Raw genomic sequence first — 60,948 nt, forward strand, 5'->3', positions numbered from 1 at the left:
AATAGCTTTGCAAACATTTTATTGTCATGTGGTTTACTTGCAATGTCTCCTACATACATATAATGAAGGGGGAGATGTATCTACAGTAAAGCCAGTGCTGCAGTCACTTTGGCTCACTGTAACCTCAGACTTTCACATCATTCATCAGGTAGATTAACATTATTCATATTTAGAAATAATTGTACATGCCACCATCTGTTTACATAATGCACAAGGGCAAATAATTAGTGAAATCGTTCTATATGATGCAGACATGTACTCCAACACTATCTTTGATCTTCATTTTTTTTTCAAGCCTCACTAACATATTTATAATTATATTTTAAAGAAATTCTAGTTTCTACATTATTTTTATATCCTTTGAATCACTGGGTGCTCTAACCTGAGATATGCTCTTTAAGGTGAATAAAACATCCCGCAGTTCATCAATCACACCTCATGAGGGCACTGATTTCCCATTTTCAATACATACATAGATGCTAGCATGTCTCTAATAAGATCCGTCACAAACATGATTACTGCACAATCTAATGTGTTGTGTCTTATTAACTCACTGTCTTGCATTGTGTGCAACTTTTGTCTCCCTCTTCGCATTTTGTTCACTTTTCCTGCTGCTAAAGAAACTCTCAAGCCTCTTAAGGTCCAAAATTGTTTGCAGTTGCAAAAGGACTTTTAAGACCTTTTTTAAGGGTTAAGATGCTTTCTGCATTCATTTTTTCTTTAATTTTAAGGGTAAACGCCATTAGGAATTTCCTAAGAATGTTGTCACTAGGACAGTTGTAACTCTTTGCACTAAAATGTTTTATGAACACGGGCCCTGAACTCTTTGGGCCCTATTTTAACGATCTAAGCACATTGTCTAAAGCGCACAGCGCAACGTCTAAATGGGCGTGTCCGAATCCACTTTTGCCAATTTAACGATGGGAAAAATGGTTTGTGCGCTGAGCGTATGGTCGAAAAGGGTTGGTCCAATTTTTTAAATGATTAATGGGAGTATTTTGGGCGTAACATGCAATAAACCAATGAGAGTCTCAGCTCTCATCCCCTTTAAAAGCCAGTTGCGCTGGCGCTATGTCTAATCCCTATTTAGATGACGGACATTGTAAACTGAAAAACTAAGCGGAGGAAGAAGATCCCCAGTTTAAGGTTAATGTTAAATAATTGTGTTGTTTTTCACTTTTTGTTTCACAAATTGTTATTTTTTCATTAAAACCTTTAAAGCCCGTTTTATTTTAGTCATGGAAGTAAAAAAGCAGGCTTTTAATTGCTTTAAATGTATGGCTATCCAATATCATTAAAAAATAATTTACAAGTATGTAAGAAAAGGTTTGTACTGTAAAAATACTTTATTTGTAACAAACAGGAGATAAAGAATTTACAAACGGCTCTCCGCAAGGTTCAGCACTTGGACAGCGTCATTTTTTTAAGCATTACTTAAAAATGTTTCTCATCTCACCATATCCACAGGTACAGAGTCATCATATACAATAAATCCGTGAGGTAGCATTTAAAAAAAAACATTTAAAAACAGATGCATTTGTTTAAAGCAAAGCATTTATTTACTTACCAGGCTGCAGGTGACGCAGCTCTTTGTGCCTTCTAATGTCTCATAATCGGTCCTCATTTATGTCCAAGAGACTCAATAATAATATTTTACATTCAATCCTTTAATCTTTCATATTTAAAAGCGTTTTTGTGCTGCTGTGCATTCATGTATGTGTTAAGCAAACTTGCATTGTCGTTCCGTTTAGGCGCATATTACTAATGCGCTCCTTAAATAACAAAAAAACATATTGCGCCATTGACTTTGGTTTTTGTTGGTCACTGGCGTAGTCTATTTTAGTTGCCTCAAAATAGCAACGCGCCAACAATGCGCCTGAACACACCTCGTTTTCAGACCAGAACGCCCATGGGCGCAAAAGGGGGAGCAAATGCATTTGCTATTTAAACAACGCGGCACTAAACGTAAAAATTATAATTGCGCAGGGTGGAAACTAGCAAAAGACATTTGGGTTGCGCATTGCACTGCATTGCGCCGGGTGTAAGATAGAGCCCTTTATGTTTAAACTCTAGATGAGTTGCGCAATTGTGTCTCATAAAATACATTTGGCGAAAGGAGCAATGAAAACCAACATCATTTTCTCTTTATCTGGAGCAATTGTTTATTCGACATTCCCTTCCCAAAGTGCCCTTTAGGGTCGCAATTACATCATTTGCAACATTTGCAAGCTATCAACTTTTTTCAACGCCCTGTGAGAGTAGAGACTGATTGTTACGGTTCAATGGAAACAAATGTTTCTCCTCTGTGATATTTAGCTACTGTATTGACTCAGTTGTTTGTGATGGTAAGCAAACGAGCAACTTGAAAAGCACAGTCGCCTTTAGATACCATTAAAAATAGGCGTTTTTCCAAAGTCTGTTCCCTCTATGTTACCATTTATTTTATGTTGTGTTTCTCATAGCATTTCATTCAACCACACTTAATCCTGCAATGTTAGAGAACTACAGACCCGTATCTCTCCTTACCTTCATTGCAAGACTCTTCAAGATTCTGGTTTTTGACCAGCTCTCCTCCTTCTTTACATAAAATAACCTCCTGGACAGCAACCAGTCTGGTTTCAAGAGCGGTCACTCCACCGAAACTGCACTGCTCTCAGTCACTGAAGCCTTAAGGCAGGCAAGGGCAGCCTCCAAATCATTTGTACTGATCCTACTGGATCTATCTGCCACTTTTGGTTCTGTCACTCGAAAACATGGCTTTACCTACTACTGATATGCGGATGACACTTAACCCCACTTGACGTTCCAGCTTGATGATCCCACAGTTTCTGCCCGCATCTGTCATGATTTCTGAGGAACGGGACCCTAGTACGAGGTAAAGGTGAACTCAACAGGGTTTATTCACAACAAAAACCCACAAGGGGGCAAAATAAATACATAAACGGGTTAAAATAACAAGACGTTTAACTATGAGGTGGTGATGGCACAGTGGATAAGACACACGCCTTTGGTGTGAGAGACCCGGGTTCGAATGCACTGAGCAAGACACTTAAGCCCTAGATGCTCCAGAGGCGTGCGACCTCTGACATATAGCAAGTCACTTTGGATAAAATGAATAAGTAAGTAAGTAACTAGACAATACACCATGACAAGTAGGGATGAGAATCGAGAACCGGTGCCAAGTGAATTGATTCCTTTGAACTGTTAGCATGCCTGCTTAACGATTCCTCTTATCTGTTCCGCTCATTGCAAATGTGTCATGACGTCACACACACGCTGTGTTGTTTCGGTTTGTAATGCAGCAAACATTGCATCGAGGCAGAACAATTCAAAGTTTGGTTATATTTAGTGGTGGGCAGAGCAAGGCTTCGTGAAACACTGAAACAGTTGAATCAATAACTTATATTTCACGCGAAAATACGACAATACGGTCACATTGCAGGAGGTTGCAGGACTGTCGCGTGTTTGATACACTATTACACAACAACACCAGCGAGTCAAGCACCAGCAGAGCTAACGGGACGCCATCTGTTATTAAGGCCGAAGGTAATGTGTTAATGTTAATGTGAGCGCCATTTCATTATGTAAACTTTTACTATACGGATAATCTCCGTTGTCATTGTCCATCAAATTGATGACGGCCAGTTTGGCTGGCTCTTACACTGGATCATAGGCTGCAGAAAGTATCTCTCGTGCACCTCTAGCTACTCCGTTTACAGAGGCAGGGAGGAATAAAATGACCGAGGCGAGGATAAACAAATTTCACCGAGCAGCAGAGGCGGATACTACTTAAGTATTTCTACTTAAAAGTACATTATCAAGTATTTGTATTTGATCAGTATTTTTTTTAAACATAAATTTCAAAGCATATTATCATAATTTTAACTCCACTACTTCATAATTTCAAGTTTTTGGTTTATATTTAATATTTAAGTACATTCAAAATCTGGTAATGTTTTTTACTTTTACTTAAGTAAAAAGTACTTTTGTACTTTTACTCAAGAAAAGTAAAAGTACACAATTTTATGTAATTAGGTATTAAATCAATTTTAATATGCAATATAAAAGGAATACACAGTATGATTCTATGCTTTAGGATGTAGTGAACATTTTTTAGTAAAGTAAAGTAAATTTTTCCCAAGACAACACTCTGATAAAGCACAGATGCTTGGAAAATGAAACTAAAATACTCAAGTAGTGTCCACCTCTGATGAGCAGTGACTAAGTTTGTGGTAAAGGGTTTGCATCCGTTTGCCACAGTTAATGCCTCTGCATTTCGGTAGGTTAATTTGCTGTATTTTGTCCAGCATCATGTCTTTTTAAAAGAAAATAACAAATGCAAACCAAAAGTTGCATGTTTTATGTCAGTCTAGTTCAGTTTAATTAATTCCTAGTCTGATCACATATTTACTAGTTGAGAAACACAGCCCTTGGCTATAGGTCCCTGGACTTTACTTTAAGAAGTAGCTCACCTACTTTTAAGTTTGTTCTAAGATTGCTACACATAATCTGTGTATACTCTGTTCTGTGTCTTCTGAACAGATATTAAAGCGAATTAATAAAAACATACAAATTTGTGCTTATTCCCTCACCCATTGAGAATCGATAAGGAATCGGATCGATAAGCAACATCGATAATGGAATCGGAATCGTTAAATTCTTATCAATTTCCATCCCTAAACAAGACTACAAGACTAACTATTTCTTTGACACAAGAAGCACCAACAACGGTTGAGGACATACAAAATGATTTAGCACAGGACCAAATACACTGGGGCCTTAAAGGGAAAACTAAACAAGATAATAAGGGAAGGTCAGGTGAGGGGAACCAATAATGAATAATTAACGATGAGAAAAGGGGGTGGGAACATAAACGAGATACAGCAGCACACAGCCCAAACAAAGGCCATGTGTTACCACACAAAACATGGGTATCACCACAGTCCTGCCACATGACCATGAACAACTATGAATAACTATGACAGACTGGCAGGATCATGACAGCATCTCAGCATGCCTGAGCGAAATCTCACTTTGGATGAAGGATCATCATCATCACCAGCTAAACATGGCAGTGTTTCCCATACATTGGGTCTACTTGGGCGGTGCGCCCAGGTAAATTGCGACCCGCCCAGGTTAAAAAAAATCACTTTACGAATTTCCGTATTTTCTGAACTCGACTGGATGACCGGTGTTTTGGAGAGAGCGAGAGAGAGAGAGAGAGAGAGAGAGAGAGAGAGAGAGCGCGAGAGATAGAAAGGTGGGGGCCGGGTGACCGTGAAGATGATGCACGCGACATAAACTCATCATCCAGCGCGGCAAACTGGATCAACTGCAGCACTTACTGAGATAACTAAGCAGCCAGGGAACTACACTGCGACCAAAAGGGTCGCATATGCTTATGTGCATATGTGTTTATAGCATCCAAGTTGGCTTCATTTTGCGTGCAAGCACGTTGTGTCTCTCCCGTTGAGTGTCCGTTCACGTGCTCTCTGTTTCTCAATGAATTGGGTGCGACGCGAAGCAACCTCAGTGTCACATTGTATCCTTTTATGTTTCTGAACTTGAGCAGAGTTTTACCATTAGAGGTCTTTCTTCACTGAGGACGCGGGACCCGTACGGTTCCGGGTTTATATTTTAAATGGTCAGTCGGGTCCGGGTCGGTCCTAGTTCATTACTTCGGGTCCCAAGTCTGATTAATATTGTGTGTAAAACCCGAGTCGATCGGAGAACGGCCGCTAGAGCAAAGCTCGAGTGCTGTTTCAGCGTGCTTCCGGTTTCTTTGGCGATAACAGCTGGCTCTTGTCACGACCACGCGCCGCTTCATTTTTTCTTTATCCCATTTTTTATAATCTTACAGTTAATAGACCATATCTTTACTAAAATCTAAACAATTTGCACAGAGATCGTAGCAAAAAGCAGTGCTAATACTGAATGAGCAAAGCTCTAGCTGACTCAGGATATAAAAAACACAAAGCTGTAATGTAAAGTCTGTCATCGGGACAGCAAGTAGACTTTTAAATCTGAAATAATGAGTGGATTAAGCTTTTTTAAGGCAAAAGAGAAATAGAAAGCAGAAACAGTAAAAGTGCCTAACTAATAGAAATTATTAACATTATAACATCAGTCACATTTATAATATATAGACCTGCACTGTCTATTAATATACTGTACATAGTATTGTATATAATTGAGTTTGATAAAAGGGGTCATCAAATTGCTTCATATATCAGTGCAAAAACATAAAGTGTTTTCGTGGTGCTTTAACAAACAGTGTCAGCTTTGTTTATGGCAAAGAAAGTTTGGGGTGGTTAGATTACTGAACTATAATGTGAAATTAATATTAATGTTTAATAAATCAAAGTATTGTGTTGTGTCACACATTATTAGTTCTTTGTCACATGCATAGTAGACCATTTTTTGTCGGTGGATATAATGATTGCCCTTTTCACGAGCTACCACCACAAGTAAATTTCAGATCTGTGGGAAACACTGCATGGCAAAGACAGAACTGCTTGTCATACCTTCTGACCCTAAAGGGGGTCGCACACCGGACGAAAAGCGCAGCACCATGTCGCATTGGGCCATGTTGCATCGCACCATGAATCTAAAAACAGAACACATTATTTTCTATGAATATACGCACACACGTCTGTCCACGTGACAGAGCGCCACTCACATAGTTTAACATTAAATAAAATCATATTTGTCCCAAATCGTTAGCGATTAACATTGGCTGCTAACATATATTTTCCATTTTGAAGTAGACGCTATCTGACTAAGCTTGCGCTATTTAATATGCATGTCTGGTGTACAAAACCTCCAAGGTTTGTCGCAGCACTGCACTTCTCGTCCGGTGTGTGACCCCTTTAAGATTCATTGCAGTCTTTCCGTTCAACTATGTTTCTTTGACCATTACGCCTTCCAGGACTGCCAGAAACCTGGGAGTGGTCATTGATGATCAGCTTAGATTAATGAGCATGTTGTCAGCACCACCCGCTCTTGCAGATTCATCTTCTACAACGTTAGGAAAACCTTTCCTATCTGAGCATGCTAAACCAGTGGTTCTCAAACTTTTTCAGCGTGCGGCCCCCCTTGTATATGGTGCATTACTTCGCGGCCCCACAAATTTTTTAATAAGACAAAACATATTAAAGTATACAAAGTAGTGCTGTTGGTTAGTAGCCTTATTTTTTTTAGGTTTAATTACACAGAATTCATGATAAATTAATGTGTTTTATGAAATGTCATAAAACTGGGGGCCCCCTGGCACCATCAAGCTGATAGAAGACCAACTTTGACTGAAATAACCACTCTTTACAACCGAGGTTTGCAGCAAAGCATTTGTGAAGCCACAACACGCACAACCTTGAGGCGGATGGGCTACAACAGCAAAAGACCCTAGTGGGTACCACTCATCTCCACTACAAATAGGAAAAAGAGGCTACAATTTGCACAAGCTCACCAAAATTGGACCGTTGAAGCCTAGAAAAATGATGCCTGGTCTGATGAGTCTCGATTTCTGTTGAGACATTCAGATGGTACAGAATTTGGTGTAAACACAATGAGAACATGGATCCATCATGCCTTGTTACCACTGTGCAAGCTGCTGGTGGTGGTGTAATGGTGTGGGGGATGTTTTCCTGGCACACTTTAGGCCCCTTAGTGGCAATTGGACATCGTTTAAATGCCACAGCCTACCTGAGCATTTTTTTCTGACCATGTCCATCCCTTTATGACTACTATGTACCTATCCTCTAATGGCTACTTCCAGCACGATAATGCACCATGTCACAAAGCTCGAATCATTTCAAACTGGTTTCTTGAACATGACAATGAGTTCACTGTACTAAAATGGCCCCCACAGGAACGGGAGCTTTGTGCCCTGAATGTACATCCAACAAATCTCCATCAACTGCAAGATACTATTCTATCAATATCGACCAACATTTCTAAAGAATGCTTTCAGCACCTTGTTGAATCAATGCTATGTAGAATTAAGGCAATTCTCAAGGCGAAAGGGGGGTCAAAAACAGTATTAGTATGGTGTTGCCAATAATCCTTTAGGTGAGTGTAAATCATAACATGTCATGATTTTATTGAAGACAATACACCGTGGTAATGAGTACATACATTTCTTTAAACACATTAATCTAAGCACAATTAGTACAAGTGTTGTTTAATGCTTGTGTAACACTTTACAACAAGGTTATTAACATTAGTGGGTGCACATAAGCGAACATGAACTATCAATGTGCGATATCATTTTTCAACATTAATTAATCTTTGTTAAAGTTTGTGTACAGTCATTTCAGAGAATTGTTTCTAAACACATTATAAATTATAGAAATGTATTTCTGAAACACATTACAAAGACTATGTAATGTGAACTATGTAATACTGAATTGTGTTTTTATACATTTCTGTGTTTATTCAGGCTAAAACGGTGGCTCAATGACGCACTTGAGCCATGCCACGCCCCTGATAAAGTTTTTTAAATCTTTCAAATATGGCTAGATGGTTAATAACACATTTTTCTGTGGTGTGATAAACTGAAAACATTTAATATCGGATTTTACACAGACTTTAAATGCCAGTAGTTGTTCATATTTTAGATTTTAACAATTTATTAAATGCTGATATTAACATGAACTAAGATAAATGTAGAAGTATTGATCATTGTTAGTTCATGTTAGATAATGCATTACCTAACAAATACAATCTTAGCGTAAGTGTTACCAATGTTTGATCTTTATTTGCTTGAAATAAGTTATCCGCTTATCTTCACATATCACATATTTTAAGTTTAGCCTTTTAAAAATGTAACAATTGCTCACAAGAGCAGTTTATCTTAATTTAAGGTCTCTGTGTGTAGCGTACAGCAGTACCCTCATGAAAAAGGTGAATACCATTATATATTTACACACACACACACACACTCACACACAGTAACAACTCATGATTTTAGACTAAATTTCAGTTCATTACACTATATGAACGAAATTTTCCATAGATTATATGTCTATATTATATTTAGTTTATAGGTTAACAGTAAGCGTAGTATACTTTTTGTTATGTATGTTTATATATTGGCTCATATAAAAAATAGAAACTTGGTCTAGGATGTACAAAGTCACAGATGCAGTATATGCTTGGCTATGCCACATTGGTTTTACAGGATTTATATAACCGGCATCCAGTGAAGATGCTTAAAATCCTCGTTGTACAATGCAACTCTAATCCACTCTATCAACCGACATCCTTTTATAAGTGACAATAGGAAATACTTTTCCTGGGCAGCGTCTTTATGATGTCATATTTGTTGAATTGTAAAGTCTTCTATCCAGGTGTGATGGAGCTGCAGCGGGCGTTTTTTCTTATGACTAATTCAAATGACTTGTGATCAGACACTGTGACTTTTCAAACATATAATGTACATACTGTACAGGTTCCTGGAGTTCAGTTGGTGGAGTATGTATACATACAGTACTAAGTATTTACAGCCAGAAAAGACAGAATAGTTACTTCTGTATTTGAACATAGCTCATCTATGTCCGTCAGAGACTGTGATACAAATATGATTTGGCCTTTCTTCCAAGTTCTTCTCTGTTTTGTGTTTATCAATCTGACTGTGGAGTCCCTATCAGGGTCTGGTGTGATACCATCAGCTGTCATCAAATTAATGGACCCCGGTGGCTCTCATGCTCCTATACAGTTTGAAGGCTGACAAGTCACAGAGTTCAGGTCAAGTCTAGAAAAATTAAGTTTTTAAACCTACGTCATTTTATGCATTACAAACTAGACAAGCACTCTGCCCAACTTTTGGGCTTTATCCATAAGTTTATCATTTTTGTAAATGACTCGGTAGTAAAACTCTTTGCTTTCGATATTATAATATAAATGTGAACAAATCATTACCTATGGTAACCAGATTTGTTTTCAAGATGCTAAACCCCACCCCTATTATATGACGCCTTGCTGGCTATTTTTAGCATTTTTATGTATTGAAAATGGCCTCCTATTGTATGAATGGCCAAGTCTGGTCGTCAGTGTCTTTCTTGAGGGCGTGAATGTTTAGCTTGACCCCATTGATCAATTATTTGGCAATTATGTAATTAAGTATGGTTCTATGGTTTAGTTAAACTCTCTGGCTTATTAAACTAAAGCCTGTGACATTCTAAACTTTATCTTTCAATCTGCCAATATACTTAACCAAAGGTTAAAGAATAATGTATTGTATTCATAATCTGACATTACTAAACCCCATAGATTAAGTGTTTTTATTTGCATATTGGTGTCAACAGTGATAATTGGATAAATACAGTGGTGTAAACTCTTCTCTTCTCTGCATCAGTGAGAAAACAAGTTAGCACGTAAATCCTTCTTGGCTGTTTTAGGCCTCCTAAAGACGTTTCTACCCAAATTTAGTCATTTTCCAACATTATTTAAACTTTTCCCTTATACGCTGTATTTACTGTACAACACGCAGAATTACAGTAGCCATGTTTCCATCCAGCTTTGTTTGCCATTTTGGATATGCCAAGATGCACATTCAAAAAATGCACAAAAATATATTTATATTTGCTTTCTTCAACTACTGAATGGAAAAAATTGCATTATTCACAAATGTTTAATGTGATATTTATCAAATAAGTAAAATGTGCAACTTTGGATGAAAACATAGCTTATGACTGTACAAAGCTTGTGATAGGTACGCACTGTTCAATTTCTGACTGAGTGTCTGTTTTTAAGCATTAACATTAAAAATAACAGTAACATTCTTAGGGCCAGATTTACTAAACGGGGTAAATTAGCTTGAGAGCACAATTACAAAAAGATGGGAGTGGTAATATCTGCGGGTTATCTACTTAAAAAGCGCAAATTAAATAACACAAGTGGGAACAGCTAATTTCCATAATGACCAACAATCTACTAAGAGCAGCGCAACTTATTTTTAGGGTTGCATATAAGCAAAGCTGATAAAGTGCGCTTGAATTCAGCACCACGGACATCACAGCAAAAAATTTGGGGGGGTGTAATCCCAGCAAACGAAGCCATAGTACACCAACTGGAGGTCAAAAAAGGAAGGTTTACAAGTAGTTTTGAAATGTTTGGTATTGTGTGACTTCTCCTAGTGAGTCATCTTTTATTTACTTCAGCAAATAAAAAATAACATGGCTTGGCAAACATATTTTTGAATATGTTCATCTGGCATGCCAAATAAACTGTTACATGTTAAAACGATCCTCTGCATTGTATCACGCATCCTGTGATCTCTGTGATGGCTCTTTTTTTAGCAATAATTGCAGCCATTTCAAGCGCAAACTAATTTAAGACAAGCTTTTTTGTTGTTAAATAATGGCGCAAATACCAGTCATAACACATGCGCAAACATTAGTAAATCCCGTTGCGTGAATCATTTAAATAATCTCCTCCCAAAAATTTTGCACCGGAAAGGGAAACTTCTAGAAATGCATTTGCAATAAGGTCAGTCCTTTTCAGGGATAATTATAATTAAGCCTAAAGGCTTTAAAACTGTTGAAAACTGTTTTGCCAGATTTGAAATCAAAGTCTTCCTATGAAATCTCTGTCTTTCCTTGTAAACAGCCTTGGTAAGGTAAGTCAACCTTCCCACTTACAGCACATGTAATGCGTCACTCATGATGGCAGTTTCTGCTCAATGACAGAGAAGCAAGCAATGAATGGAGGTGGCACATCATTGTTTGCGTCCAGACAAGTTGTAACAGAAAAGAACATTCTTTACCTGGGCAGTGTCATTGTGATTATATATTTTTTCTAATATCATCTTATGAAGGTGTGGTTTGGCACAATAGGACGTTTTCTCGTGACTTGTGATAAGACACCACAGTGAATTTTTACATATTTACATTTAATAATTTTACCTTAGATAACAAAACACCTCAGTGCTAAATTAGTTGAAACCGCTGTATCTGACATAGGGGCTGTCAGTTGGTGCCTGCAAAATCTACAGCAGGTGGCTCATAACTTGGAAATCTGATAAATAGGAGACTGTAGACCGAATTAACATGTATTAACAGATATTTTGAAAAATGTTTGTAACTAAACGGTTCGTGGACCACACTTCCAAAGTAGGAAAAAAGAATACTATGGAAGTGAATGGGGTCCACGAACGGTTTAGTTACAAACATTTCGCAAAATATCTTCCTTTGTGTTCATCAGAAAGAAAAAAATGTATACAGGTTCAACAAAGAAAATTCTACAGGTGTGTAACAACATGAGGGTGAGTAAATGATGACAGAATTTTCAATGACAGGAGGTGATTTATTCGGGTGGGACCAGCCACTGCTAAAGATTGATTTCCTCTCATCTTTAATCGAGTTTGGGAAACCTGAAGAAGGAATTTATCCTTAGAACGAAGGTTCCTAATAGGAATATAAAGATGAAATTGGTTTGACAAGTACGAGGGAGCAACATTTTTAAGGATTTATATACAAGTAGAAGGATTTTAAACTCAATACGAAACTCCACAGGCAGCCAATGCAATGATCTTAGGGGTGTACATTTTTTATAGCACTTTATGAATTTCGCAGCAGCATTTTGGACTACTTAAAGGCGAGAAATAAGATTTTGAGATTCCGTAATAGAGGGAGTTGCAGTAACCCAGCCCCGATGTAAAAAAGGCTTGAATAACAGTCTCTAAGGAGCACTCTGTGAATTTTTTTATTTCATTTAGATATGTATGCAGGGTGTTTAATGCCAATGGGTTTTTCTTAGTCACAGGCATGTAAATCATCTGCATAACAATAAAGAGGATGGTCACATTTCCTAAAAATAGAATCCAAAGGAAGTAATAGAAAGAAAAGCATTGGAGATAAAATCGAGCCCTGCGATACTCTAGAGCAGTGGTTCTCCTGGAGGGCCACTGCTCTGCACATTTTGTATGTCTCTCTTATCTGACGGACAATGAGATCTCTGCTAATGAGCTGATGTTTTGAATCAGCTGTGTTAAACAAGGGAAACATACAAAATGTGCAGAGTAGTGCCGAATTGCCCAAGTCCTTCGCACACCCTCTGTAAAGCCTATGTATAAACATTAATGCTGTTCCGTTTGAAGTCATCTAATGCGATGTTCGGATATGAGCAACTGCGCAACTGTCAGCGTTTGCCACAGAAGTGAAAACAACATTATATGGACAGTGGATATAAAGTCATTACCCGTCATTGTTTACAAATATGACACCGAGCTTGCCAGGCAGCAGTTTAGAACACATTTTTGTAGTTACTGGTAAAGTCTTTCTGGTAAATTTATGGTATTTTACTGAAATTACTGTGTGAAAGATGCTAGTGATGCCACAGAAGAATAATTTTTGGTTACCCAAAGAACCTTTAGGCAAAGGTTTTTAAAATAACCATTTCCTTAACTATTAATAGTCTGTACAACCTTTCTTATACTACAATTTTTTTAAGAAACAGAAAGTTTTCTTTATAAAACCACACAGCCAAAAAATGGTTCTTTTATAGCATCGTGTAGCACCTTTATTGTTAAGGTTGTAGAATATTAATAAAGCCAGAGAGCAAAAATATGTAAACCAATGTATCATTTAAAATGCAAAACAAATATACATAAGTAACTAGAAATGTAGAATGTATGAAATTCTTTCCTTTATTTAAAAACTTTGACTGTCACAAAAGAAAATTTGTGGTTCTCAACCTTTTGAAACTAACCTCCAAACATCCTATTATGAATCCCCTAATCTAATTTCTTCAGGATACTTATCTCCTCAAAAGAGTTCAAAATGTGCTAGTGCCAAGGGAAATCACACTAAACACTCACTTTTGCCAGAGCAAAACATTTTGTTTTAAAACTGCTTTTTTAAAACTATTTTCTGTTTGAACTGTACCTTAATAAAGAAAATGGAAACTATGGAAATATATGTATTATGGAAAATGCAAGCCTGATGTAATCCTTCACCTGGAGCCAAATTCCACACTATTTACTAGCCAAAAAGCATTAGGCATCATGGGTAGCACCTTGGATAGTATGGATAAACAGTATGTAAGAAACAAACACCTGCGTGGTTTACTTTACTGCCTCGGCCAAGACTTCTAAGAATGCATTAGTTGGACAGTTTTCTATCCCATGAGGTCATGGGAGCTGATGAGCTACCAAATTAAAAAAAGTTAATGAATAAAAATAGCAGAAACTATGAGCAAGATAGTTTCTTTCAAGTGATATGGGTATCAATAAATGTATTCCCTGTGGTTAAATTTGTACTTGTTTAACTATATATATGAGTAAACTTACTTAAAAGTAATTATGTCATAGGTGAACAAACCTACAGGCCACATTACAATTACATAATGGCTGATGTTATATGCGTGGAATGTATGCACCCACACAAAGTGGTCGGGCACAATCAAATGTAGGGTTAATTTTTAAAACAGGCCTTTCACATAGTTACACAGAATTGATCAATTTACGCTTTAGGACTTTTTCTCTCACTGTCAGAAGATGATCTCCTCCTAATTGGTGAAAGGTTTTGATGTATTTTCAGATGGATAAAGTGTGTTTTTCTTCATCATGTTATTTTTAGATTTCTGAGTTGGGTGTGTAAGTCAACAAATCAAACCTTGTATTATCATAATTACTGTCTTGTTCAGGGCTGGCCCGTTCAACAGGCGATAAAGACGATAGCCTTGTCAGGGGGCCCCACACAAGTCTGCATCAAAACGTTAGCACTTTTATTACAGTATACTCGTGGACATGCTGAATCAGAAGCAACTACTATGTGTGCAGAGACCTCATTATTTAACATAAAAAAAATCACAGGAATGGTCATAACAAAAAACGATGCCCATGACAGTTTGCAGAATTGTCACTGTTTAAGCCTTGGCAATTTAATGCAAAGAAGAACGCATGCATTGTGTGAGAAGTTTTGTGTGCACGCACATCCAAAACATGTGCCCCGCATCTCAGGCAGCGAGCAAGTAATTCTTGTTCATGTCTGCGTGGGCAGACAAATTTACACAAATTTATTTAAAAATAATGCTTGTACTGACAAGGATCATATGTTTTAAGTGAATGCAAACAATTGAGAAATAAAATGCATACATGACCCTGGACCACAGAACTAGCCTGGGTGCCAGCCGATCTTAGCCCCGCCCACCACATTTTGAAAAACGGGAAGATCGGTCTGGCGTTTTTCTGTTCAGGAGCTACTATGTGAGTCCCAAAACTGGTCGACGAATCAAATTGTGAGGGCGGGCATTATACGACGATGGACAGATGATCAACAGTAAGGTATCAACCACGTCACCAAAGAGCGCGTGTGTTTAATCCGGTTGAATCCGTTTACAATGAAATGGCTGCCGCTGGAGAATTCAGATGTGTGGATTCTGACATTGAGTCTGTTCTAAAATATATCGACAGAGCATTGATTTAAAAAGAGGAACAGAGAAACGCGATCAAGGCATTTGTTTATGTTTTTGCCGTCCTTCCTACGGGATTCGGCAAAAGTTGGTCGCACTTATGGAGGACAAAGTTAAAGAAGCAACTAAAATGGGTATCACGGCGATGCAACTCGGCGTGCATGACGAGATGGATATAATTAGCGGTCGTTGCCAGCTTCTTTTCGGAAGCCCGGAATCGTGACTGCTGAATAAGTGGAGGGACATGCTAGCCTCCGATATTTTTCAAGCCAACGTAATGGGTAGCTATCGTCGTGGATGAAGTTCACCTAACATACAAATGGTAAGAGATAGTCTTACTGTATGACTTAGTAAATACTTAATGTTGGGATATAAATTAAATGTTGTAAACATAGTAGGTGTTGATGTACGTTCACTACCTCAGACTTAGTATAATCACAATGATGTTAGTGTCATTGTAGCGAAAATACTAGCAGTTCGGTCAGGCTGCAAAAGACGACATTTCAACATACGTCACACACTCCGTTGCTTTGATTGGTCGTAGGTCTATCCAATTGAGTGGAGAGGCATTTTTCGGTTGAGACACGCCTCATAATATTAGCTAAATGGAGCGGTATCAGACTCAAATTCTGACTAGAATTGAGTATGACAACGTCAGTCTTAAGATTTTTTTTCACATTTCCTACAGTAAATATATCAAAGCTATTTTGCTATTTTGGTGAGTGGATGCAGTTGCTAACCGTGCATTCACACTGCCACCGGCGAGAGCGTCAATAAAAGCTCTGGCGGCCCTATTATCAATGCTATAGAAAAGGTGTAGTGGACGCTTTGAGCTCAAGCTGCGGTTTCTGCCTTCCGATTGGTTGCCGCCGAACATTTCCGCCTTCCGATTGGTTGCCGCCGAGCCACGTCATAGCTGATTACCATAAAGTTGAGCTGATTTCATCTCTCCGCGACGCTCACGCCGTACATGATGCGCCATGCCGCTGCTCGACGTGGCTCAACGCCGGCTCTCATTAAAAATAATGACTTCCGGCTACTTTGAGGCTCTCGCTGGTGGCCTTGTGAAGGCACAGCAAGAATTTCATTTGGACAACTTTTAAGGAGATTTTCTCAATATTTCAATTTTTTTGCACCATCAGTTTCCAGATTTTCAAATAGTGCTATCTCAGTCAAATATTGTCCTATCCTTACAAATCATACATTAATGGAAAGTTTATTTATTCAACACTTGTATGGCCATGTAAATATCTCCATTTAAAAAAATTGACCCTTATGATTGGTTTTGTGGTCAAGGGTCACATATGTAATTATATAATTGATGAATGATTTACTTTTGTAACTTTAATAAGAATTAATTTATTATTTTTATTATTGTTTTAAATGTATTAATTTATTTGACTTACACAGTAAAAATATAATTATAATAATAATTTGTTACATTTATAGACATTTCATCGGATCCACATGAGCTGTCACAGTTACGAGTGAGTGTGTTTGTTTGATGGTCTGACTAGTGGATAAAATGGTATCTGGAACAAATACCTCGTCAAAAATAACAAATGTTTTGGTTTCCTAAAGACGGGGAGACAGCGACCATGAATCACCACTATGTGAAGGGAGGTTTGGCAGCCGGTTTGTAGTTAATAGTACACATTTTACACAGCAACGTTAGCTCAGTGTCGTTTTTTTATACGCTTTAGCTATGAAATATTAACTAAGGTAATCTACTTCTTGTTTATTTAGCTTGTTATCAGAAATAAACTACTCTAAAATTACTTTGTTGTTATTTATTCTTACAGAGTTTACCGGAAGTTACGTGTTTTCCACGAAAACTGTTTGTTTATGTTGTTACTGCTGAAACCATCCATTTAGCGCTTTTTTGCAGCACTTAAAGTGCTTCACATATGAAATGGGGATTCTTCTCAACCACCACCAATGTGCAGCATCCACCTGGATGATGCGACGGCAGCCATATTGCGCCAGAACACTCACCGCACACCAGCTTATAAGTAGAGAGGAGACAGAATTATATAGCCAATTAGTACATATGGGGATGAATGCTGAGATTTTTTCAAAGGACATCCTGGGATTTTTAACGACCACAGAGAGTCAGGACCTCGGTTTAAAGTCTCAAACGAATGACGGTGCTTTTTGACAGTATAGTGTCCCCATCACTTTACTAGGGTGTTGGTCTCACTAACATCTCTACCAGGAGCAACTTGTTTTTCCTAAGAGGCCTCCCAAGTACTGACCAGGCTCAACCCTACTTAGCTTCAGTGGGCAAGCTGTCTTGGGCTACAGGGTGATATGGCTATAAATATACTGTGACTATCCACTGTTTTTTTACATTTGATTATTATTATTCATGTTTTGAACCTGTAAACTATTGATTGACCAACCAGAAAAAAAATATAAACAGCACTGGGTGTATTTCATATTTGTGCTGTTTATTTGTGCTAGTTAGTATAATCTGATTATTTGTTCTCATTTTATTACTGACCACATGCTTAATATACTTCATACTACAAATATACCAATTATTTACTTGTTTACACACGCACACACGCACACACACGCACGCACGCACGCATGCACGCACGCACGCACGCACACTTTTTACCTTGTTTATAGGGCTTACATAAGGGACAATGTTGTAAAATGTCACCACTTTATTTTCAACAATGGACAGGAATGATGTCTTTCTGAGACGATTTTGCATGCTATTTAAAGTACTTCATAAAACAAAAATCTTTTGATGACATACCTGTGCATCATTTTAGCTTAAATTTAATTAGGAGTGTTAAAGTTCTCCACCTGTCTAGTTTAACCAATGTTTAAAGGACAAGTTCGGTATTTTACACTTAAAGCCCTGTTATCAGATTGTTTATGATGAAATAGAACGGTTTTGACTGAAATTTGGACATATGACGCTGGCCCGAGAATTTTCGGGTGTTTGTTCTATCAGCCCCCACCTCTACAATGGGTGCATAGGTGCACTGGAACCATCCTTCCTATAATGAATTAAACTTTCGTTTACAAAGACGTGAAACTCACCGAGTGGTCAGGGGTGTTCACTGATATGCTCACACAAAAAACGCTGCAAAAGATGCTTTCCAACAGGTGTTTCACCATTCATTGTAAACTTGTGGACCTATTTTTCCAAACGCCTCATACCCGTATATTCTTCCGTTGAGAGCTTGAATAATAGACACTCCAGCCCAGTTGGTGGCGATAATCCACCTTTGCCAAATGCAAGAATACAAACAACGTTCCCAGCGTGGAGTAATACTGTCACACGGTGACGATTGCGAGGGGCGGAACCAGAGTTGAGGAAGATTTGTTCCGCCCGGAAGTGCCCCCACACGGAGGGGTGAGCAGAGACACCGGAACTTCCGGGAACGCAAGACACGCAAAAATCAAACAAACTAGACACAGGTGCAACGAATGAGCTCAGCAGTTTGTGATTGGATGATGAAAGGAAGCGAAGGAGGATAAAGAGGACGGGAAACGAAAGGTTAGTGTTCAGTTTCTGACCGCGGTGACGGTGTGTGGTGGTGTAGTTGGGCTGTGTTGAGTGAATTCAGTCGGAATACTGCTTAAAGAGCAAGAAGTGAGTGATTAGATACCAAGACGAAAACGAAGAAGAGACAGTGACTGGCATGGAGACGAAAGATTTCAACTGGGCTGAGTAAGCTTTGTGAATTGTTGTATATTTGGAAACTTTGACTCACCTGTCCATATATGTGTATACACCACCGTTGGATGCCAGCGAGTGGGTTTAGAGCTGTCCAGGAGGAAAATCAGCTAACAGGAGAGCTAGAGTGATGAAGGGAGAGAGAAAGTGTGATCACCCACTGTGAGTATAACGAATCATTATACGGAAATACAGATTTATCAAGATCTCCAAACTTAACGTGCAGTGTGAGTTTTGAATCTTGGAGATTAGCGGCCCCATCGCGGAGTTGAGTGGTGGGCGAGCCGGGAGCATAGTATCAGCGGGAAAAGGGTTCATTGAAACAGCTATATTTCCTATCTTGGGCCTTCGTCTTTGGAAAAAAGCCCCGCAGACTTCCCTGGCCGACTCCCGGCGATCCCAACCTGACCTTGTTGTTTCACTAAAGTGTGCTGTGGGTGAGTTTGAACTTTTAGAGCGAGTGTATTCACATGATTGTATTGCAGTGGAGTGCTGTGTGCCCGTTGTCAGGAGTCTGTAGAGGTTGAAGTCGGCCACATCAGATCGAGGAAGGAGCCGTGCGGCAGATGAAGTGTCCAGCTAACTCAGGCTGTGTGCGACCCAGTGAGGAGACCAGGAGACGTTGTAGGGTCCCCAAACCCAAGCAAAACTTATCTGTCACGGAGTCTCTCCAAAAGTGCGCCCCTGTCCAGAGCTCCGACTTTCTATATCTAGGAGGGAGAGGGCAGGGTTCGGCTCGACAGTGACAGCATCGAACCCCCTGGGCATAACCAGCACCTGGGAAGGAAAGCAACGTACCGGCTACTCACCTAAAGACCACGAATCAGTGCCGTACCACGCCCGTCGCAGTCGCTACTGTCAGCCACCGGCAAGAGGAAGAGAAAGATCACAGTAATATTTAAAGTGTGATTTTGTGTCCACAGCCCTGAGCCCTCTAAGAGAGGAGATCACGAGCTAGCTCACCTGTAGAATACTCACCACAGCTACCGTTGACAGACACCCGTAAGAAGAGAGAGAGAGAGAGAGAGAGAGAGAGAGAAAGATCGCAGTAACATTTAAAGTGTGATTTTGTGTCCACAGCCCTTAGCCCTCTAAGAGAGGAAATCACGAGCCAGCTCACCTGTAGAATACTCACCACAGCTACCGTTGACAGCCACCTGTATGAAGAGAGAGAGAGAGAGAGAGAGAGAGAGAGAAAGATCACAGTAACATTTAAAGTGTGTTACGTAATTATGTTCACCTGTTCCCCATTGATGTGGTGTCTTTATAATGCCCTCGCGTTCTCTGTGTTGTGCGCGTGCGTTGTTGTGAATTCAGTGTTCATGTTCTCTGTTACCTGTTTCAGTGATTCCCATGTTTCATCACAGTCATTTGTTTATCTTCTGTTTTACCCCCACGTGGGTGTTTTTGTTATTATTTAATAAATTCATAGTTATATTTTCATATATCCTCTGCATTTGGGTTCTCCTTTTGTTTTCCATTTTTCGGTGTATACACAACGTGATGTTCTGTCTATGAGTGTCCATTTCTGTACCAGAACAGATTGCTGTACTAACATAATATACCTATTTGTTGACTAAATATTAATATATAATATTATTTGTTGATTATCCGCAAAGGCATATAATAGTTTCAGATTAGTTAAGCGGACATTCTGTATCATAGCAACCAAAAAGCTTCCGCTAACACTGCCAAGCAAGCGGTTGGCGTCAGCGTTTTCAGCCATATTTAACGTTTTAATGCTTCCGTGTACAGTACACTGAGATAATTAAACCTTCTTCAGTTATTGTAATGGTTTGCCAGCAGAAACAAATTGTCTTACTAAACTAGCCATTAGCAACAAGATGATGTTTTCTGAACTGAACTGTTTGCTAGGGGGCAGGGATCCAGTGCCCTGACAGCGTCATACACATCACTTGACGCTGCTGTGCAGGTCAGGAGTTCTAATAGACTGCCACCTATTGGTCATTAATGATCCAGCAACATCTGTTCATTTGCTTATGATCCGGTAATATGAGTGACTCCATGTTCAACTGCTGATCCAATAACATTTAAAAAAAACGAAAACGAAAGTTTTGTTTTCCAAAATTTTAGTTAGTTTTAGTTAGTTTTACAGGTCCACATTATAGTTATAGTTTAGTTTTAGTTTTTTTAGAAACCTTCGTTTTTATTTTATTTCAGTTAATGAAAATGTTTTTTCACTAATAGTTTCAGTTTTCGTAATAGTTTTCATTTACGATAATAACCCTGATTGGATCGTTTTAATACTGTGAATAAAAGATATGGACATATTTTCCCACTCTGTTTTGCTCGCTCGGTTTATCAAAATTTTATATTTTATATATTTTATTCTATAGTAGTTTTAGCTATAAACAATACAGCAATAAAGCATAAATTTGAACTTTCATTACAAACCTTTAATGACTTTGCATTTACTGTAATATTGTCATATCAAAACCATCATATACTGTAACTCATCACACTCTCAACTATTAGGATTAACAACATGAACTGAAAGTTGGAGAGTTATGTTCCGCCCGGAAGCGATTCTGTTCAGACGGAAGATCACGAACACCGGAACTTCCGGTAAACCCCGCAAGCGCAAAATCAGCAAATCCGTCGCAGGTGCGGCTGATTAACCGTAGCGGTTGCTGATTGGGGGAAACAACGGATCCGGGGAGTATAAAGAGGACATCTAAAAACGCAGTTAGGGGAGGATTGTTGGAGTCTTTGTTGGCGTGTGCTGTCGTTGCTGCTGTGTTGTGTATTCTCTTCAGGCTGGGCTGGCGTGGCTGTATTGGGACGAAGGAAAGCATATTGCTGGACACCTGAAACGAAATAAAGAGAGAAATCGGTGTCAGAGTGAGTAACAAATCATTTGAAGGAAACAACAGTTACTGACCTTATTGGTGTAAACATCGTGTTGCATGTGTACACGCTAACTCGTCTGCGGCTGTGAACTCGTGTGGGAGGAGAGACTGCCAACGGAGCATACCGTGCAGTGCTTGTGAGTACAAATAACGACCTTTAGACATTTGCTGTTAACCTGTTGTGTGACAAACTGTTAGTGGGAAAAAAGGACGGCCCTACCGCGGAGTAGTGTGGTGGGAGTGCCGGAGGAAAGCCAGCCCGGGTGACTATAGCCTCTAGTAACGTAGACTGAGTCGTATAAACAACGCCATACCGAATTCCGGGGAAGAAGGAGAAGACGGGGTTTTCCAGTGCTCACTTTTAGCATGGTGTGGTGAGTCTATATTGTGTGGAACTTTTCACTTGAAGTGGTGCAGTGTCTTGTCTTTGCTGTGTGTGTGTACATTATCTGCCAGACCCCCGCTGTCGTCTTCTGAACTGTGGAGAGCGTAAAGGCCGTCGACGCCAGTCGCTGAATCATCTCTATACACGCTGTGGGTGAGCCCGAGTGGAAACGCTCTATTAAGGCTGGATATTAACAGACTTTCTGTGGACTTGGGTTGTGAGTCCGCGAGGAACTGTGTGAGTAACCTGAAAGATACAAAATCGCATGTATTATTGTGATTCATAATCTGTGCTGTGCGGAGTGAGGCGGAGTCGATCTCCTCTGTCCCGTAGCCTCTTCAGAAAGGGTGCCCCTGTCTGGTGTTCGCCAGCGGACGAAGTGGAGAGAAGAGGGCAGCACTCGGCACGGTGTGACGGAGTGAGTTGTGCCCCCGCAGTAGTCACAGTCGTCGAAGAGGCGTTGTTCCTCGACGCCATTATTGTCATCTGCCTTAAGGCCTTCGGTGAGTTGCGGAGTAACGACCACTGTAAGTCCATCTTTTTCATCTCATTCTTACCCAAATGAAGTCTATACTTGCATTGATTGTCGACTAGCCACATGTGCAAGTAAGGGAATTATAGAAGAGAGATCATACCTACCATACTTACTGTATGCCGTGTCCGCTGGAGAGGTGAGAGAGAAACCCCCAGTGTGTACTAACTATTCTGTGTGTCCCAGCCAGCAGCCTGTGCGAGGAAAGAGAGAGAAGGAGAGATCATACCTACCATACTTACTGTATGCCGTGTCCGCTGGAGAGGTGAGAGAAACCCCCAGTGTGTACTAACCATTCTGTGCGTTCCAGCCAGTAGCCCGTGTGGAGGAAGAGAGAAAAGGGGAGGTTATACCTACCATACCTACTGCATGTCGTGTCCGCTGGAGAGGTGAGAGAGAGACCCCCAGCTGTGTGACACAACCCCTCTGTGTGTTTGGCCAGCCACCCGTGCAGGAAGAGAGATATACCCGTGACTAGGGGTATGGTCCGGACACACACACGCGCCGCTGTTCCAACATTCATTTTATTTATGTTCTGCCTCCAGGAAGAAGAGGAGGGCGCCACGGGAATTACGAGTCAGGCGGAGAAAGCCTGAGGTACACACCCCTCCCCTCTTCCATTGCTCTGGACCACGATCCACCTGGAGAACAGAGCGAGAGACTTTTAGTTTTAAACTTTCCCCTTCCCCTGCCCTTCTTAAAGTCATTTATTTAAATTAAATAAAAGAATATTTTTTATACTTATCTGCACTTGTGTTGTCTGGTCATTGGGTTGGTTTTGGGGACCTCCTCGAGGTGGAAGTTAAATTTGTATGATACAGCTGCAAATAAGTATTTGAACACCTGTCTATCAGCTAGAATTCTGACCCTCAAAGACCTGTTAGTCTGCCTTTAAAATGTCCTAAATTAGATGGACCTGTTTGGGGTCGTTAGCTGCATAAAGACACCTGTCCACCCCATACAATCATTAAGAATCCAACTACTAACATGGCCAAGACCAAAGAGCTGTCCAAAGACATTAGAGACAAAATTGTACAGCTCCACAAGGCTGGAAAGGGCTATGGGGAAATTGCGAAGCAGCTTGGTGAAAAAAGGTCCACTGTGCAATCATTTGAAAATGGAAGAATCTAAACATGACTGTCAACCTCCCTCGGCTGGGCATCCATGCAAAATCTCACCTCGTGGGGTCTCAATGATCCTAAGAAAGGTGAGAAATCAGCCCAGAACTACACGGGAGGAGCTGGTCAATGACCTGAAAGAGCTGGGACTACCGTTTCCTACGTTACTGTTGGTAATACACTAAGACGTCATGGTTTGAAATCATGCATGGCATGGAAAGATCCCCTGCTTAAACCAGCACATGTCCAGGCCCGTCTTAAGTTTGCCAATGACCATTTGGATGATCCAGAAGAGTGATGGGAGAAAGTCATGTGGTTAGATGAGACCAAAATAGAACTTTTTGGTCATAATTCCACTAAACGTGTTTGGGGGAAGAATAATAATGAGTACCATTCCAAGAACACCATCCCTACTGTGAAGCATGGGGTTGGAAGCATCATGCTTCAGGGGTTGTCTTCTGCAAATGGGACAGGGCAACTGCACTGTATTAAGGAGAGGATGACCAGGGCCATGTATTGCGAGATTTTGGGGAACAACCTCCTTCCCTCAGTTAGAGCATTAAAGATAGGTCAAGGCTGGGTCTTCTAACATGACGATGACCTGAAGCACACAGCCAGGATAACCAAGGAGTGGGTCTGTAAGAAGCATATCAAGGCTCCAGACTATGCTTGCCGCGATAGTCGGTGAAATGGTGATTACCGGTGCTTCAGCCTCTCACCGTGTAGATCACTTGCCCACCTTGACACTGTCTTTCACCGTCGTTTTGATATTTTCGTGTAATTAAATCATTTAGTTTCGTTAGAGAGAGCAATCACTAACAACTGAATGTGTTTGCTGCCTTAATAAGCTTTCTGCCCAGCTGCACTACTTCCTGAACTTCAGCCAGCTCTTTGTTTCCTGTCTGCCATTATTGGACAAACTGATTAAACCAGGTGTGCCTGCCATCAGTAGTCACAAACAAACTGATTAATCCAGGTGTGCCTGACCTCAGTAGTCACAACAACAATAATCAGACACACCTGGATTAATCAGTTTGTCCAATACTGGCAAACAGGAAACAAGGAGCTAATAAACCCATCATTCAAGCAGCGCTTTATGGAGAAGTAGCCGGTTGCTTTGCTTGGGACTGGTGGGTTCTATCAGAATTACCTGCACACATTGACTCAAGCACTTTATTACCAGCTGTTGCACTCGCATCGCACACAAATTAATATGCGATTTAACGCAGCGTACGCAAGCACTGCATTTAAACAGTTGCGTAATTCAAAAGTGAAAGTAAAATGTGCACGTCTGCATGCACATTTATAAGCCCCTCCCACCCGGTGATACCGGGATCACCGGGTTTGTGACATGCTGATTAACCGGTGGGAAAATTCTGTCACCACGGCAACCCTGCTCCAGACCTAAACCCAATAGAGAATCTTTAGAGATCTGTGTGAAGGAGTGGGACAAAATCCCTCCTGCAGTGTGTGCAAACCTGGTGACAAACTACAGAAAACGTTTGACATCTGTTGCAGCTGTAATTGTAGCTTGTGTTCATTTCTCATAGGGGAAAGACATGTAGCACCCTGCATTTTACCTCAGTGCATCTCATTGTTCTGGATTTAAATAATAATTTTATTTTAATAAACAACGTGTTAGGTGTACCACGTGAGCCATGCAAAATCACTGCAAACGAAATTCCTTTACCACGACAGCCATAGCTCTTCCTAAACTTAGAGATTGCAAATATTGACAGTTCTGCATATTTTTAATATTAATCATCAAGATAGACGAGAGAGACTGATTAGAAGTTTAAAATCAGAAATACACTTGTAAAGCCCTCAAGTTTTACCATGAAAGCCAAAAAAAACGGAGGATGTGTCTCTGTATGTGCGCTGCACAGCTGCAGTGCGTGAGGCACAGAAACTGAGAAAAAAAAATAATTAAAAAAGGCGCACAGGTAACAAATGCTGGCCAAATTACAGAGATGCCAGTTTGCACGGACTAATATTATCAGAGGACCTTGATGTTCGGTGAAATATGGTAGATCATGTGCGGAGGAATTCTTACTTTACAAATTACAGACATGGCCGATTTGCATGGGATTAAGATCACAGACAACCTCCATAATTATTACAAATCACTAGAGGTCATCGGGTAATACTAATCCTGTGCGAATAGGGCTTTAGTTTGTAAATGGAAAAATGAACTGCCTTTATTCTACACAAAAAATCTGAACTAGTCATGTTTTACTCTACGTCAGCTGCTTACCACAAACATTTGTTGCAACCTGCCCACCACAGTGCTTATTTGCATGTGAAAATATTAGCTTGCAGCAAATTTACTGAAAAACAGGTCTAAAGTGTACAGACTGGCTTTACTAGAATAGAAAGTAGTGTACAGAAATATGTAGAACGATGTGTATAGAACGAAATTTGATACAGTATATAACTTGCCTATACATGCCTATAGGGGCACAGGAAGATGTAACCCGCTATGACGTCACAGAGGTCATGAACCTTAGAAAATCTATTACCACTGAATAAGTAATAAATAATTTAAACACTTATTTTGGATGTCTGCATGTGTAATTCAGCCTGCTGTAATGCAGCCTATTTTATTTCTCAAAGGGACGATGTGTTTTTCTTTTTGTCAGATTCATCAAAATGTGTTAATCAAAACATAATTTGGCTGATGTGAACTTGTTGGCAGCTTTAAACTTGGATGGATGGATCGAGGCAATGCCTGAAAAACATTACTGTTACCTCATAAATGAAATCCAAGAGTGAGATCCTCCAGTGATGTCTCTTTAAACATATGTCAGCAACATCAACTGTCTTAAGACAGATCCACCATCCATCTCTATCAAAACAAAGATATATAAGATACCTGTTCAGAGAGTGGTGTCACAAGTACAGTGCAATTAATATCAGACAGTGGAATAGATGCTAAAATGGTAAATGGACTGCATTTATATAGCGCTTTTCATAGACCCATGGCCATCCAAAGCACTTTACATTTTGCCTCACATTCACCGGTGTCAGCCATGCAAGGCGCCATCCAGCTCATCGGGAGCAGCTATGGTGAACATTATGTACATGTTAAACCATTAAAATGCTGTTTGCTGCTAATCTGTGCTCTACTGTATTGTACATTTATTTGAAAAGGTTACACTTATAAATAACTATCTTTGTTTTTTATATTTATACATTTATACGATGTGTTTCACATTTATAAATCATAGTATTTATTGTTGTATTTTTCTTAGAAACCTAGAATGGTCTACTTACAACCAATAAAGGAGACCAAGATATTGGTTCTCAGACATCATAACTTTATAAAAACTTGACAGAGTTTGACCTGAACTTAAACAAAGCGAATATAAACAAAAACATTTTTTTAAATTGGCACATACATCTTGCCTACATATATCTATACATTTACAGTAGAAACAAAGTAAAGCAAGTATAAGGTGTGTTTGAAATCGACTGTGCCTTGCCTTAATGATAGGCGAGAATATCCAGTTGTGCTTTGGGAGGAGAAAACAGAAATCATTTCACAGAAACAAATTTAGTAACCAGACTTGTAATTGTTTCTTAGAATCAAATTGAGCAGTGAATCCAAACAGTGAGTCCAAATAAAAAACATTTTTGTAATGTGGTAGTACGTCATATTTTATGATGGGTAATTAGCAAACTATTTTAATTCTCCTCTTTTGTCAGCATTGCCTTTTAACCTACCTGAAACGTTTTTTTTGATAACCCCAGGAATCTAGTGTGAACTGTGATGATCCACATCAATTATAGCCTCTTATTTGTTTGAACCCAAATGCTTGTTATGGTTGTTTTAACCCACGGTTGGGTGACAATAACCCATTTCAGCAGGGGTCACCAATCCTGCTCCTAGATGGCCGGTGTCTCTGCAGAGTTTAGCTCCAACCCTAATCAAGCACACCTGAAACACATTAATTAGCTGCTTCAGGTGTGTTTGATTAGGGTTGTAGCTAAACTTTGCAGAGACACCGGCCCTCCAGTAGCAGGATTGGTGACCCTTGCATTACAGGTTTATTTATAATCCAAACCCAAGTTGGGTTTGTCCATATTTGACCATTGGTTTGTCCATTATTTTCAAATAATTCAAAGGACCGGAGTCAATTATTCCGCTTTTATTACACGGCTCTCTGGAATGCTTGATTCTGATTGGTCAGTTGAGACATTTGCAGGTTCGTTCTTTTCAAATAATAACCGCTCCAAAATAATAACGCATAGCCGGTACTACTTGCATAAGTAAAATCGCTCCGCGCCAATAAAGATCAATAAAGATTACTGTCTGTTTGGCGCCATCTTGTGACAAACACTGGACAACCACGACAAGACACAGACAGCTTACTGAGACTGAACTTGACAAAATAGAGCATGACAGCTACGAAGCCATCGCACAAAAAAATACAGAATGGGCATTAAAACTTCTCAAAGACTGGCTAAAAGAGAAAAAATGGAGACAGACAAGTATGAAGCAGAGGATCTTAATAAGGTATTACGATCATTTTATGCATCTGTGCAAAGTTTCGCGGAAGGATAAAAATGTTAATTTAAAACAAATATGCCAATAAAACGTTTCAAATTCATATTCATGTCCAGTTTTTTTTTTTTCTTATGTGGCAAGTAGCCGTGTAATAAGCGGGATAATGTAGAGGCAGCCGGTAGTTATTGGGAAATAAACCCCGACAGTGTGATCAGGACCCGACGCGAAGCGGAGGGTCCTGATCACACTGTCGGGGTTTATTTCCCAATAACTACCGGCTGCCTCTACATTATCCCTTACATAACACGGTTACCACAAACATTGCTCTGGTGCCTATTTTTAAGACATTTGAAAAGATAGGTGTGCGATTTACAGAAAAATAATCAACACCCATAGAACATTTCTCAGCCAATCAGAATGCAGCATTCAACAGACCCGTGGTATAACTGTAAATAATTAAATTCGTTTTTTTAGATCAGTCTATTAAAGGAAATGTCCCCTTCAGAGGACTAACACACGCAGATATTTACACTCTCACTTATACCTACAGGCAATTTAGAATCTCTAATTCAACCTGAATAGCACGTCTTTTAATTGTGGGAAAAAACTGAAGAAACCCACAGCAACAGAAAGAGAATACATGTACTGTATGCAAACTCTGCACCGAAATGCAACCAGGTCCACTAAAGCTACTGTATGTCGCACTTTGTTCCACACTGCAAGCCTCCGCTGACTGCGTGTGCCACTCGAGATGTTTATAGTTGATACGCTGTGGCTGTGTTTTCTTTGAAACGACAGTGGATGACTTGAGTAATTGAGTCTAAAAAACCAGCACCAACTTTACTTTAGTGTCATATAAAAAGTCTATGCAACTGTGCAAAGAGACACATCACAGGCTTGACTGCTCGGTCCGAATCGCCTGAGGTCTATCAACTTTAGGATGCATGGTTACAAATATTGCTGTGAAAGCCCCCACATGAAATGTGGTCTTGCACACCCAGCACACACAATGGCTGCCCGCACCAATGCGCTCCTGCGGATGCATCAAGTAAAAAACAAGAATTTACACTCAAACTAGGCAAAACACTTTTGTGTTTCATTTCTCTGTTTATATGCATTTTATATGTTAATAAACTTCAACTGTATGAAGTAAAGTGATGCAAAACTGCTATAATGATTGCTTACGTCATCATAGATTTTGGGCAACAAGGTCAATTAGTGTTGTAACAATGATCTGAGTTCACTCATGCTGACATGACTGTGGACATGTGCAAACATGAAAGTGGTACCTCAAACTTAATGGTGGGAAAATTCCATAATACGGTTAAAAAAGATATTTATAGGTCAGTGGGGAAAGATGATAACATCAATTTAAAATACATAAATTTGTATGACAGCACTATCTACCAGTCATCTACAATTAATCTCTTCTTTTTTAATCATGGTCTTAATTAGAAAAAAAGTGTCTGATGGCAGCTCAAATGTTTATAAAGTGAAACTGTAACTTTTACCACATTCTTTTGGCCGCCCATCCCGAGTAAAATATGTGTTAAACGTAGCCCCACACCCTTTGCTTAGAAATAATTATGCTTAATTAATGTTCAGAATCAAACGTGACGTTACTAGGATTCCACTCTGGGTTGGGCATTAAAGGCAGATTAGGACGTTGGTGTAAGAAGAAAGACCAATAAATTAAAGAGGACGTCAGGCAGGCACACATGAAAAACTATATTTAAACCTTCAAGGTCAACAAAAGCCTTCTTCTTGTTCAGAAATTTTAAACAATTACAACAACATAACTTATGATAACCAATAATTATTATTGGCTGTGAAATTTACTGGGCGTGCAGCACCTGACACTTGGCATAGTCCTTTCCAAAAAAGGCTACTTTTGTAAGATGTATCTGTAACATGCTAGTAGATCTTATTTACAGTATGTAAGGAATAAATGATGACGACCGTTGAATTATTCAGCACCCAAGGAGCAAATTCTTTTCTAATTGTTTAAAGAACCGGAGTCAATTATTTAGCTTATACCACGGTTACCACAGACATTGCTCTTGTGGTTACTTTAAGATATTTGACAGGGTAGGTTTGAGTCTACAGAAAAATAATGCATAGCCTACCCATGGAGCATTTCTCAACCAATCAGAATAAAGCATTTACAGGCACGTGGTTACCACTTTATTTTCGGATGCGGAAGTAAGTGATGTGACGTATTTCCCTTTTTGTGCGAGATCTCAGTTTCAATTGAAAACAGTGTAGTGGCATGCATAAAACATGATTTTAAAAGTTATGGTAAATATTTACTACACCTAGATTTGTGGATACAGATCATGGGTGCACATGCGCCACATACACATTCAGCTCTTGTGCGTGGATTATGGTCAAAACAAATGTATTGTAGAGATTTACCGTGTTTGTAGCGATTATGACAACCCCTAACTGCAGAAATTATGCCGGTCTTTCTGGATTTCATGATAAACATTAACTAGCCAGTCAAAACGCCACACTCGTGTCACTCTCAATACGACTACCATTAGCTTTAGTGGCTCACCGGAAGTCTTACACAAAGGAGCTTACGTCAAAAATAAGGTAGATATTATGGCATTAATGGCACACAAGCCAAAATAGATCATTCTCAAGATCTGAGAGAGTGGAAAAGGTAATCATGGCTGTTTAGGGACAAAAACTTAATAGACAAAATACTTTAATTGTTTTATAATAGCGAGAAGACAAAGAAAAAAAACAAATGAGACAAATGACACGTACTTAAGATAGCTTTTAGCTACACGATTATAAAATTGGGAATTAAATATTGATTTGAAATATTTAGTTACGTCATTTGTGACAAATTTAAACCTGGCACGAGAAAAGAGACAGCAGACTGAATGAATTAAACATAAGAAGTAACCTAAGGTGATATTACTGGTTTAAAATTACAATCTCTTAATTGCAGGACTTTAAAGCTCAAAACTGCTTTAAATTGCAATAAAAAGTTATTGTTAGTTTACATGATTAGATTCTTTTAACTTATGGCTTATGGTGTGTCAGTATTCTCTAGGATAGTTGGAGTCAAAATAAAAATATGTTACTCTGTATGTACTTTGTACTCTAATAAAATCTTTACACATCTTTTAAATTAACTGTGTTAACAAATGTAGACTCTATTTACATATATCGGAACACTTTTGCATGACAAGGTGAGATAACTGACGTTTCTTTTTACGCGGAAGACAAATAAAAAAAAACAAGTTGGTGAAGATATGACGTTGTTTTGTTTGATACACGTTAATTAAATGACTGTATTGTCCATCTCAAAAGATTTGTGTGCATGAATATGTTCATGAATGTGTTGCATAAAGCAAGTTAGGCACACCCTCAATTATTTTGTTTTTATATACAGTAATATATATCCTTCTGTGCATTGGGATGTCAGAGATGGTCACACCCTAAAGGAATCTTTCAAAAATAATTATTTAAAATCAAATTTTTATTTTAAGATTAGTGTGTGGCGTAATAACAAAGCAAATAATCATTTTATCACATATCTGGCTTCGAATATAAAAAAGTGTGTAAACCATTAAGAATTTATATATACCTTGTGATTCTAAAAAAGAAATTATGTAAAAGTCTTGTATGGATTTTCATATACATTAAGATGTGTCTAGAAAACTCTGTGCTTTTGATGTGACATGAAGACTTACATTAAATGTGATTAGAGTAAATATGGTGATTTAGTTTACACAATTTAACATTTAGTGCACTAATCAAATGTAACAGAAACAAAAAAAGTTACAAAGCATATTTTGGAAAAAAAGGCACTGGCTTTCACTGGGGTGGTTCCCGTAAGAGGACCGTTTTGTAGATCTAGGTAGTATCTTCATAACTTGTTTTGGGTACATAATTGTACCCAATTTCCATAGTACCTTTTTTGTTAATGTAGTCATAATATAACCTCTTAATTGTAAAACACTTTTGGGAAAACAACTCATTTGCAAATTTCTACAATAAGGACCAGTTTTATGTCAGCATCAAAAGTTTTATTTTATAAAACCTTGTTTGGTAATTCACACATCTGTTGTAATCTGTTGTAATCAAAACACCTTTTATTCTTTTGCAGAATCAAATTCTTAACATTCAGGTTGTTCAATTTACACCCCTTATTGTCTATAGGGAATAACAGCAGTGTGTTACTGTATTACAAGATACAGGGATTGGTCAATTACACCTGTTTCCACACCCAACAAACGTCAACACACCTTTGATATATACAAATCACCCTTTTTTTCCCCAGTCAGTTACTTTGAATCTAAAGAGACAAATCACGAGAGAATATTGCGATACTTTTGGCATACATGGTAATGACTTTGAACGGCGCAAGGTAGGTGAATGATCACTATTTAAATTATTTAAAACATTTTTATAGTTTATCATAGCCCGTTATGCACCTGTGAGTATATTCAGAATAGTCAGTTTGTTTTTCAATTTCTGATAAATCTTGTTATTTATATGTCTAGACAGTGCATCAGATATTGTAAAAAAATAAAACATATATTTCTTTGAAAATTAAAGAAAAAAGCTGCAAAGCAATTTTGTTTTAAAATATTATTATTTTAATAGTGTTTGGGCACCAAATGAAAGTCAGTTTAGTGTTACCAACATTTTTTTTAGTCATGTAGAGACTACATGAATACATTTTTTTTTTAATTCACATTAGACAATTAAGCAAACCTAATCAAGAAAACTTGATTATACATAAATATTGATATTAAAATAACTTTTTCATAATATTTATATTATAACAATAAAATGTAGATAAATATTATTTACATTTAAATTAATACACTTTTTAAAATAATTGTAAATGAATGCTAATCAACTTAAACATTACTTTTTTTAGCTTTAGACAACATTTCATAACTACATCTGATGAGATGCAGTCCTTATAAATCAGTGCTATAACAGCTGGAAAAGTGTATGCATATTACTGACAGTCAGAAGAAAAATTAATGATGCTTACAGGGATTCTATTATTATTAGCAGACAAATAAGCAACGTTTACAAAAATCAATTGTTCATTTCTTGTCTGTCTGCTCTAGTCAGTACTCATCTAATTTCCTATGTCTGGTTAACCTGGCACATCTCAGTATCACTTCCGTTAACTCGCAGTGAGTGGTGGTTATGTGATTTTCGGTTATGTTTCAAGCTTTGGCGGTTGTATGATGTTGAATTAGAATACGTTGTGTGTTGGTGGTGTTTGGGTTTGTCCATATCCCTCTGCTGGTTAATATTGTAACGACACCATTGAGCTAAAAACTTTAACAGTTATACAGTCTCATCTCAATGTCACAAAATGTCACAAAAAGTCAAAAAATGCACATCTGTTACTTGATGTCTATTTTGATTTTGCATTTGTGATTTGCATTTTGGCCGTTTTAAACACTTGTTGTTGAGCTTGCTGTTTTAGTTTGCTTAGTATGTATACGTTTTTTTGTTCTTATTCCAAAGGCATACACATTCATCCAGATGTTAAAGATTTAAATAAAAGTTTTGAGGTTTGTTGGTATCTATGATATCTTATCATATTATTAGTAATATTTATGAGCACTAGAAAGTCATGTTTGAAAAAGAGGTACAAAATAATTTCCTTTCAGCAAAACCCACTATTATAATGGATGTGTTAAATACAACACAATTAGTGTTAATTTAGTGCAAATTATTGTGTTATTATTATAACACATTTTAATTTACTTTAACACAAAACAACACACAATGACAAAAAAATTGTTAAATAGCATAACACAAAAAAATGTGTAAAAACATCCATTCTAAGAGTGCAGATTTTAATGGCCACTGACAGGTTTTGTGTATTTGTGTTGTTCTTACATGTTTATGTGCGCCCTCTGCAGGACAGGTAAAGCCATAAATGCTCAGACGTGGCTTGCTGGGAACACAAAAACTAAAATAAAAAGGGTTTTGTGCAATTTTTTTATTCTGCTGATTTCTAAGTTTTTCAGGAAAACATAGTTGTGCACTCGACCTGATTTGGCCAAGTGAAAGATGACCTCAACAAATTGTTTTGTAAATAAAACCTAAACCCACACCAAAGCCCAAGCCTTACCATAACTGAACGTTGATTTTATCCCATGTTCAACATAATGTTGCCCTGAGGACATCAACCACCTGGCAAAATAAGAGACGTAGTTGTGCAATGCCATAAAATTATAAACAATGTGTTATTCATAACAAAGGATCTAGCTGTATATAAATTTTATACATTTTGGTAGTCTGCAGAGCATGTGAGCGAACCAGAGCGGTGTGACGCTCCGCTAAATATTACCCTCTACTGTTTAAGCGCTCCACTCAGTCGCTCACTGCCCAAGCAAGCGCTCCGTTAACTTTCCGCTCACGCTTGCAAATAAACCAATTCCCGCTCAGATCCCGCTATAAAAAAATATTTAGTAAGCCTAGTTGTTTTCTGTACTGACCTTCTTGGATAATTGCATTTAATTAAAGTATTAGCTGAAAAATCGCAGTTATGTACAGTTGTGTATTGGCTATTAGACCTAGTTTAACTGATACGGAGCTCCGGATATAATTCAAATTAACAATTTGTTTCCACGACATCCACATGTTTTACTTATTACATTTATTATTACTTAAAATTGTAAATAAGTAATTACGAAATATTATAATAATTTGTTTCACGTTTTAGTAAAACTATAAGGAATGAACTGTTGAATCGTGGAAACAAATTCTTAATTTATGGCCATACATTAAACTAAATAAGAAAGTGAATTGTTAATCTTTGTCCATAATGTAAAGATAACTTCTAAATTAGTGGCCATGATTTTGCATTATCATGATCGGATTCGGGGCTCCATTAACACGAGAGTCTTACCTTACCTATTCATGTATTAATTTATTATTGAATGGTGTGTAATTAACTAGCTCACCTTTTGATGCACTACCATCACCTTTTGATACATGATTTCTGTCTATGTGCCGCTTCAGATTCCAGTTTGAATCTTTGCTAACCCTCACAGTCTCTTTCAATTTCTTCTCCCTGATCATTCTTAACTTTTATTTTAACTTTACATTTATATATAAGGCTGGTGGCTTCATTAAAACAATATTTGAACTCCATAACTTATTGCTAGCCGATTTTACAGATTCTCAAACTAGCAAATTACCAAAGAGCATTCTGGGATGAGCGAGCGGTGCTGAGCGCATTGAGCGAGCGGAGCGGAATTTTTGGAAATGCGCTCTGATGGAAATATTACCACAACGCTCCGCTCTCGCTCCGCACTGCTCACATGCTCTGGTAGTCTGCAGGACAAACAGCATAAGTAATGCAAATCTCATTTTTAAGGTAAAAGAAAATCAGTAACCATCAGTAAATCATCTTCTCATCATAATTTATTATGATCTTTAATTTTAGGAGGAGCTTCATTTCAAAATCTGATGGCAGAAGGGCAGCTCTGCTCTTCACATGTAAGTAAACTCTATAAACTCTTGGATTTAGTTGTTAAGTAAAGGTGAAACAAGGGCCATATTCTCTGTATATTCCCTGATATAATTCAACGCTGACTTTAATTTGATCTCGATAGGACATCCTGATATGATTGTAATATCTGAATTAAAATTACTGCTCATTTCTTTGTTTAATGAAAATGGCATAATGTACACTCTTACAAAAAAAGTGTTTTACAATGCCATAAAAAAGAACACTTAACATTCAAAAACTTTGTAGTGAAAAGGTTTTTTAGAATATAAATATGAAAGAAATGGTTCTTCAAACCTTTGACCGAATGGTTATTAAGAGGAGACAAAGATGATTCTTCCGTGGCATCACCATGAAGAACATTAAAGCACATTATTTTCTAAGTTTTTATTTTTATTTTTAATTGGCATTGTTTCTGTTTTATATATAAATATATAAGATATAAATATATCTTACCTGACTTTAAAATAGGTGAATAATAATTTTCCCAGATTCATCAGGGTACAGAACATCTAATCATTCAAATGTTATTTAAACATGATTCTAAGCATGTCTGAGCTGATAGTTTTACTGTTATTAAAACAACTCTTAAAAATAAGCTTAAAACAAAACAATACTGTACTGTGTAAAATTGTCAACAATTAAATACAGTTTATTTCAGTGATCCACAAAGAATGAGGTCCTAATCAAACAATAAACATAATATACATAATATACAGTATTATATTTTAATTTTAACGGAATCAAACTTTTTTGTTGTTGTTGACAGTATGCATATGGGGGAGTATTTTTGGAGGCTCATATGCACATTTTAGACCTAAGCCCAACTGTCCAAACTCAAACTCACAATCTAGACCCAATGGTGGACACTCAAGACATTGTCCAAATTCTGGTTCAACGGATAAACCTACTGAACCAACCACATTGCAGGTTCAAACCCAAACAATTAAACCAGCATATCCCCAAACAACAGCTGAACATTCCATAACTACTATGAAATCAGCAATCACGGATCCTTCCATAGCAAGTCCAGTTGTATCACTTCCAACAGCAGCTACAGCTCCAATCACAACACCATATGAAACAAAAAAAGCTTCCATTACCAAAGCGTCTAATCCAACCTCAGGTAAAGCTAAAGATACTTTAGTCAATACTATGACCACCACCACCACATCATCACCAATAGTGCAAGTCACAAACTCTACATCACAACATGAATCTAAATCAAAAGTCACTCATCATTCTACAACAATGACGGTCACCCCCGAAAGCTCAACTAACCATCCAACTTCACATAAAGGCATAAATCCAATTCCATCAGCCACATCTACATCTACAAAATCTACAACTACAAGACCAGAAGCTTCTACAGAGACATCTGTGACACCAACACACATGTCCACATCTTCAGCAACTACAACTACACCTCTGATTACTGCTCCAAGCTCAATTCAATCTGCAAAAATAACCACTAAAGATTCTACAACAGTGACTGTCTCCCTCGAAACCTCAACTAACCATCCAACCTCACATACAGGCAAACCAAACACATCAGCCAGACCTACATCACCAAATTTTACAACTACAAGACCAGAAGCTTCTACAGAGACATCTGTGACACCAACACAGATGTCCACATCTTCAGCAACTACACATCTGACTAATGCTCCAAGCTCAATTCCATCTGCAAAAATAACCACTAAAGATTCTACCACAATGAATGTCACCCCTGAAAACTCACATACAGGCACAAATCCAAATACATCAGCCACACCTACATCTCCAAAATCTACAACTACAAGACCAGAAGCTTCTACAGAGATAACAAAGCACTCCAACACTGCGCAAAAATCATCAGTACCTACATCAACTGTGAACCCAACAACCACGCTGAAATCCTCAGAAACCACAAATACACACTCAGCAATCACTAGTGCTCCATCTCATAAAGTAACAAATGTCAATTTGACAGTGACATCTGTGACACCAACACACATGTCCACATCTTCAGCAACTACATCTACACATCTGACTACTGCTCCAAGCTCAATTCAATATGCAAAAATAACCACTAAAGATTCTACAACAATGACTGTCAACCCTGAAAAGTCAACTAGCCATCCAACCTCACATACAGGCACAAATCCAAACACATCAGCCACACCTACATCTCCAAAATCTACAACTACAAGACCAGAAGCTTCTACAGAGATAACGATGCACTCCAACACTGCGCAAAAATCATCAGTACCTACATCAACTGTGAACCCAACAACCACGCTGAAATCCTCAGAAACCACAAATACACACTCAGCAATCACCACTGCTCCATCTCATAAAGTAACAAATGTCGATTTAACAGTGACATCTGTGACACCAAGACACATGTCCACATCTTCAGCAACTACATCTACACATCTGATAACTGCTCCAAGCTCAATTCCATCTGCAAAAATAACCACTAAAGATTCTACAACAATGACTGTCACTCCTGAAAACTCAACTAGCCATCCAACCTCACCTAAAGGTATGAATCCAAACCCACCGGTCACACCTCAACATAAGAAATCTACAACTACAAGACCAGAAGCTTCTACAATCATAACAATGAACTCCAACACTGTGCAAAAATCATCAGTACCTACATCAACTGTGACCCCCAAAACCACACTGAAATCCTTAGAAACCACAAATACACACTCAGCAATCACCACTGCTCCATCTCCTAAAATAACAAATGTCGATTCGACAGTGACATCTGTGACACCAACACACATATCCACATCTTCAGCAACTACATCTACACCTCTGACTACTGTTCCAAGCTCAATTCCATCTGCAAAAATGACCACTAAAGATTCTACAACAACGACGGTCACCCCTGAAAACTCAACTAGCCATCCAACCTCACATAAAGGCATGAATCCAAACCCACCGGTCACACCTCAACATAAGAAATCTACAACTACAAGACCAGAAGCTTCTACAATCATAACAATGAACTCCAACACTGTGCAAAAATCATCAGTACCTACATCAACTGTGACCCCAACAACCACACTGACATCCCCAGAAACCACAAATACACACTCGGCAATCACTACTGCTCCATCTATTATGCCAACTACTAAAGTGACCAATCACTATTTGACAGTGCCATCTATGACACCTACACACATGTCCAAATCTTCAGCAACTACACCTCTGACTATTGCTCCAAGCTCAATTCAATCTGCAAAAATAACCCCTAAAGATTCTACAACAGTGACTGTCACCCCAGAAACCTCAACTAACCATCCAACCTCACATAAACCAAACCCATCAGCCACACCTACTTCTCCAAAATCTACAAGACCAGAAGCTTCTACAATCATAACAATGAACTCCAACACTATGCAAAAATTATCAGTACATACATCATCTTTGACAACAACACTGAAATCTTCAGAAACCACAAATGCACACTCAGAACTGCTTACTTCATTAGGAATTACATCTGCATACCCAACAACCACACCATTACAAGAACCAGTCATTTTTCCTCAAACATCAAATGGAACATCACATCAAAATGATCAAACAAAGACATCAACTAAATCTCCAACCACAATGCATCCTTCTATCTCAACAACCAAAACTGCTACAGCAACAACATCTGTAACCCCCGCTCTACATTCCCCCAAAAAGACTACACGTCAAACGTTTTCTGCATCTCCAACCAAAAAGCCAATTGGAACCACTATATCTACCGCAATCAAGACTTCACCTCTACCTACTTACACAACAACAGCAATGCCCAAAAAGACAACTTTCTTAAACAAAACTCCAGTTCTAACCTCAAATCTACCTCCAGTAACTGTACCCAAAAGTACACCTAAAGTTACAGGTTCAGAAATGGTTACCTCATTAGGAACTACACATGCATATCCAAAAACCACACCATTACAAGAACCAGTCATTATTCCTCAAACATCAAATGGAACATCACATCAAAATGATCAAACAAAGACATCAACTAAATCTCCAACCACAATGCATCCTTCCATCTCAACAACCAAAACTGCTACAGCAACAACATCTGTAACCCCCGTTCTACATTCCCCCACAAAGCCTACACATCAAACTTTTTCTGCATCTCCAACCAAAAAGCCAATTGAAACCACCATATCTACCGTAATCAAGACTTCACCTCTACCTACTTACACAACAACTGCAATGCCCAAAAAGACAACTTTCTTAAACAAAACTCAAGTTCCAACCTCAAATCTACCTCCAGTAACTGTACCCAAAAGTACACCTAAAGTTACAGGTTCAGAAATGCTTACTTCATTAGGAACTACACATGCATATCCAACAACCACACCATTACAAGAACCAGTCATTATTCCTCAAACATCAAATGGAACATCACATCAAAATGATCAAACAAAGACATCAACTAAATCCCCAACCACAATGCATCCTTCCATCTCAACAACCAAAACTGCTACCGCAACAACATCTGCAACCCCAGTTCTACATTTACCCACACAGACTCCACATCAAACCTCTTCTGCATCTCCAACCACAAAGCCAATTGCAAAAACTACATCTGCAGCAATCAAGACAATGCATTCTTCCATATCAACAACCAAAACTGCTACAGCAAAAACATCTGTAACCCCAGTTCTGTCTTCAGCTACACAGACTGCACATCAAACATCTTCTGCATCTTCAACCACAAAAAACACTTCGACTGCAGTAACCAGCCCTACACCTTTTACCACATACACATCAACAACAATGCACAAAACAACATCATTCTCCAAAACATCTCCAGTTCTAACCTCAACTCTAGGAACAAAACCCAAAAGTACACCTAAAGGTACAGTGTTTACTTCATCAGGAGCTACATATACATATCTAACAACAAAAACATTACAAGAACCAGTCATAATCCCTCAAACATCAAATGAAACATCACATCCAAATATTCCAACATGCAAATGTGGGATAGCAGTGGTTACAAGCACACTGCGTTTCAACTCCTCGTCTCCAGTGCCCAGTCAGGATCTGGTCCTCAATGCTATCAGTGACCTCCAAAACTCCAGAGAGTCACAACTCATTGAATCAGTGAAGGTGTTAAACATCACGTATGAGAGTAAGTAGTATCATATATAATTTTGATAAAGTACCAAATATATGAAAATATAAAACACGCTGAAAAATATATATAAACAAATTTCCTTTGCAAACAGAAATCTCAGAAACCTCCTATGAGGTCAAATTAACATTTGCTGTGAGTAACATCACCATTCCCGTGGACAAGGAACAAACAAACAGCACCTTAAAAAATCTCCAGGATGTTGTCAATGTTGCGGTAAGCATTCACATAAACCAACAAAAAATTATGAGTGGAATGCAAGTCTTCTTCAGAATTTTATGGTTTGGTTTTATTCCCTGCAGGTGAACACTCTTCTGAATGAGCCTGGCAAAGCACCTCTGCAACCCAACTCCTCTAGTTTCCAGTAAGATTTAAATTAACTCTGATTTATGATGACAATTCTGTTTAATTCTAATGCAAGAGATTATAACATTTCAGAATCTTAAAAAAACATTGTTTGCTAAAATATTTTGGTAAATATTTGTTGTACACATGAACTGAAACTCTTTACAAATTTATTTTCTGCTCTTCTTTCAGGAGCACACCAAACCAAATTAATGGTTCTTTGAATTATATCATTCGAGATGGAGATGCCATACAACCAGTCAGCTTCCTACAAAAGCTCCAGTCACTCAAGGGTAAGTCAGATTTTGTCTTTTTTATTTTTAAAATGCTTAAATATCTTGAAGAAATCAATAAGCCACACAATAAAAAAAACTTTAATCAGACATTTCCATCTGCTTATGATTGCAGGATTGTCCACTACATCAGCATCACCACTGACAAGCAGCTTACCTGTGACATCTGTTAAGTTTGTGTAAGTGTTGATTTTCACTCTTATGAATTCACAAACAGTTAGAAAGTTGAATCTGTATTCTCAAACATTAAACTGGACTTAATGAAAGTGGTTACCTTTGCAGATCTAGTTCAGCAGTGGTTACAAGCACATTGCAGTTCAACTCCCCATCTTCAGTGCCCAGTAAGGATCTGGTCCTTAAAGCTATCAGTGATCTCCGAAACTCCAGAGAGTCACAACTCAATGAATCAGTGAAGCTGCTGAATGTGACCTACGAGAGTAAGTGTCATGAAATAGTTTTTTTTTTACCTTTGTAAAATGAAAGCATCACAGGTATGAAAAAAATAGTCAAAATCTCCAGAGAGAAAATAATTAATGTATTTTCCTTCATAAACAGAAATCTCTGAAACCTCCTATGAGGTCAAGTTAACATTTGCTGTGAGTAACGTCAGCATGCCAGTGGACATTAAACAAAGAAACAGCACCTTAACACATCTCCAGGATGTTGCTAATGTAGCGGTAAGCATTCACATTTAACCCAATGTACTGTAAAAGCTTTTGTTCATTGCATGTCTTCTTCAGAGTTGGATGAATGGTTTGGTTTTATTCCCTGCAGGTGAACACTCTTATGAATGAGCCTGGCAAAGCACCTCTGCAACCCAACTCCTCCAGTTTCCTGTAAGATTTAAATTAACTCTGATCTATGATGACAAATCTGTTTAATTCTCATGCAAGAGATTATAAAATGTCAGAAGGTTAAAACATCTGGAATAAACAATTGCTAAAATATTTTAGTAAAAGTTTATTGTAAAAATAAACTTTAGCTCCTTACAAATATATTTTCTGCTCTTCTTTCAGGAGCACACCAAACCAAATTAATGGCTCTTTGAATTATATCATCGGAGATGGAGATGCCATACAACCAGTCAGCTTCCTACAAAAGCTCCAGTCACTCAAGGGTAAGTAAGATTTTGTCTTTTTTTAATGGTTTAATATCTTGAAGCAGTGAAAAAAACACATGATTGAAACCCTTTTAATCAATCTGTTTAATCTACTTATGATCGCAGGATCGTCCACTACATCAGCATCACCACTGGCAACAAGCAGCTCACCTGTGACGTCTGTTAAATTTGTGTAAGTGTTGATTTTCACTTGAATTAATTCACAAACAGTTTGAAAGTTGAATCTGTATTCTCAAACATTGAACTGGATTTAATTAAAGTGGTTACCTTTGCAGATCTGGTTCAGCAGTGGTTACAAGCACACTGCAGTTCAACTCCTTATCTCCAGTGCCAAGTCAGGATCTGGTCCTCAAAGCTATCAGTGATCTCCGAAACTCCAGAGAGTCACAACTCAATGAATCAGTGAAGCTGCTGAATGTGACCTACGAGAGTAAGTGTCAACAAAAATTTTTTTTAAATGTTTGTAACATGAAAGCATCAAAAGTTTGGAAAAAAAATTCAAAATCTGCGGAGAGAAAATAATAAATGTCTATTTCTTTTTAAACAGAAATCTCTGAAACCTCCTATGAGATCAAATTAACATTTGCTGTGAGTAACGTCAGCATGCCTGTGGACATTAAACAAAGAAACAGCACCTTAACACATCTCCAGGATGTTGTCAATGTAGCGGTAAGCATTCACATTTAAACAAATGAAAGAGTGTTTGTCAACTGCAAGCCTTCTTCAGAGTTTGATGAATGGTTTGGTTTTATTCCCTGCAGGTGAACACTCTTCTGAATGAGCCTGGCAAAGCACCTCTGCAACCCAACTCCTCCAGTTTCCAGTAAGATTTAAATTAACTCTGATCTATGATGACAAATCTGTTTAATTCTCATGCAAGAGATTTTAAAATGTCAGAAGGTTAAAAGAACATATCTAAAAAACATTGTTTGCTAAAATATTTTAGTACATTTTTTTGTACAAATGAACTGAAGCTCTATATAAATGTATTTTCTGCTCTTCTTTCAGGAGCACACCAAACCAAATTAATGGCTCTTTAAATTATATCATCCGAGATGGAGATGCCATACAACCAGTCAGCTTCCTACAAAAGCTCCAGTCACTCAAGGGTAAGTCAGATTTTGTCATTTTTTTCACCATTTAAAATGCTTAAATATTTTGAAACAGTGAATCAACCACATAATCTAAACCGGTTTGATAAAATTGTTTCATCTGCTTATGATCACAGGATCGTCCACTACATCAGCATCACCACTGACAAGCAGCTCACCTGTGACATCTGTTAAGTTTGTGTAAGTGTTGATTTTCACTTGAATTAAGCCACAAACAGTTAAAAAATTTGAATCTGTATTCTCAAACATTGAACTGGACTTAATGAAAGTGGTTACCTTTGCAGATCTGGTTCAGCAGTGGTTACAAGCACATTGCAGTTCAACTCCCCATCTTCAGTGCCCAGTAAGGATCTGGTCCTCAAAGCTATCAGTGATCTCCGAAACTCCAGAGAGTCACAACTCAATGAATCAGTGAAGCTGCTGAATGTGACCTACGAGAGTAAGTGTCATCAAATAGGTTTTTTTTACTTTTGTAAAATGAAAGCATCACAGGTATGAAAAAAATAGTCAAAATCTCCAGAGAGAAAATAATTAATGTATTTTCCTTCATAAACAGAAATCTCTGAAAACTCCTACGAGGTCAAATTAACATTTGCTGTGAGTAACGTCAGCATGCCAGTGGACATTAAACAAAGAAACAGCACCTTGACACATCTCCAGGATGTTGTCAATGTGGCGGTAAGCATTCACATTTAACCCAATGTACTGTAAAAGCTTTTGTTCATTGCATGTCTTCTTCAGAGTTTGATGAATGGTTTGATTTTATTCCCTGCAGGTGAACACTCTTCTGAATGAGCCTGGCAAAGCACCTCTGCAACCCAACTCCTCCAGTTTCCTGTAAGATTTAAATTAACTCTGATCTATGATGACAAATCTGTTTAATTCTCATGCAAGAGATTATAAAATGTCAGAAGGTTCAAACATCTGGAATAAACAATTGCTAAAATATTTTAGTAAAAGTTTATTGTAAAAATAAACTTTAGCTCCTTACAAATATATTTTCTGCTCTTCTTTCAGGAACACACCAAACCAAATTAATGGCTCTTTGAATTATATCATCGGAGATGGAGATGCCATACAACCAGTCAGCTTCCTACAAAAGCTCCAGTCACTCAAGGGTAAGTAAGATTTTGTCTTTTTTTAATGGTTTAATATCTTGAAGCAGTGAAAAAAACACATGATTGAAACCCTTTTAATCAATCTGTTTAATCTACTTATGATCGCAGGATCGTCCACTACATCAGCATCACCACTGGCAACAAGCAGCTCACCTGTGACGTCTGTTAAATTTGTGTAAGTGTTGATTTTCACTTGAATTAATTCACAAACAGTTTGAAAGTTGAATCTGTATTCTCAAACATTGAACTGGATTTAATTAAAGTGGTTACCTTTGCAGATCTGGTTCAGCAGTGGTTACAAGCACATTGCAGTTCAACTCCTTATCTCCAGTGCCAAGTCAGGATCTGGTCCTCAAAGCTATCAGTGATCTCCGAAACTCCAGAGAGTCACAACTCAATGAATCAGTGAAGCTGCTGAATGTGACATACGAGAGTAAGTGTCAACAAAAATTTTTTTTAAATGTTTGTAACATGAAAGCATCAAAAGTTTGGAAAAAAAATTCAAAATCTGCGGAGAGAAAATAATAAATGTCTATTTCTTTTTAAACAGAAATCTCTGAAACCTCCTATGAGATCAAATTAACATTTGCTGTGAGTAACGTCAGCATGCCTGTGGACATTAAACAAAGAAACAGCACCTTAACACATCTCCAGGATGTTGTCAATGTAGCGGTAAGCATTCACATTTAAACAAATGAAAGAGTGTTTGTCAACTGCAAGCCTTCTTCAGAGTTTGATGAATGGTTTGGTTTTATTCCCTGCAGGTGAACACTCTTCTGAATGAGCCTGGCAAAGCACCTCTGCAACCCAACTCCTCCAGTTTCCAGTAAGATTTAAATTAACTCTGATCTATGATGACAAATCTGTTTAATTCTCATGCAAGAGATTTTAAAATGTCAGAAGGTTAAAAGAACATATCTAAAAAACATTGTTTGCTAAAATATTTTAGTACATTTTTTTGTACAAATGAACTGAAGCTCTATATAAATGTATTTTCTGCTCTTCTTTCAGGAGCACCCCAAACCAAATTAATGGCTCTTTAAATTATATCATCCGAGATGGAGATGCCATACAACCAGTCAGCTTCCTACAAAAGCTCCAGTCACTCAAGGGTAAGTCAGATTTTGTCATTTTTTTCACCATTTAAAATGCTTAAATATTTTGAAACAGTGAATCAACCACATAATCTAAACCGGTTTGATAAAATTGTTTCATCTGCTTATGATCACAGGATCGTCCACTACATCAGCATCACCACTGACAAGCAGCTCACCTGTGACATCTGTTAAGTTTGTGTAAGTGTTGATTTTCACTTGAATTAAGCCACAAACAGTTAAAAAATTTGAATCTGTATTCTCAAACATTGAACTGGACTTAATGAAAGTGGTTACCTTTGCAGATCTGGTTCAGCAGTGGTTACAAGCACATTGCAGTTCAACTCCCCATCTTCAGTGCCCAGTAAGGATCTGGTCCTTAAAGCTATCAGTGATCTCCGAAACTCCAGAGAGTCACAACTCAATGAATCAGTGAAGCTGCTGAATGTGACCTACGAGAGTAAGTGTCATCAAATAGGTTTTTTTTACTTTTGTAAAATGAAAGCATCACAGGTATGAAAAAAATAGTCAAAATCTCCAGAGAGAAAATAATTAATGTATTTTCCTTCATAAACAGAAATCTCTGAAACCTCCTATGAGATCAAATTAACATTTGCTGTGAGTAACGTCAGCATGCCAGTGGACATTAAACAAAGAAACAGCACCTTAACACATCTCCAGGATGTTGTCAATGTAGCGGTAAGCATTCACATTTAACCCAATGTACTGTAAAAGCTTTTGTTCATTGCATGTCTTCTTCAGAGTTTGATGAATGGTTTGATTTTATTCCCTGCAGGTGAACACTCTTCTGAATGAGCCTGGCAAAGCACCTCTGCAACCCAACTCCTCCAGTTTCCTGTAAGATTTAAATTAACTCTGATCTATGATGACAAATCTGTTTAATTCTCATGCAAGAGATTATAAAATGTCAGAAGGTTCAAACATCTGGAATAAACAATTGCTAAAATATTTTAGTAAAAGTTTATTGTAAAAATAAACTTTAGCTCCTTACAAATATATTTTCTGCTCTTCTTTCAGGAACACACCAAACCAAATTAATGGCTCTTTGAATTATATCATCGGAGATGGAGATGCCATACAACCAGTCAGCTTCCTACAAAAGCTCCAGTCACTCAAGGGTAAGTAAGATTTTGTCTTTTTTTAATGGTTTAATATCTTGAAGCAGTGAAAAAACCACATGATTGAAACCCTTTTAATCAATCTGTTTAATCTACTTATGATCGCAGGATCGTCCACTACATCAGCATCACCACTGGCAACAAGCCACTCACCTGTGACGTATGTAAAGTTTGTCTAAGTGTTGATTTTCACTCTTATGAATTCACAAACAGTTAAACATTGAACTGGACTTATTGAAAGTGGTTACCTTTGCAGATCTGGTTCAGCAGTGGTTACAAGCACATTGCAGTTCAACTCCTCATCTCCAGTGCCCAGTCAGGATCTGGTCCTCAAAGCTATCAGTGATCTCAGAAACTCCAGAGAGTCACAACTCAATGAATCAGTGAAGCTGCTGAATGTGACCTACGAGAGTAAGTGTCATCAAATTAGTTTTAAAGGTTTTGTAACATGAAAGGATCAAACCTATGAGAAAATATTTAAAAATCTGCTGGGAGAAAATTATGACTATATTTTCCTTTTCAAACAGAAATCTCTGAAAACTCCTACGAGGTCAAATTAACATTTGCTGTAAGTAACGTCAGCATGCCAGTGGATATTAAACAAAGAAACAGCACCTTAAAACATCTCGAGGATGTTGTCAATGTAGCGGTAAGCATTCACATTTAACCCAATGTAAGAGTGTTTGTCCACTGAAAGTCTTATTCAGACTTTTGATGAATGGTTTGATTTTATTCCCTGCAGGTGAACACTCTTCTGAATGAGCCTGGCAAAGCGTCTCTGCAACCCAACTCCTCCAGTTTCCTGTAAGATTTAATTTAATTCTGGTCTCTCATGCAAGAGATTACAATATTTCAGAATCATTTCAGAATCTTAAAACAACATATTTAAAAAATATGTTTGCAAAAATATTTTAGTAAATGTTTTTTTTTGTACACATGAACTGAAGCACTTTATAAATGTTTTTTTCCTGGTCTTCTTTCAGGGAAACACCAAACCAAATTAATGGCTCTTTAAATTATATCATCCGAGATGGAGATGCCATACAACCAGTCAGCTTCCTACAAAAGCTCCAGTCACTCAAGGGTAAGTCAGATTTTGTCTTATTTTTTAATGGTTAAATATCTTGAAACAGTAAATAAACCACATGATCGAATCCCTTTTAATTATATTGTTTCATCTGCTTATGATTGCAGGATCATCCACTACATCAGCATCACCACTGACAACAAGCAGCTCGCCTGTGACGTATGTAAAGTTTGTCTAAGTGTTGATTTTCACTCTTATGATTTCGCAAACAGTTTAAAAAAGTTGAATCTGTATTCTCAAACATTGAACTGGACTTAATGAAAGTGGTTACCTTTGCAGATCTGGTTCAGCAGTGGTTACAAGCACATTGCAGTTCAACTCCTCATCTCCAGTGCCCAGTAAGGATCTGGTCCTCAAAGCTATCAGTGATCTCAGAAACTCCAGAGAGTCACAACTCAATGAATCAGTGAAGCTGCTGAATGTGACCTATGAGAGTAAGTGTCATCAAATTAGTTTTAAAGGTTTTGTAACATGAACGCGTCAAACCTGTGAGAAAATAAAAAAAAAACTTGGTAAGGGAAAATAATAAATGTATATTTCTTTTTAAACAGAAATCTCTGAAAACTCCTACAAGGTTCAATTAACATTTGCTGTGAGTAACGTCAGCATGCCAGTGGACATTAAACAAAGAAACAGCACCTTTACACATCTCCAGGATGTTGCTAATGTAGCGGTAAGCATTCACATTTAACCCATTGAAAGAGTGTTTGTCCACCACAAGTCTTCTTCAGAGTTTGATAAATGGTTTGGTTTTATTCCCTGCAGGTGAACACTCTTCTGTAAGTGCCTGGCAAAGCAACTTTGCAACCCAACTCCTCCAGTTTCCAGTAAGATTTAAATTGACTGCTGTCTAAAAACAATTTAGCAAAAATGTCTTTGTAAAAATATAACAACATTGAAGGAAATGTAACAAAATGCATTAAAATAGTATAGAAACATAGTGACAAAAGTTTTTCATACACATGAACTGAAACTCTTTACAAATGTATTTTCTGCTCTTCTTACAGGAGCACACCAAACCAAATTAATGGCTCTTTGAATTATATCATCCGAGATGGAGATGCCATACAACCAGTCAGCTTCCTACAAAAGCTCCAGTCACTCAAGGGTAAGTCAAACCTTGTCTATTTTTTATGGTTACAAATCTTGAAGCAGCGGATAAACCACATAATAGAAACCATTTTAATCACTCTGTTTCATCTGCTTATGATCGCAGGATCAGCCACTACATCAGCATCACCACTGACAACAAGCAGCTCACCTGTGACGTATGTAAAGTTTGTCTAAGTGTTTATTTTCACTCTTATAAATTCACAAACAGTTAAAAAGTCGAATCCGTATTCTCAAACATTGAACTGCATTAAATGAAAGTGGTTACCTTTTGCAGATCTGGTTCAGCAGTGGTTACAAGCACACTGCAGTTTAACTCCTCATCTCCAGTGCCCAGTAAGGATCTGGTCCTCAAAGCTATCAGTGATCTCAGAAACTCCAGAGAATCACAACTCAACGAATCAGTGAAGCTGCTGAATGTGACCTACGAGAGTAAGTGTCATCAAATTGTTTTTTTTAAACGTTTTGTAACATGAAAGCATCAAAGGTATGAAAAAATAGTAAAAACCTGCCAAAAGAAAATAACAAATGTATATTTCTTTTTAAACAGAAATCTCTGAAACCTCCTATGAGGTCAAATTTACATTTGCTGTGAGTAACGTCAGCATGCCTGTGGACATTAAACAAAGAAACAGCACCATTATACATCTCCAGGATGTTGTCAATGTAGCGGTAAGCATTCATATTTAACCCAATGTAAGAGTGTTTGTCCACTGCAAGTCTTCTTCAGAGTTTGATGAATGGTTTGATTTTATTCCCTGCAGGTGAACACTCTTCTGAATGAGCCTGGCAAAGCACCTCTGCAACCCAACTCCTCCAGTTTCCAGTAAGATTTAAATTGACTGCTGTCTAAATAATTTAGCAAAAATATCTTTGTAAAAATATCACAACATTAAAGGAAATTAAACAAAATGCATTAAAATAGTGTAGAAACATACTGACAAAAGTTTTTCATACACATGAACCTTAGCTTTATACAAATGTATTTTCTGCTCTTCTTTCAGGAGCACACAAAACCAAATAAATGGCTCTTTAAATTATATCATCCGAGATGGAGATGCCATACAACCAGTCAGCTTCCTACAAAAGCTCCAGTCACTCAAGGGTAAGTCAGTCAGACTTTGTCTATTTTTTAATGGTTAAAAATTTTGAAGCAGCGAATAAACCACATAATAGAAACCATTTTAATCAATCTGTTTCATCTGCTTATGATCGCAGGATCGTCCACTACATCAGCATCACCACTGGCAACAAGCAGCTCACCTGTGATGTATGTAAAGTTTGTCAACTTGTTGATTTTCACTTTTATGAATTCACAAATATTTAAAAAAGTTGAATCTTTATTCTCAAACATTGAACTGGACTTAATGAAAGTGGTTACCTTTGCAGATCTGGTTCAGCAGTGGTTACAAGCACACTGCAGTTTAACTCCTCATCTCCAGTGCCCAGTAAGGATCTGGTCCTCAAAGCTATCAGTGATCTCAGAAACTCCAGAGAGTCACAACTCAACGAATCAGTGAAGCTGCTGAATGTGACCTACGAGAGTAAGTGTCAACAAATTAGTTTTAAAGGTTTTGTAACACGAAAGCGTCACACCTGAGAGAAAATATAAAAAATTGGTAAGAGAAAATAATAAATGTATATTCTTTTTAATCAGAAATCTCTGAAAACTCCTACGAGGTCAAATTAACATTTGCTGTGAGTAACGTCAGCATGCCAGTGGACATTAAACAAAGAAACAGCACCTTTACACATCTCCAGGATGTTGTCAATGTAGCGGTAAGCATTCACATTTAATCCATTGAAAGAGTGTTTGTCAACTGCATGTCTTCTTCAAAGTTTGATGAATGGTTTGGTTTTATTCCCTGCAGGTGAACACTCTTCTGAATGAGCCTGGCAAAGTGTCTCTGCAACCCAACTCCTCCAGTTTCCTGTAAGATTTAAAATGACTGCTGTCTAAAAACATTTTAGCAAAAATGTCTTTGTAAAAATATCACAACATTGAAGGAAATTAAACAAAATGAATTAAAATATAGTAGAAACAAACTGACAAAAGTTTTCATACACATGAACTTTAGCTTCATACAAATTTATTTTCTGCTCTTCTTTCAGGAGCACACAAAACCAAATAAATGGCTCTTTGAATTATATCATCCGCGATGGAGATGCCATACAACCAATCAGCTTCTTACAAAAGCTCCAGTCACTCAAGGGTAAGTCAGACTTTGTCTATTTTTTTAATTGTTAAAAATCTTGAAGCAGCGAATAAACCACATAATAGAAACCATTTTAATCAATCTGTTTCATCTGCTTATGATCGCAGGATCGTCCACTACATCAGCATCACCACTGGCAACAAGCAGCTCACCTGTGACGTATGTAAAGTTTTTCAACGTGTTGATTTTCACTTTTATGAATTCACAAATATTTTAAAAAGTTGAATCTTTATTCTCAAACATTTAACTGGACTTAATGAAAGTGGTTACCTTTGCAGATCTGGTTCAGCAGTGGTTACAAGCACACTGCAGTTCAACTCCTCATCTCCAGTGCCAAGTAAGGATCTGGTCCTCAAAGCTATCAGTGATCTCAGAAACTCCAGAGAGTCAAAACTCAATGAATCAGTAAAGCTGCTGAATGTGACCTATGAGAGTAAGAGTCATCAAATTGTTTTTTTTAAACGTTTTGTAAAATGAAAGCATGAAAAGTATGAAAAAATAGTAAAAACTTGCCAAAAGAAAATAACAAATGTATATTTCTTTTTAAACAGAAATCTCTGAAACCTCCTATGAGGTCAAATTTACATTTGCTGTGAGTAACGTCAGCATGCCTGTGGACATTAAACAAAGAAACAGCACCATTATACATCTCCAGGATGTTGTCAATGTAGCGGTAAGCATTCATATTTAACCCAATGTAAGAGCTTTTGTCCACTTCAAATCTTCTTCAGAGTTTGATGAATGGTTTGATTTTATTCCCTGCAGGTGAACACTCTTCTAAATGAGCCTGGCAAAGCGTCTCTGCAACCCAACTCTTCCAGTTTCGAGTAAGATTTAAAATGACTGCTGTCTAAATACAATTTAGCAAAAATGTCTATGTACAAATATTACAACATTGAAGGAAATTAAACAAAATGCATTAAAATAGTATAGAAACATAGTGACAAAAGTTTTTCATACACATGAACTTTAGCTTCTTACAAATGTATTTTCTGCTCTTCTTTCAGGAGCACACCAAACCATATTAATGGCTCTTTGAATTATATCATCCGAGATGGAGATGCCATACAACCAGTCAGCTTCCTACAAAAGCTCCAGTCACTCAAGGGTAAGTCAGATTTCACCTTTTACCATCTTATCACTATTCAAATGCTTACATTTCTTCAAGCATTAAATAAACCACATGATAGAAACCCTTTTAATTATATTGTTTCACCTGCTTATGATCGCAGGATCGTCCACTACATCAGCATCACCACAGGCAACAAGCAGCTCACCTGTGACGTATGTAAAGTTTGTCAACATGTTGATTTTCACTCTTACGAATTCACAAATATTTAAAATAGTTGAATCTGTATTCTCAAACATTGAACTGGACTTAATGAAAGTGGTTACCTTTGCAGATCTGGTTCAGCAGTGGTTACAAGCACACTGCAGTTCAACTCCTCATCTCCAGTGCCCAGTAAGGATCTGGTCCTCAAAGCTATCAGTGATCTCAGAAACTCCAGAGAGTCACAACTCAACGAATCAGTGAAGCTGCTGAATGTGACCTATGAGAGTAAGTGTCATCAAATTAGTTTTTAAAAGTTTTGTAACATAAAAGCATTAAACCTATGTGAAAATATAAAAAAATTTGGTTAGAGAAAATAATAAATGTATATTTCTTTTTAAACAGAAATCTCTGAAAACTCCTACGAGATCAAATTAACATTTGCCGTGAGTAATGTCAGCATGCCAATGGACATTAAACAAAAAAACAGCACCTTTACACATCTCCAGGATGTTGTCAATGTAGCGGTAAGCATTCATATTTAACCCAATGAATGAACGAGCGTCTGTCCACTGCAAATCTTCTTCAAAGTTTGATGAATGGTTTGGTTTTATTCCCTGCAGGTGAACACTCTTCTGAATGAGCCTGGCAAAGCACCTCTGCAACCCAACTCCTCCAGTTTCCTGTAAGATTTAAAATGACTGCTGTCTAAAAACATTTTAGCAAAAATGTCTTTGTAAAAATATCACAACATTGAAGGAAATTAAACAAAATGAATTAAAATATAGTAGAAACAAACTGACAAAAGTTTTCATACACATGAACTTTAGCTTCATACAAATTTATTTTCTGCTCTTCTTTCAGGAGCACACCAAACCATATTAATGGCTCTTTGAATTATATCATCCGCGATGGAGATGCCATACTACCAGTCAGCTTCCTACAAAAGCTTCAGTCACTCAAGGGTAAGTCAGACTTTGTCTATTTTTTTAATGGTTAAAAATCTTGAAGCAGCGAATAAACCACATAATAGAAACCATTTTAATCACTCTGTTTCATCTGCTTATGATCGCAGGATCGTCCACTACATCAGCATCACCACTGGCAACAAGCAGCTCACCTGTGACGTATGTAAAGTTTTTCAACGTGTTGATTTTCACTTTTATGAATTCACAAATATTTAAAAAAGTTGAATCTTTATTCTCAAACATTGAACTGGACTTAATGAAAGTGGTTACCTTTGCAGATCTGGTTCAGCAGTGGTTACAAGCACACTGCAGTTCAACTCCTCATCTCCAGTACCAAGTAAGGATCTGGTCCTCAAAGCTATCAGTGATCTCAGAAACTCCAGAGAATCACAACTCAATGAATCAGTAAAGCTGCTGAATGTGACCTATGAGAGTAAGTGTCATCAAATTAGTTTTTAAAAGTTTTGTAACCTATGTGAAAATATAAAAAAATTTGGTTAGAGAAAATAATAAATGTATATTTCTTTTTAAACAGAAATCTCTGAAAACTCCTACGAGATCAAATTAACATTTGCTGTGAGTAATGTCAGCATGCCAGTGGACATTAAACAAAAAAACAGCACCTTTACACATCTCCAGGATGTTGTCAATGTAGCGGTAAGCATTCATATTTAACCCAATGAACGAGCGTCTGTCCACTGCAAATCTTCTTCAAAGTTTGATGAATGGTTTGGTTTTATTCCCTGCAGGTGAACACTCTTCTGAATGAGCCTGGCAAAGCACCTCTGCAACCCAACTCCTCCAGTTTCCTGTAAGATTTAAATTGACTGCTGTCTAAAAAACAATTTAGCAAAAATGTCTTTGTAAAAATATCACAATATTGAAGGAAATTAAACAAAATGCATAAAGATTTTTTTAAACATACTAATAAAAGTTTTTCATACACATGAACTTTAGTTTCTTACAAATGTATTTTCTGCTCTTCTTTCAGGGAAACGCCAAACCAAATTAATGGCTCTTTGAATTATATCATCCGAGATGTAGATGCCATACAACCAGTCAGCTTCCTACAAAAGCTTCAGTCACTCAAGGGTAAGTTAGATTTCATCATATTTTACCATTTACTAAACCACATGATCAAAACCCCTTTAATCAATCTGTTTCATCTGCTTATGATTGCAGGATCATCCACTACATCAGCATCACCACTGGCAACAAGCAGCTCACCTGTGACGTATGTTAAGTTTGTCCAAGTGTTTATTTTTACTCTTATGAAATAAAAAACAGTTTAAAAAGTTGAATCCGTACTCTCCAACATTGAACTGGACTTAATAAAAGTGGTTACCTTTGCAGATCTGGTTCAGCAGTGGTTACAAGCACACTGCAGTTCAACTCCTCATCTCCAGTGCCCAGTAAGGATCTGGTCCTCAAAGCTATCAGTGATCTCAGACACTCCAGAGAGTCACAACTCAATGAATCAGTGAAGCTGCTGAATGTAACCTACGAGAGTAAGTGTCAACAAATAGTTTATTTTTACTTTTATAAAATGAAAGCATCAAAGGTATGAAAAAATAATGAAAATCTGCTGACAGAAATTAATAAATGTTTTTTCCTTTTGAAACAGAAATCTCTGAAACCTGCTATGAGGTCCAGTTAACATTTGCTGTAAGTAACGTCAGCATGCCTGTGGACATTAAACAAAGAAACAACACCATTATACATCTCCAGGATGTTGTCAATGTAGCGGTAAGCATTCATATTTAACCCAATGTAAGAGTGTTTGTCCACCGCAAGTCTTCTTCAGAGTTTGATGAATGGTTTGGTTTTATTCCCTGCAGGTGAACACTCTTCTGAATGAGCCTGGCAAAGCGTCTCTGCAACCCAACTCCTCCAGTTTCCTGTAAGATTTAGAAGTAACTCTGATCTATGATGATAAATCTGTTTAATTCTCATGCAAGAGATTATAAAATGTCAGAAGGTTAAAACATCTGGAAAAAAACATGTTTGCTAAAATATTTTAGTTAAGGTTTCTGATACACATATACTTTAGCTCCTTACAAATGTATTTTCTGCTGTTCTTTCAGGAGCACACCAAACCAAATTAATGGCTCTTTAAATTATATCATCCGAGATGGAGATGCCATACAACCAGTCAGCTTCCTACAAAAGCTTCAGTCACTCAAGGGTAAGTCAGATTCACAATCTTATCTCTATTCAAATTGCTTAAATATCTTCAAGCACTAAATAAACCAAATGTTCCAAACCCTTTTAATTATATTGTTTCATCTGCTTATGATCGTAGGATCGTCCACTACATCAGCATCACCACTGACAACAAGCAGCTCACCTGTGAAGTATGTAAAGTTTGTCCAAGTGTTGATTTTCACTCTTATAAATTCACAAGCAGTTAAAAAGTTGAATCCTTATTCTCAAACATTGAACTGGACTTAATGAAAGTGGTTACCTTTGCAGATCTGGTTCAGCAGTGGTTACAAGCACACTGCAGTTCAACTCATCATCTCCAGTGCCAAGTCGGGATCTAGTCCTCAAGGCTATCAGTGATCTCCGAAACTCCAGAGAGTCACAACTCAATGAATCAGTGAAGCTGTTGAATGTGACCTATGAGAGTGAGTGTCATCAAATTAGTTTTCAAAAGTTTTATAACATATGAAAGCATCAAAAATATGAACAAAATTGTCAAAATCTCCTGGGAGAAAATAATAAATGTATATTTCTTTTTAAACAGAAATCTCTGAAAACTCCTACAAGGTTCAATTAACATTCGCTGTGAGTAACGTCAGCATGCCTGTGGACATTAAACAAAGAAACAGCACTTTTACACATCTCCAGGATGTTGTCAATGTAGCGGTAAGCATTCATATTTAACCCAATGTAAGAGTGTTTGTCCACTGAAAGTCTTATTCAGACTTTTGATGAATGGTTTGGTTTTATTCCCTGCAGGTGAACACTCTTCTGAATGAGCCTGGCAAAGTGTCTCTGCAACCCAACTCCTCCAGTTTCCAGTAAGATTTAATTAAATTCTGGTCTCTCATGCAAGAGATTATAACATTTCAGAATCTTAAAACAACATATCTAAAAACATGTTTAAATATTTTTGGTACACATGAACTGAAACTCTTTACAGATGTATTTTCTGCTATTCTTTCAGGAGCACACCCAACCAAATTAATGGCTTATTGAATTATATAATCCAAGATGGAGATGCCATCCAACCAGTCAGCTTCCTACAAAAGTTCCAGTCACTCAAGGGTAAGTCAGTCTTTATCATCTTTTCACCATTTAAAATGCTTAAATATATTGAATCAGTGAATAAACCACATGATCAAAACCCCTTTAATCAAATTGTTTCATCTGCTTATGGTCGCAGGATCATCCACTACATCAGCATCACCACTGACAACAAGCAGCTCACCTGTAAATTTTGTGTAAGTGTTGATTTTTGACTCTCTTCTAACTTTTCAAACAGTCAAAGAGTTCTTATTATATCCCGAAACATAATGATAATTTTATGAAATGGTATTTTTCATAGACTTGGGTCAGCAGTGGTTACAAGCACACTGCAGTTCAACTCTTTATCTCCAGTGCCCAGTCAAGATTTAGTCTACAAAGCTATCAGTGATCTCCGAAGCTCCAGAGAGTCAAAACTCAATGAACCAGTGAAGCTGGTTAATGTCAGTTATACAAGTAAGAATTTTTATTTTGAGTTTAAAGGGTTTCACAATATTAAAGTGGTAACTTTTTCCAAATGCTTGCATACAATTAAAACTGGCTCTACGTGTCTGTCTATACAAAAACTTCAGAAACCTCCTATGCAGTTCTTTTGACATTTGTTCTGAGTAACATCAGCATGCCAGAAAAACCTGAGCTCAGAAACAACACATTCCAGCTAGTGCAAGATATTACAAATAATGCGGTAAGCATTCACATTTTTCCATGTGAAAAAGTTTGGGTCTACTGCAAATCTTCCCCAAAGTTTAATAAATAATTTGATTTTCACCTGCAGCTGAACACTCTCCTGAATGAGCCTGGCAACGCCATTTTAAAACCCAATTCCTTAAACTTCTCGTAAGTGTTAGAATAACCTCCACTGATTATCATTATATTTATTTATACATAATTTGTCTTTGTTGCATGTCTTAATTAAACATGTACACAATAACATTTAACTACAGTTATTAGAAAATACAAAACTTACAAATCATTCACTAATTTGGTTTCAGGAGCACACAAAACCAGATTGTGGGCAATATGGAATATGACTTCCAGACTGAAGATACCATAAAACCCATCAGTTTCCTCAATAATCTTCAATTACCTCCTGGTATGTCTAAATTGTTCATTCAAATACTTTTTTCATTAAATGTTAAGCATATTGTTTTAAGCATCTTGCTTTACAATCATCAAATACTGCAACTGAAAGCATGATTCTTGCATTAATCATTATGGTATGTTGCAGGCCTAACAACAACCAACACGCCGATGACAAACACAACTTCGTAAGACCAATGATTCAGCTTTAAATGTTCAATTTTTATAAGAGACAATTGATTTACCTAATTATTTATTTAATTTTTTGTTTGTTTTTTATATCTTTTGCAGGCTGGGAGATGTAATTATTTACATTAGACTGGTGTTTATCACGGTGAAAAGTGCTCCAAATGAGAGTACTGTTCTACAGTTAGCTTACTCTCTATTAGCTGCACGTCTCAGAACCAAACGAGATGTTCAACAACTGAATGATCCTGTGAGCTTTGTGGATGTCACCTATCAGAGTGAGTTCTCTTCTTTTGTTCCTTGTTACTGTCAGGTTTTAGCCTCTTATTTGTTGGAAATGTAACATTTAAATGCAATAGTATTATAAATAAATGAATAAAGTTGTTAAATATTGAACCATATGTGGACCTGTAATGGGCTTTAATAGCCTTTATCACTAAAAAAATTATATTGTTTCAGATTTCTATATTTAGTGACTGGATAACGAATAATTAATTTTTATTATATTTTCCCTAAGGAATATCTGATAAAGTCTTTGCCCTCAATTTTGGATATATAATCAACAATGTGACAATTACTCAGAACCCGGTGCTGAAGAATCAAACACTCGGTTTAGTTCAGAAATCTATAAATAAACTGGTAGGATTGAGATTTTTTTATTTCATTGTTAATAAAAAATAAATTAATGTCCAATACAAAAATTGTTCTTTAAGCACATGATTTTGAAACTGTATTTATTGCTTTATTTTCAGCTAAATGAGATCCTAAGTTCCCCAACAGCTACTCCTTATCAGTTCAAACAAGCCAATTTCACGTAAGTCTTGATACAGAACCTTATTTTATGAGAATTATGCATTATTGTTTATTCACCCACATCAAATCCCATTACATTTTCTGTTAAATGCATTTTCTGTGAAATACAAAAGGAGTGTCGATGTTGTAGTAAAGCACAAATTTAATAAAGTTGCCAAAAATTATAAAAGTACCATAAATGTTTTACATGTATTCAGGTCTATTAAAAAATCAGAAACATCAGTGTAGGTTTTTGTTTGTATGTGGTTCTAATTCTACGAATTTTCTCCCTCTACAGGGGTAATTCCACTGTGATCCGGGCTGATGTAGAGTATGTTTTCTCAGACAATGAGATTACTGCACCCAGCCCCTTTATTAAAGAACTCATTCTCAAAGTAAATGGTAGCATCACGTCTGCACCTGCTACAACCACCTTTTACCCAACAGTGGTGGCCACAACTGGGCGAAACAACAGCACTAGTGCAGCATGGGTTGTGGCTATAATTGTTCCCTGTGCTATAGCCATCATGCTTATACCTTGCTGGATTCTCCTTTGTGTAAGTCTCATAATGATAGTATGTAAAGTATTATAACAATGTAATAATTATTGAACAATTAAGCATTGCTTATGCCTTTTTAGATGTTGTTGATGTTGCGTTTCCAATTCCAGTACACAACATTCACTCTCACATTCTCCTTATCCTTAGTGTTTGCTCTGTGGTTGCTGTGCAGCAGTGAGAAGACGCTGGGATAGGCGGCGGTCATACAACATTCGCTACTATATTCACAACCTCTAAAAAATCAAATATATAAAAAATGTATTGCATTGAAACAATATTCTGTCCTGTGTTGCTGGGCATACAGGATGTCTAGAGAACTGTGATTAATGTGATGTTTTTACTACTGAAGGATTTATTTATTTGATAATTATGTGTCATGTAATATTATGTAAATTAATTATTGTATATAATTATTAATAATATAATTATAATAACAGTAACAAATTATGTAAACATTACTGTTGATCTTGTTTTCCAAATTTAATTTATTTGAAAGTAAATGTTTTATTTTTGGGGGACAAATTTAGAATGTGTTTATAATAACTTATTTATTCACACTTTAAGCACTTTATCTACATAAAACATTTTAAAAAATGTTAGATTCTAATATTATCCACCTGTGTAATTTATTGTAACATTATGGAAATGTGCAAATGGTGCAAAACAGCATTCACATGCATAGAGAAAAAATACACTATACAGCCACAAGTTAAGAAGACTATGTATTTTAAACAATATTGTAATAATTTCAATTAAAGACAAATTATCGTATATAAATGACCATGTTCCTCTAATCTGAATATTCAGTACAAAGTTGTAATAGACTGTGGGAGGCTTGGCCCTCAGTGGCTGAAATATTATTAAATATTAATAAATAACACCCTTACAATAATGTATTCCTATTATTTTATTGTGTCTTTCAATAATTAAGTGTAAATAGAATTACTGTAGCTAATCTTAACTAACAATGATCAATACATTTAACAACATTTATTAATATAATGGTGTGTTAATTTACTAATTTACTAATACAAAAAAG

The 60,948-nt window shown here is 37.4% G+C and overlaps 1 protein-coding gene across 50 annotated transcripts; it reads left to right on the forward strand.

Annotated features, from left to right (window-relative positions):
• Positions 1-32,772: 32,772 nt before the first annotated feature.
• On the forward strand, positions 32,773-60,494 carry LOC129444235 (uncharacterized). Of its 50 annotated transcripts, none has more exons than XM_073862034.1 (82): positions 32,773-32,904; positions 35,965-36,017; positions 36,797-41,167; positions 41,265-41,386; positions 41,473-41,534; positions 41,708-41,808; positions 41,924-41,987; positions 42,091-42,245; positions 42,364-42,485; positions 42,583-42,644; positions 42,825-42,925; positions 43,034-43,100; positions 43,204-43,358; positions 43,476-43,597; positions 43,690-43,751; positions 43,937-44,037; positions 44,157-44,220; positions 44,325-44,479; positions 44,597-44,718; positions 44,816-44,877; positions 45,058-45,158; positions 45,267-45,333; positions 45,437-45,591; positions 45,709-45,830; positions 45,923-45,984; positions 46,170-46,270; positions 46,390-46,453; positions 46,558-46,712; positions 46,830-46,951; positions 47,049-47,110; positions 47,291-47,391; positions 47,500-47,551; positions 47,648-47,802; positions 47,919-48,040; positions 48,134-48,195; positions 48,375-48,475; positions 48,586-48,637; positions 48,758-48,912; positions 49,030-49,151; positions 50,353-50,414; positions 50,593-50,693; positions 50,807-50,858; positions 50,978-51,132; positions 51,246-51,367; positions 51,460-51,521; positions 51,701-51,801; positions 51,912-51,963; positions 52,083-52,237; positions 52,356-52,477; positions 52,570-52,631; positions 52,812-52,912; positions 53,037-53,088; positions 53,208-53,362; positions 53,480-53,601; positions 53,698-53,759; positions 53,939-54,039; positions 54,150-54,201; positions 54,321-54,475; positions 54,578-54,699; positions 54,792-54,853; positions 55,034-55,134; positions 55,225-55,276; positions 55,396-55,550; positions 55,667-55,788; positions 55,881-55,942; positions 56,127-56,227; positions 56,345-56,396; positions 56,515-56,669; positions 56,789-56,910; positions 57,004-57,065; positions 57,212-57,312; positions 57,431-57,488; positions 57,593-57,740; positions 57,848-57,976; positions 58,067-58,128; positions 58,284-58,384; positions 58,520-58,559; positions 58,663-58,835; positions 59,075-59,196; positions 59,310-59,371; positions 59,648-59,906; positions 60,057-60,494. In XM_073862034.1, exons 1-82 carry the CDS (start codon positions 32,879-32,881, stop codon positions 60,144-60,146), a joined length of 12,441 nt encoding a protein of 4,146 aa, XP_073718135.1. In that variant the 5' UTR covers positions 32,773-32,878; the 3' UTR covers positions 60,147-60,494. The 50 variants fall into 50 exon arrangements, with proteins under 50 accessions (XP_073718135.1, XP_073718132.1, XP_073718129.1 ...); XM_073862031.1 differs by lacking the exon at positions 49,030-49,151 and adding an exon at positions 50,139-50,260; XM_073862028.1 differs by lacking the exons at positions 48,375-48,475; positions 48,586-48,637; positions 48,758-48,912; positions 49,030-49,151 and adding exons at positions 49,486-49,586; positions 49,695-49,746; positions 49,866-50,020; positions 50,139-50,260.
• Positions 60,495-60,948: the final 454 nt, after the last annotated feature.

The sequence above is a fragment of the Misgurnus anguillicaudatus genome, chromosome 3 (assembly GCF_027580225.2).
Source record: "Misgurnus anguillicaudatus chromosome 3, ASM2758022v2, whole genome shotgun sequence".
Classification (NCBI taxonomy): Eukaryota; Metazoa; Chordata; class Actinopteri; order Cypriniformes; family Cobitidae; genus Misgurnus; species Misgurnus anguillicaudatus.

What these genes read in the sequence shown, in the direction of transcription:
- LOC129444235 (XM_073862034.1), top strand. Translation starts at nt 32,879, where the DNA reads ATGGTAATGACTTTGAACGGCGCAAG. An exon ending in ACAAGCAGCTCACCTGTGAC is followed by an intron (nt 53,089 to 53,207) that starts GTATGTAAAGTT and finishes TTACCTTTGCAG; the next exon opens with ATCTGGTTCAGCAGTGGTTA. An exon ending in AGGATGTTGTCAATGTAGCG is followed by an intron (nt 53,602 to 53,697) that starts GTAAGCATTCAT and finishes TATTCCCTGCAG; the next exon opens with GTGAACACTCTTCTGAATGA.